At 41.3% G+C, this 72,089-nt stretch overlaps 1 long non-coding RNA gene across 3 annotated transcripts; it reads right to left on the reverse strand.

Moving 5' to 3' along the window:
- Positions 1–12,153: 12,153 nt before the first annotated feature.
- Positions 12,154–37,719, reverse strand: LOC106006064. 3 transcript variants are annotated; one of them, XR_001179911.2, is made up of 5 exons: positions 37,618–37,719; positions 25,389–25,408; positions 17,658–17,899; positions 16,915–17,187; positions 12,154–14,357 (listed from the first exon to the last, which is right to left on the reverse strand). It is a non-coding gene; the product is annotated as an uncharacterized LOC106006064 (long non-coding RNA). The 3 variants fall into 3 exon arrangements; XR_001179912.2 differs by lacking the exon at positions 12,154–14,357 and adding an exon at positions 18,656–18,714 and having other exon boundaries at positions 14,372–17,187; XR_001179910.2 differs by lacking the exon at positions 12,154–14,357 and having other exon boundaries at positions 14,372–17,187.
- Between the last annotated feature and the right edge of the window lie 34,370 nt (positions 37,720–72,089).

Below are 72,089 nucleotides of genomic sequence, written 5' to 3' on the forward strand. Positions count from 1 at the left end.
TGGGTGTTGGACTCTGGAATGCATTTTTGGGTCATGGCCAGCTTAAGAAGCTTATTGGATATCCAGGTGAAGGACCACAGTAGGCAGGGGAATGGGAAATACCAATGTAACCAGGAGCTAGTGCACTTCAGAAAAATATCACCTTCTGGCTTAAGAGGAAAACTGGCCCATAACTCATCTTTTAGGCTGACTGTCTCGAACATACTTCTCTGGTGCTGAGAGGGCCTTGGTGGTGTCTGCAAACCTATGGTGCTTCAGTTTTTTAAGAAGCCATGTTCTTATCACCTCCTGTATTATGTTCATGACATTTCTTATTAGGGTATCAGACCTATGTAAAGTTTAAGTTAACTTTTTGTGCAACACCCAGAGACAGTAGCTCATCTATTTCTGGCTTTTCCTTCTCTACCAGTTGGTTAGGTGTGTTTTCGTTTCAACATCATCAGTAAGAATAATGAGATGATCATCACAATCCAAGACATTTGAAAGCACATGTTAATGTGTGATGCTAGAAGGGCCTTCTGACTCCTTGTGGTGGGTGTGCTGTGCACAGGGTAGGAAACACCCTGAATGCAAGGTGACCCCTGGTCATCATCTGGGGCTTGGCAGCAGGTGGATGGGGGGGCATGCAGCCACCAACAATTGTCATGCCATCTTTGCCACACTTGTCATAGGTTGTTAAGCCTTAGGTTAGAAAATGTACAAAGCTGTTAACAAGTCTCTAGGCATCAAGGCTAGTATTTCAAAAAACAAACTAAGTAGCACTGTGGAATATAGAATAATGGCTCCCCAAAGATGTCCACATCCTCATCCCCATAACCTGTGAATGTTACCTTTCCTGGGAGATGAGATTGTATGTATGATTCAATTAAGGATTTTATGAGATGGGAGATCACCCTGAATTATCCAGATGAGCCCAATGTAATCACATAAGAGACCATATAAGAGGGGGTAGAAGGACAAGAGTCACAGAAGGAGGTATGCCAGAGACAGAGCTTGGCATCATGGGGCCACAAGCCAAAGAAGGCAAGTAGAGTCTAGAAGGAATAGGAAAATAATGCAACACTTACAATTTATGACACCTGCTTAAGCCTTTATATTTATTATTTTATTTTTTTGAAAGATTTTATTTATTTATTTGATATAGAGAGACACAGTGAGAGAGGGAACACAAGCAGGAAGTGGGAGAGGGAGAAGCAGGCTTCCCGTCCAGCAGGGAGCCCTATGTGGGGCTCCATCCCAGGACCCTGGGATCATGACCTGAGCTAAAAGCAGACGCTTAATGACTGAGCCACCCAGGCGCCCCTATATTTACTATTTTACTTCCAAACATCACTCTGATTAGTTCTTGTTATAACTGTGCACTTTAAAGATGGTAAAACTGAGGCTAAGAATAATTATGGCTAGTAAGACTAGCTGTAGTCACATGCTAAGTAAATGACAAAGCCAGGTCTTGATCAAAGGTCTTTCTCATTTCTAAGTTGAAGTTCCAAAATAATGTTACATCTTATGAATATATAAATATATAATATAATCAGAATATGTATTCTAATTATATTTATAACATTCTATAATATGTAATTATAAAACATATATATAACATGTATTATATATCATATGTATCACAGCACACATATGTATCATGTGTATTGTATACTATATACTATATAATTATATAATCATATATTATATAATCATATATACATATAATATACGACATATTATATGTATAATATAATATATAATATGTAAAATTTAAAGTATATACTATATATGAGACCTATAAGAATATATATATAAAATATATAAATGTATTATATATATAGTATATATGAAAGATTGGCTTTAAAAATCAGAAGCAGAAAACAGAATGGAGTCTTAAAGATGAAGGGCAAAATTTATTAAAACAAAGTTCCGTTGAGGTTAGGTAATCTCCTTTTATCTGGCACGTCCCACATCTAGCACACAGTAGACACTTGAGAAGTATTTGTCGAATGGTCAAACCAGCAAGCCAGCATGCTAGTGGGACGGCACAGAATATATGCTATTTCTTTTGTGTATGCCGTGGTTTCTAAATTTATCTAGCTTCATATTTGCAGTCAGGCTTGGGTGGGAAAGCCTCTGCAAAGTGGTCAGCCCTTCCCACAGGTGCATGTCTCTTGGCAGAGCTGTTTTCTTCTAGAATTACTTCCTGAACCACCATGCAAATGGAGGAGACCTATGAGCCTGAATAATTTAAAAGACTCCAAATAATCAGAAATCCTTTCTCTGGGGCTTTAGCATGCACATGAATTTCTTTATCTCCTCATCACATTTATCTTAAACTGGCTTTGCATTTCCCGAATATCTATCAGCCCACGTTTGGGGAAGTCACCAGGTAGAGGGTGGAGGTGGGAGGAAAACCTGGCTTGGGTGTACATTTTACTACTGCTGGTCCACCAGCGAGATAATCCACCCAAGGTTAATTGCGCATTCCTGCCTGTGGTTACAAGTTTCTCTCTGGTGGGAATTCCCTGGCATCAGAAGGCGTCCCCGATGCTGAGGCCGGCATTCTGGTCCAGTCAGGGCAGTTCCCCTGACTCAGCGACACCATGCCTTGACTAAGTTGGGTGCTCTTTCTCAAAAGGAAATTAACAAGTTAAGTATCCCAACAATTCATTTTAAGTGGGGAGTCTGAAGACACTATCAAAAGATTTTGCGCGTGGGTGGGGTTCTGAAACGATTTGTGTCAAGAGGGTAAGAGAGATTCCCAAGAGAGAAGAAAGGGTCTGTCTTAGGATGAGGTCCTCAGGAAGGCAACTCTGGGAGGCTGTTGAGGTCGGAAGCCCAGGGAGCACCATGGGGGAGTGGAAGATGGAACTGGGAGGGGAAGACAGACATAACATGGCTCCTCCAAGCCACTTCCTACATGGGTACCTGGAACTCTGAGAGACGGTGCCACCTGTGTGTGTGTGGTGGGGGGGCATATGCCGTAGTTTGATCCTACTTGAGGTGCAAAGGCAGTGGAGCTGTTTGCCCCGCCCTCAATTCCAGTCTGCTATTAGTTGAGGGTTGCCTCAGGGGACGCTAACTGCCCAGCATTTCCAGCCTACCAGCGCTCAGGGGAAACATGTTCTCTGAGCCAGAAAAAGCCCCAGGCAGAGTCGCAGATGTTTGCAGCAAGAGTTCTTGGCATGGATGGCAGTCAGCGACTTGTGGAGAAGCCATGGGTGGGACCGACAGAAGCTCATACAACTTCAGTGTCCTGAGGGCTGTTTCAGATAAAAAATGTCCTCCTTCACATTTTAAGCTTGGTCTTCATGGTCCTCCAGTGACCCAGCTCCCATAAAGGGCTTTGTGCGCAGTGTCTTAGTCTGTTTGGGTGACTGTACCAGAAATACCCTAGGCTTGGTGTCTTATAAACAGCCAGGGTTTATTTCCCACAGTGCTGGAGGCTGCAAGTCCAAGATCAAGGCTCTGGCAGATTTGGTGTCTGGTGAGAGCACACTTCCTCAGAGATGGCACCTTCTTGCTGGGTCCTCACATGGTGGGCGGGGCCAGGGAGCCCTGTGGCATCTCTTCATGGGGGCACTAATCCCATCCAGGGAGCCTCCACCCTCATGACCTAATCACCTTCCGGAGGCCCGACCTCCTCAGACCGTCTCCTCAGGTATTAGCTTTTCAACAGATGAATTTTCTGGGGACACAAACATTCGATCTAGGGCAAGCGGCAAGCATGCAGTCCCTACTAGGGGGATGGATCACATGAGCCAGCGCCCTGTGGCAGGGTTGGACCCTCACCTCAGGCAGGCCTCCCACCCATCACCAAGAACTATCGCCCGTGTGCCAGGCACATGCACCCTCCAAATGCGTCTTCTAGAATGTGGGCTTTCTGAGAACAGAGACTTTTCCTGTTTCGGCCTCAGCTTAGCCTGTAGTTTGCAGGTAATATATTTCGGTAACATTTAGAAAAATTTACTGCACAGCTTGCTCTACACACAAAAGCTAAATGTTAATGCAGTGTTTTACTAACTGTGCTAAAATCAGCTAGCCAGCTGGTGAATTACCCAGAGGCCCTTTACTGTTGAGACTCACATGGAGTTTTGTAGCTAGCCTGAAAGTCATTTATGTAAAATCATGGTGGTAAGTTCAGGCGGGTGCTGTTCAGCTTTATGGCCGGACGGGGCAGATTAGACGTTTACACAGACTTTTTTTTTCCCTGAAGCCCGGCCATGCCGCCTTTGTCCAACCCTGCCCGGTGGATGTGCTTGCCCTGGGGAGGGTACAGGGCACGGCAGAGCCACAACAGGGTGCCAGCTGGGAAGCGTTCCTGATCAGCCAGGTCATGGGGGCAGAAGGAGCCACAGATGTGAAGGGAGAGTGAGAGGTCCAGCTCTGCCACTCAGTCTGGCTGGCTTCCGTTTAGAAGGCAGAAGAATGGCGCCAGGTTCCAGCTGGTGTGGCCGTCAGTGCCAGGGAACCAGACTCTTGCCCCAGGGAGTCACACTGCACTGGGTCTCTGAGTTGGGGTTTTGGCTTCTGGGTAATTTCCTGCCATGGTCTGCACTGTGCTTCTTTTCAAGGAGCCATTTTATTCGCTCAGAACTCTAGTTTGGTAAGACAGGTGGTGAGTGTGTTTTATTTTGTAGCCCACGTGGGTGCTTTGGATGCACGTGAACGCACATTCACTCACGTGTTCATTCATTCGATGTTCCTTGAGTGCCCACTATTGTAGACCTTGGAACCGGAGCTTGTCATGGGAAGAGTTCTGGCTAATTTTTCTAGCAACACCCTGATCCGAATTGGAGGGATGTGGAGGCTGTGCTTCTAGCAACTTCATTAGTGTTCTAGAGACTTCGCTAGTGATAGCTGGTTCAGGGGCAGACAGGTCAGTCCTGTTGCCGGGTGGTGCTCCTTTTCAAGCCTGCAAGCTCCCCATTGTTTCCTTGAGTACTTGGAGAGTCTTTATCTCTGGGAAGGTGAAATCTTATAGCTGCTATCAAGGTGGTTCTTGTTCCTTTTTGTTCTTTGTCACTTGTTAAGATCCGGAGTTTGATCTGTTCGTTGAAACACTACGCTTACAATGACAAAGCTGATTTATAATCCAAATTATTCGGTCTAACATGCTCACTGACCTCATTTCAGGAGTTTGCGTCTTCTAGCTCCTACTCCGTGCTGGCTTCCAGAGCTCTTTACCAATGGGAATGAGTACAAGTGGATTGTAAACAGGAAGGAGATGGCACTAGGCATCCCATGACTCTGAGTGGGTGTAAGCTTCAGAAGGGGAAAGGAAGACACTCTGTATAGAACATGCCTCTTTGCATTTGGAACCTACCTAATTTCATACTCACTTGTCTTAATAGTAGGCTAGTGATTTGATTGGGCTTTTACCTGCCTAGAGGGGAACAATTTAAACAACGCATTTCTTTCTAATATTCATGTCATTGTAATAAAACTCTTTTCCTGGCAGCTCAGCAGTGGAAAACTGCTAGAGTTTGCCCATTATTTGTTCCCCTCTCTCATACTTCCCCCTCTTTGATTTGGAAAGTTTGGCTTATTCAAGCACCAAAGCTGGAAGTAAAATTAGCCTTTGTGGGCAGTGGTTAGGGAAGGCTGAGGTGGGGTAAGAGAGACGGAAAGAGGGGTTTAGGGTACAAGTGGAAATGCCTACTCTATCTCTGGGGGAGGGGCCAGTCAGAATGAGGGGCTAGATTTGAATTGGTGTTATTGGAGTGGTGTTATAATAATATTGGGATACTATTATTATTATTACTATTATTCAAACTCACGGAATTATGAGGAGAAGTCCACAGATAAATCTCAAACAACCCATGCCTGACGAAGAGCTGAGAGAAGCTACTATAATATCTGTCATACAACTGTGTGTGTATGTGTGTGTACGTGTGTGTGTGTGTGTGTGTAAGATGAGGTCAGAAAGAAGTGAGAGCTTTTATTCTAATATTGATAAAGTAGTTAGATGATCTGTAATGATAAATATTAGAATGGTACATGGCTGAGAACCAGAGTAAATTAAAGAAAATACTTTGATATAGGTTAGCTGCCTTTTTTTTTCCCTTTTCTTGGTCATTTGCAATGCCATCTTTTACTGTTTGTCTACAGTCTTCCTGGGTCATATGAGCAAGCCCACCTCCCAGCATTTCTCAGGAGAATCACTAGCCATCTTGAAATAAATAGATTAATCCCTGCTGCAGCTCATCATGGAGCAATTTCTTGGAGTTGTCCGAGGTAGGAACCTCCCAATTGCAAATCAATGCTTGTAGATCACAGAACCCAATTAAGGACTCTGAGTTGAAATCTGTCTTTTTTGTGCATCTCTCTTCTCATCGAAAGGCCCTTAGGTATCTTGTTGCACCTCGGTTTTGCCTTCTCTAGAGACTGACTGCTTCTCTCATGGAGAAGGAGCTCTGATGGGCAACTCAATATGTATTTCCCCCTTACTACTCAGTAGAAATTTTATCACGCCATCCAAAACAGATCTTCCAAATCTGATGGAAATTCATCCCATCACTTCCATGTGATGTGGCGACAGTCAGAAATGTGACTCTACTTATTTGGATGGGAAACGTTGGATTTTTACTCTGTGCTTTGTGTTTAGGGCTTTCCAACAGCTGCTTACAGCTGAAACTATAGGAGTGATGGGTACCTCGGGAGCCAGCTCAGTGTTTCTCAGCATTCAGAGCAAGATCTTTTCCTTTTTTAAAGATTTTATTTAGTTATTTGAGGGAGAGCGAGTGAGCAAGTGAGAGAGAGAGCACAAGCAAGGGGAGGGGCTGGCAGAGGGAGAAGCAGCTCCCCTCTGAGCACGGAGCCCGATGTGGGACTCAATCCCAGGACCCCAGGATCATGACCTGAGCCGAAGGCAGACACTCAACTGGCTGAGCCACCCATACGCTCCCCAACACTAAGATCTTTTCAGTAGAACCCTAAGAATCAGTTGTCAGGATATTTCCAGAAGTCAAGAGCTACTTGACATTTCTACTGAAGTTTGGGCTGTCTTCAGTTGGTGTGTCCTGCAGCCACGAATCCATCCTTTACATCCTGGCTGTGGGATGCAGAAGTGAAGAGGGTCAGATATTGTTTCATTCTGAAGCATCTTTGAGTGAAAAGGTGGTTATGGTGTATGGACAACTAGATTTCAGATTGGGGTGGTCATGAAGTGTGGAAGGGGACAATCACATCTGGTTCTCTTTCCTTTAGAAAGCGTGGTTGGAAAATCCATTGAGATAGTAAAGCGTGCTTTGTCCTCTCTTTATTTTTGCCTCTTGGATTCCAAGAAGACTTGCTAGCCAGATCATTTCCCCTGTCTTGGAGAGATTTATGTCACAGGGCTAAGTACCCCACTGTGCTCTGCCCCCCTTCCTGGCTTTTGTTTTCTGCCTCCCTTCCTGGCTTTTGTTTTCAAAAGCCACAGCATGGGGAGTTAGGGATTGGGGAGAGAGTTGCATTTTCTTCCACTGCTGATTATGATAAATTTCAAACATATGGCCAAATTGAAAGAATTTTACAGTGAATACCCATTACCCACTATTTCAATTTTACCATAAACTTTCTACAATGCTTGCTTTATCACATTTATTCATCCTTCTATCTACTCAGAGAGCTATGTGGTTTCGAAGCAGATGCTACAAGAGCAGAAAGAAAAGAGGGAGACCTCTCTAAGACTGGAAAGAAAGGGGTGATAATTGTGGGTAGTAGAGGCCTGGGCTTTTACAGGGCCTGAGGGGTGGAAAAACCCAAGAGAGGCATGGGTAGCGAGTTGGTGAGCAAAGGAAGGAGCTCCCCAGGCATTTAGGTGCTCAAGTGGGAGCACAGACATGGCAGATCTGCAGTCCAGGAACTTTGGCGGCATCAATGTTGGCAGTCATGAGATTGGATTGAAGACCAGCGGGCCTTTCCTGACCTTGGACTTCTGCATCAAGTCCCTGAACACATTTCAACAACTTTCAGGAGTCAAATGGGAGAACTCCCTCATGACTGAGAGAGGTTATCTTTGGTGCTGTGGGAACAGGAGCTCAGTGTTCAATGTGATTTTATTTCTGAAGAATATGTACTTTCATTTGCACACCTGGATTTGTGGAGTCCAATTTCCTCTGTTGTAAATCTACTTGTATGTGGGAACTTTATCGAATACCAGGTTTTGAATGGTTATATGGTACAGGAGAGAAAAAGATCCTTGAGAGTGTTTTCTCCATCGTTCTGGTGAGCAGTGCTTGGAACATCTCAAGAAGAGAGAAGGAAGGGTCTTTGAGAGTGTTGTATGTTTCTGCTTGCTTAACTCAGAGCTACAGTCACTTAAATTCTGTCTCCTGTTTAATGTTCCCTGTTAACCAAGGCAATTATTTTTTTCATTATCTACCTGCAACCTCCCACTTTAAGGGGGGAGGGGAGGTGGAATTCAAAGCGTAGCAGTGGGAGGGGTGCATCAAAGCAAGGAACGATAATGAGCAGCGATTAGTATCCAGAATTCCCCTGGATAAAAGATGTCAAATTAAATGTTTCTTCACAAAGAGTGGGAAATTATATCAATTTTCGTTCTTTGGTCCTCCTCTCCTGTTTAGGAAGCAATTTTATTCAGAGGGACCATCCTTTTAGAATAAAGCATTTTAGGCTCCATATTATCCTAAGCCCCAAATACATGTTTGACTGCAAGATCGGATAGAGAGGGAGACTGTATGGATTAATGGATCTTTTCACAACCAGGGATGTTATTTGAATCATATTGTTACAAAGTCAGAGGAGATAAAGTCTTTGGTGGCTCAGCTAAGCATCTCTGGTCTATGTTCTATAATAGATCACACTTTGGGGGGGCTGATGCTTTAGCTCAAGGTCCTGGATTTCAATCTGTGCTTGCTTCCTGTTTCCTTTCCCAGACCCTGTTTTTCCATAAGGGGTCATGTGGAGCTCCTCCTCTGTTGTGTTTGAGCGAATTTTTGAGCTGTACAATAGAAGATAAGGAAGGATCAGATAAGAAGCTGCAGAGACTTCAAGATGAAACTTAACCACACCAATGAGAGAAGCAGGGAGGTTGGAACAGGCTGACTGCTAGCCCAGATGGGATCCTGTGCCCGTTGCGGGTACAGGGGCAGGCCCTCCAGCCATGGGACTTCCCCTGCCCTCTGGTCCTTGGGTTTTAGGATACAGCCATAAGCAAGAACTGTACACTGCCTGATGAATACAAAAACAGGTTAGAGAGAGATTAGCCAAGCTTTGGTATAATGAAATAGATAAGATCATTAGAGAACTTAGTCTAGAAAGTGCCCCCTTTAAATTGTCACTTAGTCTGGCCTATGCCTTTTTGTTCCCCATGAGCTGACGAAGTGCCAGTATAGTGCCTGGCACATCACAATCCCTCCATAAATATTTGAGTGAATGAATGAATGAGTGCATGAATCAGTACTCAAACAAAGCCAAGACATCTAAGACCTCTTTGGATACCCAAGACTCCCCTCTGGTTAGAGGCCTTATCTTTCCATCCCTTTTTTCTGTTTGGTTAGACTTTAAAGAATATCTAGAGAATTACGCTATGTTCAGTTGCTTTTTCTTTGGACTTGTTAGGCTAAAGTCAGGCTAAGCTACCACATATGTGTTGGTCTTTACTTGGCTAGCCAACTGGAACCTGGCAAGGAGCCCCTTACAGAGCCCCTTACAGAAGTTTTACTGACTTCCCTGGAACCCTGAGTAGAGGGCAGAAGGACTTTAAATAGCCAAAGATCCCTTGTCATGTGAGTGTTGGTTTAGTGCTACATAAGTGGTCAAGGAGTAGAGTGGCCAATTCACTGAGGCTCAGCATAGGGAATGGTAGACAAGTGGAGAGTTGGAGTAGAGTGGAATAGAATATCGCAGTATTTTAAAACATGTTTAACTGACATAAATGGTTATGGATTAAAAAATGTGTTAGTTGTGTTGGGTATAGATTCCAAGATGGGGCTAAGAAAGTGTCTGTTTCATTGAACATGTGATCTATCATGGTTACTGAGCTGCTACCATGATAGATACCCATCATTGTGCAGTGTGCTCCTGCATACAGAGAAAAGTATGAGGTATAGTTGCCTTCAAGGAGACATCAGTGGGATTCATCTTCCCAACCAGAACTTTGAAGAGTCATTCAGTTATCTGCAGTAGAGGAAGATAACATGGAGGAAGATGGCCGTGAGCTGTTCTGAAGTACCACTCAGGTCAGTAACTTCTGTAGATAGTTAATGGGCATCTTTCAACCCTTTCTCTGTGCTTGAAAACAAGCAAATGCCTTGTATACCATAACAAATGCCCTTGGCACTTACAAATTCTGTACATGCTGGCTGGACTTCTATCAGCGAGTATGGACCTGCATTTAAGGATTTTTCTCCAACTATGGGAATGTCTTCTGTCTGCATGTTAGACAAGCTGGCAGCACTGGAGACTCAACATGACCCAGGAGCAGCACCTCAACTGATAACTGATGAGCGTTGATATTTAATCCCCCCACTTCCTCACCTCCCAGTTGGAATAACTCTCAAGTGTGTTCTTCTAGGTCCCCTGTGGTCCCCAGAGTAATTAAGCTCCAGTTGCTCATGGTGTTAGTCTGCTTGATAACACATTTTCTATTGGCTTTCTTCCCTTCCCTGCCTCACATCTTTGCTCTTCTGTTGATGTCTCCTGGGATCATCTCCTGAAAAAACTTATTTGTACTTGTATCCTTATCTCAGGGTTTGCACACCAGAATACATATTATATATTCTATATAACATATATATCAAATAGGTGTTGGAGATCTCATGTTCATGCAGTTCATGCAGATTCATGCAGTTCATGCAGATTTATCTCATTATTTTTAGCATTTCACAGTATGGAGTATGAATACATCTTATTTTATTGACAATTTCTCTATTGATGGAAATTTATTTCTATTTTCCTGGCTCTTCCTTCCCTCCCTCACTAACAACAAGCTCCTGTTAAGATTCAGTTTGCATCATGTCTATTACAATGCTGGTACTGCCCGCTCCCCCAAATGCTTAAGAAATCCTTCTGAAATGTTATGGCAATAAACTTTAGCACAACATGTGCTTGAGGATCAGGAATGGTTATGTGGATAATAGGATCATTTTCAGGACATGATTGTGGTGTCTGCATAACTCATGCTTCTTACACTTCTTAACTTAAGCTTCCATGGGAAGAATCCTTCATTCATTAGGGGTCTGTGGGTCTCAAATTCAGGTTCTGATGGGAAGTGAAATGTTGACCATAATTACTTTGGGAATCTAAGGAAGACAAAGTGGGCAGGGTAGAGATTAGGAAACCTACAACCAGGCTGAGCATCTCATGTTTTGGCAGAGGTATTGGGTGTGTGAGGTTATGTGGGCCTTCCTTTCCTATCACCATCTTTGAAAGAGGTTCTGTCTTTGAAAATTTTTGAATTTAACGGCACCGGATTTAGATCCAGGTTTTAGTTCCTGCTCCATTACCTAATTGAAAGGGCCTTCACATGGTCATGTGGAGCTACCTTCCCATTTTACATATGTAGAAACTGAGGCCCAAAGTTTTAGTGTGCTGCTTGAGGTCATACAGTGAGATGACAGGTTATATGGAGTTGGGGACATTTATAATGAGGAATGTTCTTGGATTGTCTTGAAAAGCATGTGGGCTATCTATGGGAAGATGATTCCAGATGTAAGCTCTGATAAACATTGGAATGATGTTGCCTTCCCTGGAGATGTAAAAAGGAAGACCTCACAGTGAAATGTGCTGGGAAGTTTAGACGTCATAGCCTCTCCTAGAAACAGGAAGTTAGACCAGAACAATTAATAGACAGATTTTTCTTGAACATCTGTTGAAGGTGGAAGGTGCAGAGGAGGTCATACATGGTCTCTACCCTCCTGAAGCTTATGGTCTACTTGGTAACACAAAATGTTGTCATCAGAGTGACAGCTCAGAGGCTGCAAGTAGGGCTGACTTATCCATTAGGCACAACAGGCACAGTGCCTGGGGCCCATGAAAATGTTTTAATTTCTTTTAAAATCAGAAGAAAAACTTCTAGGTCGAGGAATGTGTTTGGATAGCTAATACTCTAATATTCATCTTAAAAACCATTAAGTCATAAAACATAATTTTTAATGTTTTTGTATGCAAAAAGGGGCATCAAAATACACACACACACACACACACACACACACACACACGTAAAATATATTTGTCTGCTGGGGCCACCATAACAAAGAACCACACACTGGGCAGCTTCAACTACAGAAATGTATTGTTTCACAGTTCTGGAGGCCAGACATCTAAGATCAAAATGTCAGCCAGAAATGGTTCCTTCTGAAGTTTGTGAGGGAAACAACCATTCCTGGCCTCTCTCTTTGGCTTGCAAGATGGCCATCTTCTTCCCGTGCCTTCACATCATTTTCCTTCTATGCAAATCTGTTTTTCTTCACATGGTATTCTTTTCATAAATCACCAGCCATATTGCATTACGACCCACTGGAATGACATCACCTGAACGAATTACCTCTATAGCTACCCTGTTTCCAATTAAGGTCAAATCCTGAGATACTAGAGATTAGGACTTCCACATATGAATTTTGGAGGGGACACAATTCATCCCATTATGGGTTGTGACAGTAACTGCCTGGGGTGAGGTGGTCAGTGCAGGAGGGAGGGTAGAAAGCCCAGAAGCTGGAGGACAGAAGACGAGGACCTCAGGCATTCTCAAAGGATGGGACAAGGAGAAGAGGAAAGAGAAGATGGCAGACATGTAGAAAGAGACAAGGTGGAAATTGCATGATCAAAGGTCTCAGGTGCCAATGGAGGGCATGAACTTGGGGGATACATAGGGGAAGTCAGTTTGTCTGGTATTAGGGGAGTAGCAAAAGGAAGGTTGGAAAGGGAGCTGTAGCCTTTGTTCTGGAAAGCCTTGAACACAGGCTAAGTGGGAACACTGATGCTATGATTTCTGAGTCTCTTCCTTCTTTTGTCTACCTGAACTAATCAGCTTGGTAAGATTAAGAACCCGAAGGTTCATTCTTGTTTTAAAGCTGTTGGTTTGCATTGAGATTATTGAAGCTTATTGAAGATGATCAAGCCTCCAAATTATTGAAAAAGGGAGTTGACCTATTTCTGATAACCTTGAAATATTAATTAGTCTCCATGTGTTATTACTTAATCAGCCTCTATTTCCTATTCTAAGGGCATGGCAAGAGAGCAAAGAAACCATAGCCTGTCTCAGCTTTCAAATAAAACTCAGTCTCTTTGGAAAAACATCTGGGACTAATGTGGATACTAAAACTGGTACCTCACACACACCAGCTTCATTTGCTCTTTCATGAAGAAAATTTTCCTCTTATGGTTGCCCAGATCCACACGTCTATTATTCAGGATCTGATGTAGCATGGGCACCATTTGTGACCACATCCTCTGAAAACCACTTTAAGTGGGTCCGGAGTCTTTAAAAATAGGCTGGGCTCTGGCAGAGCTTGCAAGCATAGGAGGGAAAAAAGCAACAGCTTAGCTTTTTTGAAAATAGTTTTAATTTTAGCCCTTCTTTTCTTACTTATATGCCCTTACAGATCTCAGGATATTAGTGGAACTAATATTCTGAATTTCTTATTAAAAAAAAAAACACACAACATAGATTCAAACCGACTGTCTGATTTAAAGTCGTGGATGACAAAAAGCCCATTTTCTATATAGTTCTGGTCTCCTAAAAGTACTTAGCTCTGTGTTTTCTTGGCAAACCAGTCTGTGGGGCTGATTGAATCTCTCCACACGGTGACAGGACTTCTTAATTATTTCAATTGTGACTCCTGGGACACTTCTGAGCAGTAGTGTGTTTCCATTCAGCGGTGATATTAGAGCAAGTTGCTTCTAAATGGCTGTCAAGCACGTTGCCATGGCAATGGAGCCCGGCTGGTCATCTGGAATGGAAGTTCAAGTTCTGCCGGTAGTCATTCTCAGACTTGGTGTGCCATAGAAAGACTTATCTGTCTGGGTGTTTGTCTGAAACACTCACTCCCGGGACACCGCCCTCCCCCAAGCGTTCTGATTCAGGAAGTTTGGGGATGACGGTATTTATAACCATCTCTCCAGATGATGACCGTTCAGGTGGGCCACAACCTCATCATCAGAAAGACTGCACGCAGTACCCCACTATGACTGAAGCCGTGTCCCCTACAGAGTGATGGTCTTCATCCTTGTTGGGTCAATGTTCAGGGCTGCCCCCTCTTTCAAGTCTTCCAAACATCTGCATTCTGCCTGTTGCAGGGTCATTATATGTGAGCGTCTGCCATGCATATGCTTTGTGTTTATTTTCTGCCTTTTCTGGGTAAGATTCCCCAGCTCCACAAGCAAGGTCGGCTGTTAGTAATTCTCTGCTTCAATTGGCAAATGACCTACCAAGGACATGCAATTGAAATTAGCATATGCATTCTGAGACATCTACAATTTCCTTCTGCCTACAACTTCCTGAATAGTTTATTAAGGTGTGTGTATGGGGAGGGGAGGTAAATGGAAGAGCTCATGAAACCCCTTTGAAAGACCAGCACCTCATCTGCATGAGAAAGCAGCTCCTGGGGGCAGGATTAGAAGGGTGTTCTGGAATTCAAGAGTTCTGAACCTTAGGGTTTTTTTCCCCAAGGGGTGAGGATCAAGCATGTTGGTTTATGTGAATGAAAAGAATGAATTCTTTGTTGAAAATAGAGTTCAGTATCTTTGCAGTGCTTGCCATCCACCCTGGTGACTGGGTGATTTACCTTTATTTGGTTCTTTGTAAACTTCTGGAGGGACAACTATTAGCTAACTATCAAGGGGTAAAGCTAGCCCCTTGTTAGTATTGACTTGGAGCAGGAGGTGGAGCTTCTCAGCCCCTACCATTGCAGAAAGTCTAGCAGAGCCGGCTCAGTTGGAGGAATATCTAGTTATCAATTAACCTCTTAACTTCTCAGCTTCTCAAAGGATATCCTAGATGACCCTTTCTTCTGTTTAACAATCGCTAATAAATTCAACTGCATTTATTCAACATGCAAATATTGAAAGCACTAACCAACCATGTCTTAGGCATTGTGTTAGAAGCTGCTATCTGAAAGAGAGATTTTAAAAAACCCCACAATCTTTTCTTGGAAGTTTTGAGCCCCACTTTCTTCCCCGAATAGGTGGCTCAGACAGGACTTCTTCACAGGGCATGTACCAAATACGCCTATTTCGGAAACTAAAACCCACACAAGACAGCATGGGGGCTGGTACTTTATTAGTTCCTGGTGAGGGTGGAGAATCACCTTTCCAGTTCTACTTTGCATTTTACGAAGTGGAATGATCTTTTAGAACCGCAAAAACTCTCATTAAAGTGCTCTCGATCTTAAACCTCTCTTCCGGGCTGAATATGTTCAGATGCCTTCATTTTCTTCCACTTGGTCTGGGTTTTAAACGTTTTTCAAACATTATCGTTTCAAAGCAATTGAGTTTGCTGTCAATGGAGGCAATTTTTGCATGGAAAACACATTGCTACTTGGAAATTCAATAGCTGCAAAATGTAAGTGGGTAGTATGGAGAAGAGATGGTACCAGTGTGGGCTTTGGTGCCAGATACTTAAATTCAAATCTCATCTTGGCCAATTAGTAGTTGTTGGGAACTGAGCATGTTTCTTAATGTACAAGGCTCAGTTTTTCCCTGTGTGTGAGCGACTAGCTCCTTGAGGAGGATGTTGAGCTGATTAAATGGGTCACCCAGTATAAAGCATCTCGCCCATAAATGTCAGTTTCCTTTCTTCATTTTCCTGCTACCCCAAATAAGAACACTTAAGGATGGAAATGCATTAAGGGCAGGATGTATGTCAAAAGGAAAAGATGAGAGAGTTTTGGTCTTAAATGACCTTGATCTTTGGTTATTTATGGAGTTATCTCTTGGTTCTGAGAAGGTTTCCAATTAGGCTTCTAAAATGTATTGGCTATTATAACTAGAAGCAAAGCTGATCTCCTGTCTATTTTCTTCTCTGGGTCTGTCCATCCGTCACCCAGCCCTCCCACATTCTTTCTTTGAAATAAAATACTGTGGAAACAAGGTAGTTGGCCAGATGCATACTTTAAAGCTCTCATGGGGGACCACATGGTAATTCTTATTTAGGACTGAGTCTAAGAATCACAAGGGAGCTTTTTAAAACTTTTTAAAATGTTCTGGGCCCATCACAGACCTAGTAAATCCCATTCTCTGGACGTGGGGAGCTGGCATGGGAAAGGTGCCCAAGTGATACGAGTAGTAACCATTACTTTAGGGCAGTGTTTGCAAACTTGAGTGTGCATCAGAATCACCTAGAGGGCTTGGCTCTCCCCATTCTCCACTTCATTCCCAGACTCTGATTCTACAGATCCAGGGTGGTGGGGCCCCAGAATTTGCATTTATAACAAGATGATGCTGATGCTACAGGTCTGAGGATCGCCCTTGAGAACCACCGAGGTAAGGCTTTCTTTGTATTAATACAGTGGGAACTCGGTTACAACCTCAGCAGCCCTAAGCAGATACAAATAAATGAAGAAATAAGCCCCTTTAAGTCAAGTTGAAAGACAACAATTGTCAAAGACAATGGATGGCAAGGTTAAGAGGTGAAAATGACTGTCTTCAATAATGTGGATATTTTCGTTTGTTATTTTTATGATTCTGATGCCAGTGGCTTGCAGAGAAAGTAGACTTTGCACCTTACTAGTGAAGGTGGGCTATGAACAAGCAGTCAGCTGCTTCTGGAAAGGTGGGCAGCCTCTTGGGGACTCTCCCCCTAACCTTCCAATGGGCTGCAGGGAGATTAGGCACTGAGTTTGACACTAAAACCACAGGCCTGGATGCCCTCTTATGCTGCCGGTGTGGGATGAGGTGTCCCTCTTACCTGTGCGTGGTTTTTTTTTTTTTTAAGACTTTATTTGTATTTATGAGAGGTCAAAGAGGGAAACAATATATAGTTACATTTTTCGATGTTTTGGTCAGATCTCTATGGAAGTCTGCAACATGTGGCTTCCAAGCATCAGTCAGATGGAAGTGTGATTGTCAGGGTTTTCATGTCGGCAGAAGGGTTAGGCTTCTTCGTGTAAAATATTATCTTTCTGCTTGGGAAAAGATCTTCAAACAATTCCTCAAAATATGGATTTTTTAATGGAGCTTGAAAGACAAAGCCATAATTTTCACGGAGACCATGGAGTTTTCAGAAGACATTTAAAGAGGTGGATGGAATGTTGAGTGCTGTAAAAAGAAAAGTGTAAAAGAATCTGGGGGCTGGTAAGCTGCTAGATCACAGGAAATATACGGAGGATGAGCAGAGTCTGAAAATTACATAGTTTGGTCAATTTGATTATCAGTGGGTGGATTATTTGGTTTGTTGATTATCTGCAACAAAATTTTAATCCCAATATGGTTTCTTTCGGCTAGCTTTGCCTGCAATTAGCTAGCATGTGCTTGGGGAATGCCGACACACTATAATATTAGCTAGAGGAAAATATAATCGCCAAGGTAAATCTGCAGCCACTGCAATGTGTCCAAAAGCCAGACGCCACTGGGTTTTATTTTGGATGTGGTTTTGGATTATTCAGGCTCTAAAAATGCAGATAATCAGAAGGGGAGTGAACTCTTCCCTCCCAGCACGCGGGACTTCCTTTTGATCCCCTTCCCATAGCCCTGCTTTCAATGGGCTCCCTTCCTGCTCAAAAACCTACCTGAGCATCCTGCGCTGAGAGCTGGAGCACTGGCTTTTCAGTGCAGGTGTGCGGCAAATGCCAGGAACCGCACTGGGCTTCTCCCACTGTAGTTATTTGTAAATCTCTGCTGTCAATTTTAGGTGAGGTCTCCAAATGCCCCTTATGGGTCACAGGCAAGTATTGCTCTGTCCCCTAGGAAGCTGTGTACAGGTGAATGAGCAGAAGGTAGTAATGGACGGCCGCACAGAGTTGACGTTTAGCTATAAATAGAAATGCATTTTTCAGAGAAACCACAGTAAATTTAAATGGAAATTCCCCAGGAAAACAACTCAAACTTTCCCCAGGGTTCCTCCCTCCACCTGTTGGGATTAGGTTCAGCTGCATGTGACAGAAAACCCAAACCAAAAGAGCAGAAACAAATGTGAGTAAAATAAAATAAAATAAAAGTTAAAGGTCCATTTCTCTCTTATGCAGATAGTAGTTTTATGAAGTTATCCCAGTGAGGGGTTCCTGTGAGCTTGATGCTTAGCTAGGCTCAACAGGTGGAGTTCACCAAGATGCCTGCAGAAGCTCCAGTTTGTCTTTTAGCTGCCAGAAAAGCAGAAGGGTCAAGGAAGGGCATGTTCTTTCCCTATGGGGACCAATCTTGGAAGTTTCCCAGAACTCTTCTGCTCACACCCCACTGTCCCGAAGACTTAGTCATGTGAACACATCAGTGAGCCTGAGAAGTGTTGTCTTTATTCTGGATAGCTCTGTGCCCAGCTTTAAAAAAATGGTGGATTCTATTGCTAAGAAAGAAAAGCCGAATGGATATCAAGAGATAAATTAAGTCTCTGTCACACACTGCTTGTCTTTTATTAAGGGCAAAGCAAACAGACTTCCAGGAGGGCTGGTCTTCTATTACAGGTCGCCCTTATGGTTCAGAGGAAGAGAAAACCTGTTCTTTCTCTTTGTCTCCCTTCATAGTCTCTCCAAGTCCCCCTCTACTCCCTGCCCACCTTTCCCGTGGCCCTCACCTCAAGAAGCTGCTGTGATGGACCACTTTGGACGACTCATCAGGAAAAATTGTGCAAGTCTTTGAAATAGAAAAGAAAATTACTAAGTGTTTCGTCTAGTGTACCTTTCATGGTTATCCCCACTGTTCACTGTCATTGAGCTTTTCTTTTCTTTTCTTTCTTTTTTTTTTTTTTTACAACTCTGTAAGTTGTTGACAACTGATAAGAATGTGAACTATTTTTCCCCCACAGGAACACAAATTCATTGTGTCTGGAGGAATGCAATTGGTTATTGGCTCATTTTGCACATCTCTGTAATTTTGTCTCAGGATTCCTTTTCTGCTTATATATGTGTGATGCTTTGAATTCTTTTTGGAATAGGTTGTAAGAATTCACTAATTCCCTTATTAACTAATGAGTTAAACCTCTGACAGGAGTTCAGTTCTTGGGTGTAAGAGAGTCACAATTATACCTTCTTTAAAAAATTAACCTTTAGGATTCTTGAGCCTGATTTTGTGCCTGGTGTTTTGGTATATTCTGATGTTCTCAGTCGTCTCTAAGCACCCCCACCCAACCTATTCTCTGTGGGTTTTTCCTGTACGCTGTCATATTTAAAAAAACAAGCCTTAAAAGGCAGCATCATTAATAACATACTAATGGCAACACCATTTACTGAGGGAGGATTAGCTGGATGACACACACACCTTCCTCACCCCACACTGGTGAAAGGAGGGTGATTATACCCATTTTACAGGTGTGAAAACCGAGGTCTGGTGTGGCTCAACATCTTTTCCAAATTCCCATAGCTACAGAATGGCAGAGACTTGATTTGAGCTCAGCTCCAACTCCAAGGCCAGTATCTACTTCCCAGTTCCCTAAGCTCCAGTGTTAATGGCCAGAAGTGACCATTGCACCTTCCCTCTCCGGGATATTTACACAGTAATGGAGAATTGTGAGACCCAAAGTTTAACCCAAAGGGATGGCTTTCTACTAGTGGGATTTCAGACTTTTTTGGGGCTGAGATACTTCCTTGGGGCACAATTCCAATCACTCCACAAATTATTCCTTGCCTATTGAGCTTCTGAGTATAACTAGCTTTGCTGGGAGTGGTGAGTGTTGGAGACAGTGGAGTTCCAACTCTCTTAGACATGGGACACACAAAAGTAGGAGGCTCTCTCTTGCTTGCTACTCATCTCACAGAGGAAGAAACCAAGGGCCAGAGAAACATCTCTGACTTTTGGCAGGGGTGGATCTCCCTGCTAGAAGAACACTTGGCAAGTAAAGGATTTAGAGGGTGTGACACAGTGATGAGGACCCAGGAGGAGACAGCCAAGGAAGTGGAAAGTGTCTGAGATGTGGATTAGAAACTCTGAGGTTTGAGGGCTGATTCTGTTGTGCGTTGCTGGATAGGTAATTTTAGCTCTTTCCCCCTAAGGGCTCTTATCTTGAAAATCAGGGAGCTACGGTTTCTGAGATCTTTGCAGTGCTAAAAATCTTTGAGTCTATGAAACAAACACATTGGATTTATTCATCACTGTCAACTCTAAGTCTTCTTGCCTGTGAGGATAAGTCACATATCTCTTTTGTTCCACCACCACACTGGCAGTGTTCACATAATTACCTTCTTTGGTCCTTTTAATAATTTCTGGAGGACATCAGGAGATTATTCCCATTCCCATTTTGGAGATGAAAAACAGAGGTCAAGAGGTTCAAGAATCTACCCCAAAGGTCATATTTGAATTTCAGGGTTCCTACAGGTGGATTTTTGGAGCATTTTGACATGTCAGAGGATTGGGGACCTTTTTTTTTTCCTAAAGATTTTTTTATTTATTTGAGAAAAAGAGAGTGAGAGAGCAAGCACGAGGCGGGGGGAAGGACAGAGGGAGAAGGAGAAAGAGAAGCAGACTCCTCACTGAGTAGGAAGCCCCACACGGGGATCTTGATCCCAGGACTCTGAGATCATGACCTGAGCTGAAGGCAGATTCTTAACCAACAGAGCCACCCAGGCGCCCTGGATCTGGGGCCCTTAAGAAAGTCCCAAGTCCTCAATGCTGTGATGACAACTAAGCATGCTTTTTGCATGTGGTTTCAAACATTTCAAGAAATGATTTGGAAGAATTCTCTAGCTAGGAGAGGAAGAGTTGGCTTCATCCTGAAAATGGGATTATGAATACCCACCTTGCCTCTGCCTTCGGCTCAGGTCATGATCCCAGAGTCCTGGGATCGAGCCAGGCATTGGGCTCTCTCAGCAGGGAGCCTGCTTCCTCCCCTCTCTGCCTGCCTCTCTGCCTACTTGTAATCTCTGTCTGTCAAATAAATAAAGTCTTTAAAAAAAAAAAGAATACCTACCTTGCAAGGGTGTTGTGAAGATTAAATGAGATAATGCAGGTGAGACCCTTAGGACCCAGCTGGGCACACACTGGGCACATCCAAAGATCTGCTGACATTACTCATAATACTGTTGTGTTGGAGGTATTACTGTTCAGTAGTACTACTGTTCAAATATCTGAAAAGATATTTGCTCATGATACCTATCAATGAGGATGTCTTTGCCAATAGGCATTCAATTCCAGCACTCAGTATCAATACAATAGCCTTATGAGTATAACTCACTTATCTCTAATTTAAAATCAAATAAAATTCCTCTGGAGCAAAACAATCAGCTAATAGCATACAGAATATAAACACGATCATTGACTTGGGCAAGAGGCACATCTGTCTCTTTAATTTAAGCTGCTGGATTTGATGGCGTGTTTAGAGATTTTTTAAATTTATTTTTATTTTTTTTAAAGATTTTGTTTATTTATTTAATTGACAGAGACAGAGAGAGAGTGAGAGAGGGAACACAAGCAGGGGGAGTGGGAGAGGGAGAAGCAGGCTCCGAGTTGAGCAGGGAGCCCAATGCGGGGCTTGATCCCAGGACCCTGGGATCATGACCTGAACCAAAGGCAGACGCTTAATGACTGAGCCACGCAAGCTCCCCTAGAGTTTTTTTTTTTTAAGTACTTTTCATTTTTAGCATAAAACGAATACATTCACAAAGTAAATATTTCAAACAGAATAGGACTTTATAAAACCAAAACTGCTGACTAGACTATTTTTTCCCCCTAATCCACCTCCTACCCTTCAGAAATAACCCTGTTAGTCATTTCTGGAATCTTCCTAAGAATTGTTGGTGAATCTAGGTGTACTTATTTCTACATCTTCTTCGGAACAAAGCTAACAGGATTGTATTGTATTGTTCTGTGCTTTGGTTTTTTCCTCTTAAGAATGATCGTGGACTTTATTCTCTATCTGTTCATCTCTCTACATTTAGTATTCCAGGTATTAATATATCATAATATAGTTAATCTGTCCCTTCCCTTTGGTTACTCAGGTTATTTTCCTTTTTTCTTCCATCACAAACCACACGATAGTGAACAGCCCTGTAATGAGGGCTGTGTGTGGACTCAGCATTGCGCTGCCAATCATTACAAGATGCACTGGGGGCTTGAAGTTCCCCAAAGGACCAGCTGTGACCATCACAATGTTTATACTGTGACCAAAAGCAGTGACTACTGAAGAGAATGTGGAAGACCACTGCATTGCTCTTATTAGCATGCAAATATTTATTGGGATATTTATTGGGATTCTCCTTGAACAGAACAGATTGTCTCCTTAAGCCCGTATGGGTCACAATGTTACCATGAAACAAAAGAAGGGATTTGAAAGGGCTCTTGTCAAGTCAAAAGTGCTGTACAGTTGACCAGTCCTGTTCTGAGCAGCATTGTTTACTGGTTACTAGCATGTTCTTTTGGGATGAGGCTCACTGAGCCCCAAAGCCAAGGGCTCTGCTCCATCCTTCTCCATCAACCTTCTCATCAATCATTTACTGAATATATTCCATTTTGCCTACACAGTGGGTCCAGGTTGGGTTCTTTCCAAACCCTTCTCTTCCCCACTACTTTCTTTCAATATGCCATCCCATCTGGCCATAGGGAAGTCCTTACTGTGTGCTAGGCACCATTAGCAGTATAGTAAGTACACAGTCTTGCAAGGTATGTAACACCTCCCCCCTTTACAGGATGAGGGGAGAAACTGCGGATCAGAGGGGTTAAGTGACATCCACAGGGATTACACAGTCTGTATTTGGTGACCTGGGATTGAAACCTAGATGTAATAAACCCCTAAGGCCACGTGTTTACTTCTGTATCAGCCGCCTGCTACCTGGTCTCTGTTAAGACTCTTTCTTCCCCTCTGGTTAATTTTGCTAGATTAGGGTCTGTAAAATATCATTTAAAAACAATTTTCCACCCAAAAGCCTACAAAGACCTACTTCCCAAAACCATGCTGATTTTCTCAATGAAATGAAAATGTTAATCTTTGAACTCAGAACCTTAATGAACTTTCCAGAAAAATTGTCTGCCTGTCTTTGCCCCTCTATCACTGCAGGGAAAGAGTTTATTTAGGGAAGTTATAAGGAGATCTTTTGAGTCAGACTGACACAAGCTCCCATTCCTATTCTACCACTTACTAACTGTGTGGATTTGGGCAAGTGAGCTAATCTCTCTCTCTTTTTAAAAATATTTTATTTCTTTATTAGAGAGAGAGAGAAAGAGAGAGCAACCGGGGAGAGGAGCAGAGGGAGAGGGACAAACGGACTCCACACTGAGCATGGAACCTGATGAGGGGCTGGATCTCATGACCCTGAGATCATGACCTGAGCTGAAACCAAGAGTCGTTGGATGCTTAATCAACTGCACCACTCAGGTGCCCCTGTTTAAACCTCCGTGTCCTCATGCATAAAATGGAGGGACCATACTTATATTATCCAGAATCCTTACAACCCTACTGGTTACAAAAAGAGTCAGGGAGCTATTTTTCTGTTATTCTGTATCTAGCTCAAGACTCTGCACCTGGTGGGCGAGCCATGACAGCTACTGGAATGAATGGATTGAATGAAAGGTTTGTTAGGTGAAATAAGCTAAGCAAGGGACTGCCTTGAGAACTGGGGGGTGGTGTGTGTTTGTCTGCTGGAGGGACTGTGATGAGGAAGAAGATGTGGAAAAGACAGTAGTCTCCGAGGAAACACATTTGAACAGAAAAGCCATTAATGATGGTGCCTGACCCCCAATAGAGAGGCAAGGAAGTCTAAGAAAGAGGCATTGGTACATGTGGCTCCTCCTCGGCATCAGACAGTACTTGGGCTGATTTGTTTGTGCCTATCAGAGAAGTACGGTGAGACACAAGCTACATTCTGCAATCCCCATGACACAGTACGCACACGACTGAGGTCTCAACATTAGAGTGCTAGAGTTTGATATCCTTAGGAGGGATGTTATAATAAAGGTATGTTACTATTTAAAGGATTTTTGACTGATGTTCACTGTGGTTTCTTTACATTCTCTGAAGGCTTTTATTTACTTACCCGAGAAAGTTAGGGCCCATTAACATTAAAAACACATTAAAACATTAAAAACACTGTAGTTTCAGATTGACCATCTAAAAGTCACTTGACTGGGGGTTTGATGCTTCATGAGAGTGGGGTGAGGGGAGGGGAACAACAAAAAGCAGCAAAACAAACAAACAAAAAACCTCTGAGAGATACAGTCCCACCAATGTGGGATTGAAAATTGTTCTTTGTGTTATTATTTCACACCTGGGTCAGATCCGTGTTTGCCCAAACTGAAGTTTCCCTACATTTCTTTTAGATTTTTGTCTGTGGGAGTATATAAAATGGAGGGAGAGGCAGTGTGGCCTAGGGAAACAAAATAAAGGAGCAAAACAATCAAAAGTAAGCATGATCGTAAAATATATGAATATGTTCAAATTCAAATGATATTTTAGAAATAAGTAAATTTAAATCTGTGAGGAATAAGACAGATTGGTGCAGAAAAGCAAAACAAAAGAACAAGGATAGTGAAGAAATAGATCTGTTCATGTAACACCCACTGGTGTAAATGTTTGCTTCTTGGTATAATTTGAATAAAAAAAGCATAATATGATTTATTCCATCTTAAATGAAACCAAATGGCATTAGGGATCTCCCCAAGGAAGGACTTCAAGGGCATGAAAGGAGTTGTCCTAGGACCTACCTGCACAGGATACCAAGAATGTCTCATTGTGTATGTGTGTGTGTGTGCACGTGTGTATGTGCATGAACACGTGTGTGTAGTATGACAGGCATATAGAACACTCCAGAAAGGGGATAGTGGAAACCTGGGTGGAGTCCAGAAAAGGAAGAACAAATGGTGGGGTGTTGGTGTTGGTTGTATATACATCTGTAATGTATGCCTGGGTTTTTGAGAGCATCTGAGGGTTCTGCAAATGTAGCATTTGTCATTTAGAAATCAATAAACATTGGCAGTTTTGCATTTCCTCCTTTCTGTCTATATGCAGTGATTCTCAACCTTAGTTGCACCTTGGGGTCATGTGGGCAAGTTGCATAAAATAGGGTGCGTTATGACAGACCAGTTAAATCAGAAATTCTGGGAGCTGGAACCTGGGCAGTATTTTTTTTTTTAATTTCCCAAGTGATCCTAAAGCATTGTGAGAGTTAACCATTGGCCCAGAAGTATTGTTTAAAGTGCAGTGCTTGTAACTTCAATTAGGATTGTAGCCAGCAAACTACTTCTGGAATTTAAGGGTTCTTAGTGGCCATAAAGCCCTGAGACAGTCTTTAGATAACAGCTATGTATGGGTTTTTGTGATCCAAGTAGGAATCCTGGTTCCATCACTTACTATTGGTGAAGCCTTGAGGAAGTGCCGTACTTACCTGAACCTCAGTTGCTGCACCTGTAAATTGGAAATAACATTCATTTCATGGTGTCATTAAGAGGATTAAGCAAGAGAATGTACATATGCACAAATTATCTGGTACAAGTCAGCATTTGTTCCACACTTTCCACTCGTTCATCAGGCCCTGCCCCACCCAAACCAATGAAGATGTTTAAGACATTTATCAAATCTGCAGACACAAAACGGGGAACTGTAGCCAATGCAAGAAATGTTAGAATCAAAATTCCAAAAAGGATTTTGACAGGTTGGAAAGATGGCTGACACTTGCAAGATAAATGCAGGGACTTGAACTTAAAATTTAATAAAAAATATAGAGTCACGATTTATACCAGGACAGGATATGAGAGTAGTTCCTCTACACAAGGTCTGAAGTTTCACTGACAGATTTAATAAGGGGCAGCTGTGTAGTGTGACTGCTAAGAAACCTGATGTTGTTGGAAGTTGAATGAAGAGAAATGTGGAATGTCGGTCTCAGGACTGAATCTGATTTTTTTTTTTAAAGATTTTATTTATTCATTCGACAGAGAGAGATCACAAGCAGGCAGAGAGGCAGGCAGAGAGAGAAGAGGAAGGAGGCTCCCTGCTGAGCAGAGAGCCCAAAGCGGGGCTCGATCCCAGGGACCTGAGATCATGACCCGAGCCGAAGGCAGCGGCCCAAACCACTGAGCCACCCAGGCGCCCCCTGAATCTGATTTTTAAAAGCTCATCATACCACAACATATACAGAAGACCTACTGTGTGCCAAGCTCTGTTCTAGGCTGTGGGGATACAACCTCTTTGCCTCCTTGCAATTTAAATTCTATGAGGAGTAGGGCTGAAGAGACAATACACAAATAAATAAGTTATACTAGCTATTAGATAGATATAAGAGCTTAGGAAAAAATCAGCAGGGAAGGCAGAAAGGCAATGTTGTAATTACAAGGGGTTATTTGCAATTTCAAATAAGGTGACAGGAGCTAGCTTCATTGACATTTGGATAAAGATTTGAGGGCATTAAAGAATAAGATGTGGGGGAGGGGAGCACCTCAGGCGAAAGAACCATGAGCACAAAGATCTGGATGGAGGGTGTGCTTGTCTTATTCAAGAAAATGAAAGAAACCCTAATTGGAAAATTGCATTAAATCCGGGGCCTAATCTTTACTCTTTTTAGCTGAGTATAAAAGTAAAATATTTGGAAACAAAGCAACATGAAAAATACAAAATAAACTAAAGACAGTATAAATCACCCACTATTCAGGTATTCTTGACATTTTGGCATATTTCCTTCCAGGTTACAAGTAGACTGACATGCAGAAGTAGCAGAAAACAGCAAAGTTGAATTGAGATTTATTTTTTAGAGGCTCTTCAGAGCTCCATTTCTAGTTCCAGCGACTCTGTCTGTACTCCTAGAGTGTGGCATTCAAATTTGGGCCTTAGCTTACTTTCAAATTACTACAGGTCAAATGTAGCCTCTGACATTGCTTTCAAATAGTTGAAATTGCAAATGTTTATGCTACAGATCCTTTGCATTCAAAGGTGGATAACTTTTAAAGACAGCAACTTTGGCAGATAAGAAGTGTCCTCTCGGAGCTTTCATTATTATGGGCATTGAACATTTTCCCCTATGTTTATTGCCCATTTGTAATTCCCCTTCTGTGATTTTCCTGCTTGTCAATAACCCTTTACAAAATGTGCCACCTCAACTAGAGTGCTTCTACGAGATGCTGAGCCAAATGGCGAAGACTCTTTTTGTTATAGGTTGCAACCTTCAGTGGTAAGTTGTTACCAAAAATGACTGCAATGATTCCACCCAGGCCATGTGCCCTTTTGTAACATGATTTTGCCTCTCCTTTTACCAAGAGGTAGAGTTGATTTTTCCTCCTTTAAATTTTGGCTGGCCTTGCAACTTGACAGTAGAACATGGCCAAAGTGACAATGTGACTTCCCGGCCTAAGACTTCAAAGGTTTAACAGCTTCTGATTTTGCCCTTTTATGAGAGAGTTGCCACAAAATGAAACTCAGGTTGGGTGACTGAATGAGTGACCAAGTGGAGAGAGAGAATCCACATGGAAGAGAATCCAAGTGCCCACCCAAGAGACAGCACCAATCATTTATTAAGGAGTGGGACTTCAAAAATAGATGGTTGAGTGGGCCCATCTTCTATCCTCCAGGCCCAGTGGAGTCACATGGAACAGTGAAGAGCTGTCCTGTTGACCTGTCCAAATTTCTAACCCACAGAATAAAGAGTAATAAAAATGGTGGTTATTTTTAGCCACCAAATTCTGGGGTATACAGTCATAGATAATTGACATGTAACAAATGTGGGAACATGGAATTTTTACTGTTTTCCTTTGAAGTGCTCCCATTGGGAAGCAGGACTAGACTTTTTTTATGTTGCTCTAAAGAGCAGAACTAGAACCTGCTCCAGGGAGGAGGTCACATGGAAGCATGTTCTTAGCTGGATATAAGAGCTGACAATAAGTAGGTGCCAACAATGGAATGGGTTATTTTGCAAGGTAGTGAGCTAGCTGTCCCTGAAGATAGTCCTAGAGAGCCTGGATGACCACTGATCAGAGACACCCATCATGGGGACCTGTCAAGTCCCTTCAAGTATTATGACTTCACTAGTGGGTGAAGGGGAAGGGAAACTGGATGCTGGGATTTTTAGTCAAATATGATCACTAAAAGTTACTCAGAGATGAGTTTTCTGTTTGTAGAGTATCTTTATTTTCCATCTTGGGTTCTTTTACTGTTAAATTTTTAATGAGGAGCTCAAAATAAAGGTAATGGTCAAGATATTAGGATGGCTTAATTGTCATAAACATGGTGATTTGGGATAATACAATGGACAGTACTTTATCTTGCTTACAATTCTAGTTTCTTTCTTTCTTTTGAGAATCCAGTGGCAGGATTTGAGCCCTTCCCCACTCTTCACCTCCACTTTTATATGGAAGACTCCTATGAATTTAAATTTTTTAAGAGAAAGACAAAACATTCTTGAATGATAATAATGATGAATGTTTGGTTACACAACAGTCTGGTAAACTATTCATCTATGTTCCAAATGAAGGACCAAGTTTTGCTCACCAAGAAATAATATTTGTAATATACATAAAAGCACATAATAATATGTGCTTTTAGAATATCTCTGCATTCTTTCTTCCCTTCCATTCTCATTGCTACAGACCCTTCAGAATACAGAGGTAAGGAAATGCTTAAACAGAAATCTGTAAGCAAGGTCTTTGTAAGTCATAAGTCAGAGGCTCCCTGTGCCCATAATGGCATGTTAGAAGAAAAAAAATCTATGACTGTGGTTGAAATAGTCAGATGGAAACTATAAGCTCTAAAGAGATTTCTTTGGCTTCTACAGTTCTTTACAGGAGTCTGTGACCCTGGGACATGAAAGGGAGAAAATAAATATTTCTCAATTCTAAGTAATGAAATAATATCACCCATACTTTGAATTTCCAAGAAAATGATAGTAATATAAAATTTGGAGCCTGTTTTCAAGGTTGGAAGGAAGCATGAAGTAGCTACCAACTTGGCAGATCTCAGTGTATATTGATGGAAAATTACGATCTATAATTATTTTCAGGCTGGGAGAAGGGGAAGAGTAACATCTTCATTAGACATATTTAGGTATGAACTCCATAATTTGGGTAAGCTGGTTGAAGTTTAATGAACTTATATACCTAAGCCAGGTATGGCTGCCTTGGTTCTTGTCAATACTTTTGGCTGTATGGGACTGTTCTTCCCTTTAATAGAGAAAAAAAGTCCAAGCTTTTATGAAACAAGTAACAGCATGATAAAATTTAACTTTGAACGAGCCATACATGTATGGATATCAAGTTTCCAAACTAAAATATAAGACCAAAATGCAATTTGAAAATGATACTGTTAAGTTTGGGTAAGAATGGATTCTTAGAAGGTCCACCCTCCTTGGTAGTGAATGGGAGAGTACTGAAATGGGGGCTTTCTCCCTTAGTCAATCCTAATGAATGGCTCTTCTGTGGGATGACTCAGAGTGTCTGACATGTGTTTCATTCAGTTGGGGATATAGTACCTGGGGCTTGATCTTCATCCGAGAAACCTGGAGCTGTTTGCGGTGTCAAGATCAGGGTAGCTATGCTATCCTATCAAGGGTTTGGTGGGGCAAGGGATGGGACAGGATGTATATGCTTATTTTAAAGGAAATTTCACTCTAGATAGAAGCATTCATTTTAAACTTTTCTTACAAACATGCGTGTGAAGGAAGAGGACCATATGGGCCAATTCAAAGATCTACCCTTGAGAGGGACATTTTATAGGGAAATAGAATGGCTAAATAATAATTTTTGGTACAAAATATGACAGACTGGTTTAAGATCACTAGGCTCTTGACTTATAGTCAGCTATCAGTCACCTTGGTAGGTAATTCATTTCTTAGAGCCAAGACTTAATCCCATTGAGGTTTTTTTTTTTTTGGAAAATTGTTTAAACATTCTTCAGAAAAGGGATTGTGAATTATATTCTATTAAAAAAAATTCTGTCCCAGATTAGGTTTGAAGGAAGTTTTCTTTTACTTGCATTTCTTAGTGACTAAGGAAGTAATCACAAGTGGCCCCAGAGTTCAGAGATAGAGCTACCTGAAAGAAAAGAACTGTGAGGGGCATGGAGGGGGGACACCTGGGTACTCAGTCAGTTAATTATCTGATTCTTGATTTCAGCTCAGGTCATGATCTCAGGATGGTGAGATTGAGCCCTGCATTGGGCTCTGCACTGAGCATGGAGCCTGCTTAGGATTCTCTCTCTCCTTCTCCCTCTCACACTCTTTCTCTAAAATAAATAGTTTTTTTTTTTTTAAAGAAAAGAACTGTAGGGAATGTTGCCTGGTAATTGATGTGTAAGAAAGAGTCATTTTCAAACATCTGCCAGGACCAAAGGGTAGAGAGTAAGTTGTTTAAGTAAGATTTTTCTACCTCTACCTACCACCACCATCACTGTGGTGTATAGTGTTCAAATATGGCTGCCAATCATTCCTCCCATCTCTGTACACACTTCTGGCTCTGCTCACTGAGAGGTAGAGTCTGTCTTTTCTTCCTTTGAATCTGGGCTGGGATTGTGACTTGCTTTGACCAATAGAATTTGGCAGAATTGACTCTTAGCCTTTAAGAGGACTAGTGGATTGGACTTAATTTTAAAACCCAGAAGCCAGGTAAGAAGTCTGCGTATCTGAAAGCCAGGGTGTTTTGAGAAAGCCCAAGCTCACCATGTGGAGAGGTCACATGGAGTGAGATGTCCCTGCTATTGCCACCATCCCAGCTAAGGTTCTATTTTGAATGTACCAGCCTCAGCAAAATCAGAACGGCCCAGGTGAATCCAGGTCAGAAGGGTAGGTGTGGGGAAAGAGAGGTAATGTGCAAGTTGAGGAAGTAGACCAGAAGTCACCTTGCATACCTTCCCTTTGTAAGATTCCAATCTGAAGCCCTAGCTGGGAAAGCAAAAAGTTACAAGGCTAAATCAAGTGCATGGTTTTGCCTCCTGTCTTGGACTGGACATTCTAATTTTGCAATTGAGATTCTTTTGTGGTGCAAAATAAGCATAGGACTGTCTTTTACCTAAAAGGGAGCAGAAAATTCATGGGCCTGCAGACATTTTCATTCAGGGGCAGGGAAAGTCACTCCCACTGAATTACCATTAAGAGGGAAGTGTGAGGACAATCTAACAGTAAAGTTGAACTTTCATTATTTCATAAATTATGCTTGATCAAAGTATACTGATCACCCTGCACATGGCCAGAAGCCCAACAGCCCACTTGTCAGGGAGAAGCTTACCTTTTCCTGAGTCTAAGACACTGCTCCCATTTCTTGGCAGCCCTGGGTTCCTGACTATCATTCTGAGTTCTCTTGCTATTGCCCTTTCTGACCCTTCACTGAGGATCCCCAAAGGAAAAGGTCTCCCTTTCCCCAATTTCCCAGAAGCATCATCCACCCAAGGAAATTCTATATAGCAACATTTTAATAGTGTCAGCTACTCCAGTAAATGACTTGAAATTAACTCTTATAAATCCACATTCTTAGTACTCTTAGGCAGTGGGAAATTCCCAGTGACTGCTGCTTACCTTGGATGATCTCATCTCTCTTCTGTGGTATCCAGCCTTGGAACACCCACATTTCTTCTAATTTCTAAAGCAGAAGAGTTCAGCTCCTCTTACCTATCCCAGACTACTTTCCAGATTAACAAAACGGGTCTTTAAACTTGTTAAGGCACCTGCTACACACTGCCTTAGGCACACGATAATGGCCGACTAACATGTATTCCTGTTCTGCACCGGCCAGGCCCACATGTTAAGTCCCATATGTGTACTCTACAATGTGGACATTGCAACAACCCCAGCGTCTCATTTCATAGTGAAAAAGCTGGGGTACAGAGAGCTAAGTAAAGTGTTCAGGTCACACAACTGGATAGCTGAATTAGAACTTGAATCCAGGGCTATAGGGTACAGAGGCCAACAACTCAACCATGGTCCTAGCTCCACCTTTAAAATGATAACTCTCTCTTTTGATGATGCCATCCTTAGGTAAGACCTCACTTCCCAGTAGTCACTGTTGAGAAACTATATGCACATTATTTGTCCCCTGTTTAGAACTAGTACCACAAGCGGCTTGGAGTTTTCCCCCTTATTTCATTTTATGGGTACTTTTCCTGAATGTTGAGAACTTATCATTTGTTTTAATTTTTTAAATTTGAATATAGTTGACCCACAATATTACATTGGTTTCAGGTGTACAACATAGCGATTCATCAAGTCCATACATTATGCTGTGCTCCCCGCCAAGTGTCGCTACCATCTGTCACCACACGATGCTAGTACAATACCATTGGCTATATTCCCTGCGCTGGCTCTTTCATCCTCAGGGCTTATTTATTTTTATGTTTAATATAAAAATGTTCAGTGGCAGTTGATTGAAATTATGGTGATGTGGAATGGTTTGAGATGGCATTAGGAATTTGATACTTCGATCCTACCACAATCTCTTGCTCATACTCCTGAGATGCCTGGAGAAATCATCCTCCTGGGAAAAAGCCAAGAAACGGCAAAGCAGTATTTTCTCATGAGCTGTGGCTTTGTCTCCAAACCTTCACTCTGAACTCCAGTGATTTCTACCAGGCTTTGAGGAGCTAGCTAGGGGCCTAAAAGTGCCTTCCTCCAAACTATAGTCTTACTCCTCAAGGAGTGAAGGGCATTCTGACTCCTTCCTGAAGTTCCAGAAGAAGGAAGGAAAATTCTCTTTCCTTCATGTTCCTTTACAAATATATGCTCAGTGCTATTGACCTGCTGGGCAGTGCAGAAAATGTCGAAGACCAAACTCCATGCCTACTGCCATGCAGTTTATAGCCTAGTGGAGAGACAGACATTAAACAGCATAGCATGCAATGATGAGAATCATTTATAACATGTGCTCTGAAGAACAAGGATAGGATGGGATGGCCACTCTGAGATCTTGGAGGTGAGCAGGAGCCAGGCAGGTGAGGGTCAGGGTGTGTCCCAAGCCAAGAGAGTAGTAAGTGTGAAGGTCTGGCATCAAGAAAGGGTTTGATGAGTTGCAGGCACTGGGTCTTAACAGCAGATATGGGGCAAGTGGCATATCAAATGATATGGAGTAGGGCCTTTGAGACTATGGTAAATATGAGAGTTATTCCCCGCCTTTTGATAACCAGACCCAGACCCAGACTCTTGCCTCATTCTGTATGGTCCCAGTGGGTGTTGGGCAGGGACGTCACACAAGGTAGGCCAATCAGAGTGCACGTCTTGAGGATTTGAATGTTAAATAGAGTGATCAAGGATGGAGAACATTCAGGGCCATTGTTCTGAGCGTTTGTGTGAAGAGGTTTTCTGTAAGTTTCTGAGATTCCTAGAGCCCATGAATCTCCTGTCCTTTCCAAGTCCTGCTTGTTCAGCTTTTCCTTTAATTCTGGTTGAAGTTAGGTTTGATTGCTGTGACTCGCAACTAAAGAGACCAAATGGTAAAATCCTCAATTATTAGTAATCAAAGTAGATTAGGAAGCCAGCAATGTTGACCTTTAGAGGTTAGCATGGGCCAGACACGAGGCAATGTATTTTAAAAAATCACTCTGGTCTCCTTGCTTCCTCTTTTGCCCCCTTCCCTCCTCTCCCATAACCCACTATGAGAGCCTTGTACAGCCCGGGTGAGTGTTGGGGTGTGTTCAGCCTAGAGAAAGGGCAGAGAAGTCATAGAAAATGAGACAAAGGTGAGAGCCCACTTATTTCAATGCCCTGCTGTAGGTAGGAGAGAGAACTTGGTGGCCTGCTCTCTCTCTCTCCTGCCACCCTCCCAGCACAGGTGGTCTTGATGTGTCCCATCTTCTGAGTGGGGTACCTGAAAACCTTAATACACAATGATTCCATCAGCTAGAAACGATGATCCTCTGAGAGTCTTGCAATTCACCCAAGCAGATCAGTACTCACCCTTGTGTGTAGAATGAAATAAAGGCCTTAATTTGGATATATCCTTCCAAAAGGAATGAAGTATGGAAGAAAGGTGGAGGCACTGCTTGTCTTTTGAAGTCAGCAGGGGGTTTCTAGAGAGTGGTGTCAACTCTTCTATTTGCCCCTGCCTGCTGGGAGGCAAATTTCTTCTCTGATTCTAGGCTTCCCAGGCTAGATGGTCAAATTTTTAAGCCTCCCAGGGAAAGGCTGCAATAAATACCCATGACCAAAAGGAATCTGTGACTGAGGGTACAGAGGAATTTGTGGTGGAAGAAGAATTTGCCCATACAGCAACCTAGTTCTGTGAGGGCTGAGTTCTCTGGACTGAGGTAGGATCTGTGGACTTCCTTGGTCAACGAGAATAGTCCTCACTGGCTTGGTTCATGGCCATGAACAGAGGAACACACATCATTCTCGTTGAAGTTCCAGAGTAGGAACTGGATAGACAGAGGATTTGAGTGGGTTGTTTGTCCAGGAAGGTCCCCCCACTGAGAGTGCCCTGCATTTCTTGCACAGCCCATAGATTTTTGCCCTCAGCTCTTCTCAGACCCTGATCCAATTTTCTGTGGACAGAACAGGGACACAGACACAGAGCACGCTGCTAAGATGATGGTAAGTTGGGGTGGAGAATCATGGTTGGGCTGCTGTTCTCTATAGGTGTCTGACGGACCTATGCATTCTCAGAGCCCTTCTAGGTGTCCTGGGTGGGCACCAGTTCCCATCTTCTCCCTGTAATGTATTTCCAGTCAAGTTCTTGGCTATGCAACAACTCCCACTGTCCTGTCCCTTGCATTACAATCTCATTGTTTTAGTACAGAACAGGGCTGTAGAAGCCGTCTAGATCAGCTACTCCACTTTATGGACATGGAGACCAGGAGTACTATAACCTACATATTTTAGGATAGAAGTGTCATGGCCAAGTCCTGAAGAGGAAAAATGTGATTGTTAAGGTCAATTTGAGATGGTTATATAAATGGAGTCATACCATATGGGTTGTTTTTGCATCTGGCTTCTCTAACTACAAATGAAGCTTCTGAGATTCACCCACGTTGTAGTGTGCATTGATGGCATGTTTCTCTTCATTGCTGGGTAGTATTCTGCTGTATAGACCCAGTAGCACATCCATTCACCTGTTCATGTGCCTGTGGATTGCCTCTGGCTTCTGGCTATTTTGAGTAAGGCCACCAATGAGCATTCTTGTACGAGTCATTGGATGAACATATATTTTTATTTCTTTGGGGTAAGTAGCTAGAATTAGACTTACTAGCTCAGAAGACTTAGATTTTAATACCAGCTGTGCCACTAATTTGTTGTTGCTTTAAGCAAATTATATACCTTCTCTGTGCTTCAGAGGACTCATTTATAAAAAGAAGGGGTTGGACTATATGGATCCCTGTGAGCTGTTCTCCTTAAAGCCTCTACATTCTGAATCTGTTGGTTGGGCGGGGAGGGGAGTAAACAGTGAAGGGTTGAGTCTCCCCCTTACACGGCCCACATAGCCTGACTAAATGTCGAAATGTTGACCTTCCCCATTGGAGTTTATTTGAAGAGGGAAGTGTTTCATGATTCAGAATGTTTAAAAATCATTGGCCTACATAATCTCTCAGATTCCTTTGACTCTAAAATTTTTGGAGTTGATGAGAGAATTTGCCTTCTTCCAAACTTCCATGAGTAATGTTCTGGGAACAACATCTAAGATCACAGAAGAGCCAGCTTGGGTGAAAATTACCTCTCTTTTCTCTCTCTCTCTTTGGCAGAAGGTGAAACTAAACTGTAACTGAGCTGAAATACAAACTCAAAAGAACATTGCAGACTTCCAGTTCAGACGAGATGGTATATGCATATTTCTCCCTGCTCTTCCTTGCTAAATGTGATTACAATCCCTGCAACTCTAATTCAGAAGGCAGCCAAAGGAGAAATCTTAAAGGTGGTAGGAGAAAGAAACTGGTTTGGGACTCCCAAATTAAAACCACAATACAGCTTAAGGGCATTGTAATGTCAGTCACCCCCACTCAACAGAAGAAAATGACCAGGCCTGGGGTTTCCTAACCCATACCCTAGCAACAGAAGACACCCAGCTGGGCTTGTTTCTCTCCTAGGTCAGATGGAAGTCCTTCTGACAACACCAGGCAAGCCCAGAACCACTGGTAAAGGAGTTCATTGGGGAGCAGTAAGTGGCAAGGGTAAGGCTATCCTTCCTCGCCCAGCCTGAGATTCCTCTCTTCTCCCAAGAGATACTGAGAGATGCCTAAGCAGGCAGCTCCAGCTAGAGAGATCCCAACCCAAATGGCCCAGCAGGCCAGGTAGTCTCTTTGTCCGCATGGGCTTACGACTCCCCTCCCCCCACCTAGAGACACCTGCCTGCCTGGCCTAGGGAAACCCCTCCCCACCCAGCAGCCCGTAATAAAACAAAACAAAACCTGGAAAATCTCCATAGAAAAATAAACGTTTTCAAAAGAGAGGATATACAGATGGTGAATAAACACACGAAAAGCTGTTCATATCATTAGCCTTCAGGGAAATGCAGAATAAGCCCACACATTAAGATATCACTACACACTTATCAGAATGGCTAAAGTAAAAAATAGTGATGATACCAAATAGTGGCAAGGATGTAGGGAATCTAGATGTCTCATGCACTGCCGGTGGGAATGCAAAATGGTACAGTGATTCGGGAAAACCATTTGGCAGTTTCTTTCATTTTTTTAAAAGATTTTATTTATTTATTTGACAGGGGGAAAGAGAGGACAAGCAGAGGGAATGGCAGGGGGAGAAAGAGAGAAGCAAGCTCCCCGCTGAGCAGGGAGCCCGAAGTGGGGCTCAGTCCCAGGACCCTGGGATCATGACTTGAGCTGAAGGCAGAAGTTTAACCAACAGAGCCACCCAGGTGCCCCAGTTTGGCAGTTTCTTAAAGAACTAAATGTGCAACTACCATATGACCCAGGGATTGTACTCTTGGGCAATTATCCCAGAGACATGACAATTTAGGTTCACCCAAAAACCTGTACATGAATAGAAACTTAATTCATAATAGTCCCATACTAGAAACCCAGATGTCTTTTGGCTGGTGAAGACTTAAATAATTTATAACACATCCATACCATGGCATACTTCTCAGCAGTCAGCAGGAAAAAGGAATGAACTATGGATACAACTTGGATGACTCTCCAGAAAATGATATTGAGTGAAAAAAGCCCATTCCAGAAGGTTATATACTCTGTGATTCTATGTGCTTAACTGTTTTGAAATGACACAGTTTTTAGAAAGGAGAACAGATGAGTGGTTTCCAGGTGCCAGAAATTAAGGACCTGGGTGCGGCAGGAGAGAATATGGTGGAGGGGGCCAGAAGGAGGTGGGTGGGATCATGAAAGGGCAGCAAGAGGGATCCTTGTGGTGACGGAATGTTCTGTATCTCCACTCCGGTGGAGGTCACAAGGACCTGTGCATGGGGTAAACTGATATTAAAACAAAACACACTCACACACAATTGAGCACAGGCAAATATGGGGAACTCAGAAGACGATGGCTGGATTCTATCAATGTCACTGCTCTGGTTGTGGCATCAAGCTATAGCTTTGCTATAGTTACCCCCTGGGGGACACTGGTAGAGGCTACACATCTCTCTGTATTACTTCCTAAACTTGCACTTGCATCTAACAATGATCTCAATCAAAAGTGCAATTAACAAGGGAGGGCTTTTCAAAAACAAGGCAGTAGATGGTGAGTGAACACATACCTGGATCCCCGGAAGGACAGATGTTTGAGGGAGTCGGGGTTGCTCTTCATTTCCAGAGAGCACAGTGACTGCGGAGGTCTCCTTGTCAGAATGTGAGATGCTGGGCTGCCACGGTTTCTTGCTCCTGAGGAGAGTACTTAAAGCTCCTAACACTCTTTTTTTCAAATTTAAAAAATGAGGTAACCTGCTTTGAGGTGGGGGAGGGGCTGCCAGTAAATGAGACTGTAATTAGTGAAGTATTTTCAGGAGCACTAGGGCTCTTATCCGTTCGTTATACCGGATCCAGGATGTTTTAATTGCCCTTTTATAACAAGTGCCTTGACAGACACTTTTGTCTTCACTCGATGTGTGAAAAAAAAAAAAAAAGTCCACAAACTAAAACACTACAGCTTAGAAGAAACACCCCTTCTGAGAGAGGATGTTTTGAATATAACATCACATCGTTGATGGAATTTAATTATATACGAGCAGGTAAGTTTAGCACCTTGTAGCCAATTTTTACAGTTGTGATTTTAGGTTTCTGTAATATATTTACTTATATTTAACTTAACTTTTTCTAAACACTGAATCTGCAGGGAAGTTCCCCCTCTAAGTCAAGGCTGGCTGCGAGAGACAGAGATGATTGAACTTGCAGGGCTGTGGAGCACTGCCAAGAAGGGGTGACAAAGCAATGTTTTGGGGAGTCCCTTGTGCCTGGTCCAGACCCCTCCTTAAGACAAACACTCCTACCCCAGCTGCTGGGAGTACGGACTGTAGATGTGCCCCTCCCTGGAATCCTTCAGGGGGCTTCAGGGGACTTCCTCACCCAAGGCAAGGTCACCTCCCAGGGATGACCTGGGATCTATGACTGGCCGAGCCCCCGGCCTCCATCTGCGACAGCTCTGAGGGGCCCTCCCAGCTCCTGAGAGTCACATCAGGACTGGCTGAGGTTTCAGCTGCAACCACCTTGCCAGCTGCTTCGGCTTTCCTCATTCCCTTGGAGTTGTATCTCCTCAGAGTCACCTTCCAGGGAACCCAACCTGGGACAGGGTCTTTGACTGGGTTCCCAGAAAGCAAGTCTGAGGAGAACTTGGGTTCACGTAGTTTACTAGGGAGGTGACCGTGGGTATCAGGAGTGAGGGAGCAAGAGGGAGAAACAGGAAAGGAAAACAAGCCAGTAAGAGGTATGTCGTCAAGCAGGTCATGGCTGCGGGCCCCTGCGGAATCAATCCCTCTGGAGATGCCTGAGGAACATGTAGGGTCTGACTCAGGTTCGTCTCAGCAAAGGCTGGGGCGTTTATCCACATACGTTGGCCTGCAGTTAAAAGATTGTTCCCTAGGGACACATATCCCCCAGACTTCTGGCTGGCCTGTGCACACACTGAGCCATTTCTCAGGGTTTCTGTGAGCACTTTACTACAGAAAGTCAAAGAGGCCCAGCAGATATTTGAGGTGGGATGCTTGGCAGCTGGCAAGGACATTATCTACTATAGTTGAACCAAAATCAGAAGTGAGTAAGGGTCTGTGGCGGGGGGCACTCAAAGTGTCTGCTAATGGGGGGAAAGTTCCAGCCTCTTACTCTGACCAAAGTCAGAGGAGCTCCTATTAGGGGGGTTTTCCACACACTGAGTGACTGTGTGTGTGTGTGTGTGTCTGTGTGTAGCACAGAACTGGCAGGGGAAATAAAGGAGGTAGAAGAGTCGAAAGGAGATCAGTGAAAAGGTCTCTTATTTACTTGCCTGCTGAGCTGGCTGAGCGGCCATTTTATTGGCCTCCCTTCCCTCTGTGTCGAGCTCAAGGTACTGAGATGAAGTCCTAGAACATCCCAACTGTAAGATGTGTTTACCTTCAGGAACTGAAAAGAGAGGAAATAAGACTGGTTCCTGGAAAAACAAACAAACAGAAAGAATACACAGGGGAAAACCAACAAGAAAACATCAGCGGCTCCTCTGTGTTCATCCTGAAACATCTAGGCTGGTGGATCTCAAAGCTGGTCCCCAGACCAGCCAGCTGAGCATCACCTGCATGGAGGACTGGCTAGAAACAAAATTCTGTGACCCTGCCAAACACCTACTGGCTCAGGATCTCTGGCTGGGGTGGGTGGGGGCAGCCCTCTGCTCTAGCGAGGTGTCCCAGGGATTCTGATGTGAGCGAGAGTCTCAGAACTATCTAATTCCAGATTATTCGCTCATACATGTGATTTCAACAACCAGACCACAGATCGAATTCCCAAGATTTGCTCCAGCCAGGTAAGTCAGGTAGCTAGAATCGGAGGCCAAATTTTAAAGAGTTTTCAAACCATCTAAAAGGCAAGTTTTCATCTTTTATATTCTGCAGTCTGCTGCTGCCCACATCTCGCCTCTCCACCCAACACTGTTGGATCCTCCGCAATGTGCCCAGCACTCTTCCAGATGCTAAGCATATAGCAGGGAGTGAAACAGACAACAACTCTTGTCCTCACGGAGCTTGACTTCCAGTGTGTGCGTGTGTGTGTGTGTGCATTTGTGTCTGTGTTGCCTATTATGGGGCCCGTTTTGTTGATAATGTATATATATATCTATATATATCTAAGTTTATCTAGACTGGTCTCTGTATGTTTTTTATCACATGGTGTCTTCATGGCAACGCTTTCTTTTTGGATCTGTAAGACAATTAGTAAGGATTTCAGGGTGGATCAATGTCAGGTGAACTAATAAATCTGGAAGGTCCTTCCTTCAAGGCAAATAGCAGTCAGGGCTGGAGAGCTGGGCTGGTAATAAGGACAGGAGAGCTTCAAGTGTTTATGAAATGAGCCTGCTGATATGCAGCTTTAGACTTTCCCGTGTCAGCACTAAATGCCTTGATGTAGGTTAAACAAAAACCACCTTTGCTTAGAAGTAGCAGTCCTCAGCACACACTTTCATAACCAATTTGCCAAAGACGATGATTTATTTACTGCATTCAACAGAGGGGCCACTTTCCTCACCAGTCCGGGAAGTCTTTGGAAGGCAGTCTCGGGGCTTGATGTCCCGGGCAGGCTTATCCCACAATTCCATACAGTGCCTTGGACTGGCCGGAGGTTCGAGAAAACCCTATGTGGGGAGGTTTCAGAGCAGGTCTGGCTAAACACGAAGGGAGGATTCGCCCAGCCATTCTCGGCCTTCTTGGATATGAGAAGTCTTTTTTTAAAATCTAAATATTTAGGGTGCCTGGGCAGCTCAGTCGGTCAAGCGTCTGGCTTAGGTCAAGATCACAGAGACATGGGATCGAGGCTGGCGTGAGTCTCCTCGCTCAGCCAGATGTCTGCTTGTCCCTCTCCCTCTGCTCCTCCCCCAGCTTGTGCTCTTGCTCTCTAAAATAAATAAATAAAAATTTTTTAAAAATCTAAATATTTAGGGAAACTACTGCTCTGGTTATTCTCCTATGACCCATTGACAGAGAAAATATACAACAAATGTTTTTGAGTGTTCAAAAACATTAGTTTACTTATTTAGGCTGTGAATTTTACTCATCATAATGGCATCTATAAAAGATTTGGAAAAAAAGGCAATTGTCCATATATGCGTGAGAGAAGTGTTTTTTTCTTAACCAGTCCTCAGATGAATTCATGGTTTGCACCTGACTCCCCACCCCCTCCCCCGCCCCCAACACACGGTGTCCATTGCCCAGCTGTTGGGAATTTTGGATTAGATGTCTTTCCAGAGGGAATTCTTTTGCACCTCACAGCCCTCCAGGTCTACCTTCAATGACACAGTTGGTGAATGTCTACATTGGCATTCTGGAGGTGGAGGGATCAGGTAGGAAAAAGATCTTTGAAACTGGACTTTTTTCCATCTGTGGTGGTAGGGAGAGAGCACGACCCATCTGCCGTTATTGTGCGAGACTTTCTGTCTGGCGTCATCATGCCGGCTCCCACTGCATGGCTAGAAAGAGATCCCGAGCTTTGCTCAGAAGAACTTCCTGCTGTCTTCTTTTCACTGTGTGGATTTATTTAAGTCTCAAGGTCACTCCGCTCCAGTGTCATCATTGACAAGCTCTCCCATGAGGGTCTCCTCTAGCTGTGTCGCCCGTATATGGAGGGCCCCTCCTCCTCCTCTTCAGGGACAAAAGGAATTAAGTCAATAGGTACCAAGAGCTGGAATAGAGAGGCCTCACTGACCCTGTAACTCATGTTGTTGGGAAGACTTGATTTTATTTTATTTTTTACATGGAATCATTTGCAAACTTGAATTTCAAAACAAGAAATTCGCTCTTTCTAAAAATGCGAGTGAAATGAGTTTGGAGTAGTTCCAGTTGCTTCTCTTACTCCAGCGATGAGTGTGGGTGTTTTATATATCCTGCCATGTGTAGGACTCACACAGACCTTTTAAAGTTAATTAAAAAGCCTTCCATGGGCTGCCAGATTTGGGCAGCAGTATTCCTCTGTAACCTTTTGTATCCGATTAAAAACCTCTGACAATCAGGGATGTTGCCAAATTACAAATGAAGTGTTCTGAGTAAATTCAATCAGTGGGACAATTCAGTCGGCTCTATAGTGACTCCTGTTTCTGGTTCAGTGAGATCCAGGGGATTGAGAGTGACTGAACCCCTTCTTTCGAAAACCTGCTTACTTGTCTTGCCCTTTTCAGTAGCAAACCCCCCTACCCCACCCCAACACCCACAATGTTTCCAACCAAAGAAGAGTGCTGCCCTGGGTGTGTTTTTGACAAAAATCTTCCCTATCCTATGCAGGAGGATAAACCCTGCACACCTCATTCCTAATTCATAGCAGCAGAGCAAACCTTCTGAGTGTTTCTGTAGAAAACGGGTTCATTTTGTTTAACATGGTGCTTTCCAGATAGGCTTGACCCTACTGCCTATTTTTCCCTAATAACCTTTAACAACTTCCCAAAGAGCTTGCAACATTTTGCAAAGGACTGGTGTGAAGGCTCTGAAAATGAGCCCTCTGACTCATGAATCTTGTAAAGGCCATGGTTTCCTGTGATAAGCACAAAGGATACATCCCTAGCAGAGCCTACTAGGGGAACTGGGCTGGGGAGGGATGGTCAGTGAGCAGCTGTTTTGAGTTTCCCTGGTTTCCTGTAGGAGATTTGATGTGGCTCATGGTAATGGATTATTTATTTCTTTTTGGACAGAGATTTGGTCAGCTTATATAGAACTAAGACCCTCATGCTCCCAAGATAGATCACTCTAAAACATCACCTCATATGTATGGTGGCAAAAATTGTCTTTAGCCAACCATGTCACTGTCATCTGTCATCTGGCTATAATTCAACACCACTGACGGCATCTTGCTCCTTTGTGCACTGTGTGTATAGTGATGAGCAGGCATTGCGCATGTGTGATGGCATCACAACCATGTAAGGAAGACCAGTCTGTGCATGCACCTGCTTAGGTCCTTACCAGGTTTATGTCGCTCTCAGCACAGCAGGCTCAGCTAGAGTGTGCCCCCGAACTAGTGCTCTATGGAGAACATTTTGACCTGTCATTACTAGTTCTCAAATTCCTCAACTGTCTGGGCCAGTAGTCTGGAGATCACTGAACAAAATTGGAATGCTTTAGTAAGGGCAGAATCCGGGTCGCAGCAGGGGACAAGTGGCACTCCCTGGAGGTTTTAACTGGAAGAGCGTTTAATGGAGAGCTTATTGATGTAGGAGCTATTGTAGGTAAAGGAAATGATAATTATAAATAATTAACTACAGGCATGCTTAGACCAGCTCTGGAGAACAGAGAGAACCATGTGGAAACTTTAATTGTGTACTATCTTTTACCCTCCTCCGACTCCATCTTCATACTGGGCAAGAGAAACAACAAAGAGGGGAGGGAAGATTTTATAAGAATAACCCAAGGGTTGTAGATAAATTGTGCTAAGAGTCTCTACACACTGGGGCCCTATATTTAATTGTTAGGTTAGAAGCAAGTAACAGGTTACTTATATTTCAAGTGTGTTTTGAGAATTATTTACTTATAAATTTTAAAAGCTTAAGGGCATTCCTTGTATTCTGATACCCTTCCTGAGTGAGAGACAGGATGGGTGAGAGCAGCAAGTTCAGGCGAGGAATGAATGCCATGCTCGCATGATCAGAACTCTGTATGAGTATGGCCATACTCATTTTTAAAATTAAGTAACAACAGTGAAGCCTGGATTCTTAGCTATAGAAAAATGTGGATTTTGATATAAATACCAAAGCAGTCCAAAAATAGTTTAATCAACTTTATTCATACAAATTTATATATTTCTAGGTCAAGTGCTGGTCATTAATCAATTTCTGAGAAAGTTGATGTGAATCTTGACATTTTACAGATTGAATGGGGTCTACACTTCCTCAGAAGAGCTTAATTAAAGTACTCTTAGATTCATTTGTCACATTGAGATCATTGCTCCTTCCCCATCTCTTTTGAGGTTGTGTTATCCTCTTCTTTTTTTCCCTTGGAATCATCTGTTAACCTCCTGTGTAACTTCTTCCTCATTTATTAAAAAAATCTTTGTCCCTATGTCACAGTTTTCATTCTTATTATTCTGGAACTGAATTAAATGTCCCATGGAGCACCCTTCCCAACCCCCTGGCTGCTCAGTTCTTAGGCCTCTTCATGTTCAATGGCTTTCTCTCTCACCCTCTATCAGCTGCTTGATTCCACAGTCAGAGTGGGCACCATCATCAGTGAAAACCACACCATCTCTATGTGTACTCTTGAACATCTGTCTCACTCTGTTCACAACTCCTTCCCTTTCCAACTTATTGCTCAAATATACACACTTTAACATTCCTAAAGTCCCATAGACCATCTTCCTCCAGATCTCACTTCTCTCTTTATCCAGTACTGATTTAGGTGAATCTCATCATTAAAATAATTCCCTTGTAAATATTCTTAACCACTATTTCCCCCTTTTTGGATCCAGTATGACCTGGCAAAACTATTTCCTGGATGAACCCCATCGTTCATCACTTCTATAAGGGTCAGTTGAGAAATCCACCATTGCTGGAGGACATCTACAACTACTTAAATAATCATGATAAATTTATGATCACCAGTCCCAACCAGCCTTCCACACTGCCGAGCAAGACTCATCTTCCACCATCAGAAATCACCATTTGCTACCTTTTCTATCTTCCTCAACTTCTGACCTTCTCTTTCACCCCCACTCTTTTCCCATTCTTAGTAGAAAACTACTTCACACTTCATGTAGAATATATGAACACCATTGGAAGGGAACTCCCTTAACCTATGGCCATTGAATTTCAAAATCTACTTGCATCTTAACTCATGGCTCATTTTTCTTCCTTCCACAAGGTGCACAGTGCCCCTCCCCCTTGTATCAAAGGTCAAACACTCCACTGTCCTCTGGATTCCATCATTCCTGCTTTCTGGGGGAACCTCATTTCATTATTTTTCTTTACTCTCTCTTGTCTTTAGTCTATCATTTTCACTACTGGATTCTTCCTAAACATGGAACTTGAATTAGGCCGTGCTTCTCTAGGCACAGACAGACACACATAAAGACACCCAGCCCCACCCCCAGGCATCCTTTCCCTGTCTGGCTCTCATTCTATTTCTTTTCTTTTCTTCCTTTTCTTTTTTTTTAAACTAAGCTTCCTAAAATGGTGACCTACACTTACTGTCTCTGTTTCATTATTTCTTATTTGTTGTTGTAGATATTACTAGGGATCACTAGTATCTGGTTCTCTTTGTTCTTGGCACATAGAAAGTTTCATTTTCTGGCTTCTTTGCAGTATGAGACCATGTAAGTAGTCCAGCCAATGAACTTCCAAAATTTAAGAGTGAGTACACGAGTCTCCATGCTTTCTTCCTCTGCAACAACTACTGAGACAGGTGTATATTATAGATGGTCCAGCTTTAGGATGATGGAACCTCTGTCACTTTATGTAATCAAGTGATATAACAGGGATCCCTGCTGATCTGCACAGTACATATTCCACAAGCAAGAAATAAAGTCTTATGTGTTTAAACAGTGAAATTTTGGAGTTTATTTTTACAACAGCAATACTTACCTTATAGTAAATAATTCACTCTTTAATCCGTTCCCCTTTGGCATTTTGCTTGATGACCATCTACCAAAACTGTGTTTGCTCAGATTGCCAGTGTCTTCCATATTGCTGAACCCAGTAAATTCTTTTCAGTCTTATTTTTTTAAAAGATTTTATTTATTTATTTGACAGAGAGAGAGATCACAAGTAGTCAGTAGGCAGAGAGGCAGGCAGAGAGAGAGAGAGGAGGAAGCAGGCTTCCCGCTGAGCAGAAAGCCTGATGCGGGGCTCGATCCCAGGACCCTGGGATCATGACCTGAGCCAAAGGCAGAGGCTTAACCCACTGAGCCACCCAGGTGCCCCATTTTCAGTCCTATTTTAATGGACTCTTCAGTAGCATGCAGTATAATCTATCATCTTCCTTCTTGAAATAGTCTATTCCCTTGGAACACAAGGGAACACAAGATTCTCTTTGGCTGCTCTTTCTTGGTCACTTTTCCTTTTCTTCTTTTCTTTCTCATCTTTATATCTTGGAGGTCCTCAAAACTCAGCCTTAAAAGTTTCAGCCATACTGGCCTTCTCTCAGTTCTTTGAGATAACTCTTTCACAACCTTTGCCCTTATATATGCCTTAGCCAGGAGAAGAGAATGGAAGAGCTAAGGCAAATGGAAGGAAGGGGAAGAACATGCCAGACAAATCCCAACTTATACTTTCGATTTCAGCTGAAATGAGTATGTCTGTCACCTTTCCACACTAGGTTGGGTCCCTCTAATTACTCTCTCTCATAATACTCTGTATGTTTCCTTCATGGCATTTACCATCTATGATTGTAACTATAATGACTTATGCAATTATCTGCCTCCTTAATTAATATGTAAGCTTCTTAAGACAAAGGTTGTTTCTGTTTTGTCTACCATTGAATTTTTAGTGCCTATTACAGTGCTTGGTTCATAGTAGGTGAGCAGTAAATTTTTGTTGAATGAATGCATGAGTGGTAAGCCTCATCTTTGTTGTTATACTTTTATGAAATATAGTCCATTTTTAAAAATTATGGGGAGCAAAAGTATGGTCACATGGTCAGAAATTTTAGTTTAATCCTGGAAATCATATACACCTTCAAATTCTAGGGACTGTGTGTCTTCTTAGGAGGTATAGTTCGTGTTCAGTCTAAATGCTTCTTGAAATTGAGCTACTCTTATGGAACAGATGCTTAATAATTCAGATACATTGTTAGGTTTGTCTTTCAAAGAAAACTGTAGAAATTTAAAGTATAATTCAGTGCATAAAAGTGTATGAATCTCTTCTGAAATTGCATTTTTATTTCTACCTAATATGTCTACAATTTTTAGTCTGCCAAACTACACTGAACTCAATGACATCCATACAAAATAAATGCAGTCTTAATGTCAATTTGTTCACTCAGTTTGAATGTGAAAACTTGTACTTCCTTGATTAAACAGCCAAATCAGTCTCTCTATCACCCCTGTAGAACATTTTGATAAGAAAAAGACTTAATCTATGAAATTAGTTTAGATGGCTGGATTATATGTATTTGTTGAAGAGATTTGCTGAGTGGCATATTTTCACTTATCTGTCAAATAGCTTTTCAATAAGGAGGTTGATATGAATAAATTAACAATTTTTGATAAGTTCCTATATCTTGTACACAGTGAACCTTATTTGCAAATTTAATAGCATAAATTACCCTTACAAATATTGTGGTGGGTGTTCATGCACAACAGCCTATTTCCACTCAAAAGGAAAAAGACATAAGTTTCTAATCACATGATTATCTCGGTAGATGCAGAAAAAGCATTTGACAAAATCCAACACCACTTGATATTAAAAATTCTCAACAACTTGGAAATAGAAAGAAACTTCCTTAGCCAGATTAAAGAGGGCAAATGAACACCCTAAAGCTAATATCATACTTAATGGTGCAAGACTGAACGCTTTCCCCTAAAGACTGAGAACCAGGCAAGTATTTCTTCTCTTACTATTCCTATTCAATATGTACTTGAAGTCTTAATGCAATAAGGCAAGAAAAAGAAATAAAAGTCATCGAGGTTGAAAAGACAGAAGTAAAACTGTCCTAATGAGCAGATGGCATGATTTGATGTATAGAAAATGATGAGATATATACAAAAGTTATAGCTATAACTAACAGCTTTAGCAAAATCATAGGACACATTATCAATACATAAAAATTAACTGTATTTCTAGTTATAAGCAATGAATGTTCCAAAAAACAAAATTAAGAAAACAATTCCATTTAAAATAGCTTAAAAACACAGAAGAAAATACTTAGTAACAAATTTAATGAAAGAACAGGAATTCTACATAGAAAACTGCAAAACATTGCTGATAGAAATGAAAAAGTATATTAATAAATGGAGAGATATTGCATGTTTGTGGATTAGAAGACTCAATACTATTAACATGGCAATTCTTCTCAAACTGACCTATAAATTCAAGGCAATCCCTCCCCAAATTCCAGCTTGTTGGTTGTTTTTTTTTTTTTTTGAGAAACTGATAAGTTGATCCTAAAATTTATATGGAAATGCAAGGGACTCAGAATAACCAAAATTGTCTTGAGAAAGAACAAAGTTGGAGAATTCATACTTCATGATGTCAAAACTTAGTGCAAAGCTAATCAAGAGAGGGTGGTCCTGGCACAAGAACAGACCTATGGCTCAAGGAAATGGTATAGGGACAATTGGATAGCCACATGCGAAAGAATGGATTTAGACCCTTACCTCGCACCATACACAAAAGTGAACTCAAAATAGATCATGAACCTAAATGTTAGAGGAAAAGCTATAAAACTCTTTTTTAAAAAGATTTTATTCATTTATTTGACATTTATTTGACAGAGATCACAAGTAGGCAGAGAGACAGGGAGAGAGAGAAGGGTAAGCAGGCTCCCCACTGAACAGAGAGCCCGATGTGGGGCTTGATTCCAGAATTCCGGGACCATGACCTGAGCCGAAGGCAGAGGCTTTAACCCACTGAGCCACCCAGGTGCCCCAAAGTATAAAAGTCTTAAAGGAAAACAGGAGTAAATCTTTATGACCTTAGGATTAGATTTCTTAAAAATAAAAAAATTTTATACTGCAAAAGACATCACTGAGGTGCCTGGGTGGCTCAGTCGGTTAAGCATCTGACACTTGGTTTCAGCTCAGGTCATGATCTCAGGGGCATGGGATTGAGCCCTGTGCCAGCTCCAGGCTCAGTGCAGGGTCTGCTTGAGATTCTCCCTCCCTGTTCTTCCCCTTCTCTTGCTTGCGCATGTGCACACCCTCTATTTCTCTCTCTCTCTCTCTCTCTCTCAAATAAATAAATAAACAAAATCTTTAAAAAAGACATGATTAAGAAACTGAAAAGACAAGGGGTAGACTGGGAAAATATTTTTAAATCATAGATCTAATACAGAAATTTTATCTAGAATGTATTAAGTACTCTTGCAACTCAATAATACAAAATGCAATGTAATTTAAAAAACCCTATCTAGGGACACCTGGGTGGCTCAGTTGGTTAAGCAGCCACCTTCAGCTTGGGTCATGATTTCAGGGTTTGAGATCGAGCTCTGCATCAGGCTTCCTGTTCAGCAGGAAGTCTGCTTCTCTCTCTCTTTCCCTCCCTCTGTCCCTCCCCACTGCTCATTCATTCTCTCTCTCTCTCTCTCTCTAAAATAAATAAATAAAACCTTTAAAAAACCCTGCCATTTAAAAACAAGCAATGGATATGAGTAGGCATTTTTCCAAAGAAGTGATACAAGTAGACAATGAGCATATGAAAAACTGCTCAAAATGATTAGCCATCAGATAAACAATCCAAATGTCCACCATCTGGTGAATTGATATACCAACTGTGGTATATCCATTCAATAGAATACTATGGGACAATAAAGAGGGATGAAGTACCAACACATGCTCCCTCTTGACAATTTCAAAAACTGTATGCTAAACAAAATAAGCCAGATATAGGAGATCACATATTGTATGATTCTCTTTATGTGAAGCATCCAGAATAAGCAAACCCATATAGAGACAAAAAGCAGATTAGTTGTTGCCAGGGGCTAGGGTTGGGATGGGATGGGGAATTGGGAGTGACTGCTAATTGGTCTGGGGTTTCTTTTGGGATAATGGAATATTTTGGAATTAGATAGTGGTGATGGCTGCCTAGCTTCTTGAATTTACCAAAAACTGTTGAATTGTACACTAAAAAATAGTGAATTTTATGTTACTTAAATGCTACTTTCGTAAAAGCAGTTAAGAAATAATGATAACATTTTAAGAATCCCTTCATTACCAGTGCCATTTCTGTGGCAAGTGAAATCAGTTTTCTGTATTAGATCAAACTTTTAAAATGCTTTAACCTGTGGAATGTTAGTTCATTGTTTGTGTGAGCAAACTCATTAGGCAATGGTTTTCTTTCTTCTTCAGTTATTTTTTTTTCCATTGAAAACTCAGGGGGAATCTTTTCCAGGGTCAACTGGACTGCATTTGTTATATGATGGTTAAACCCTCAGGCTCTGGGATTTGAGAATCCTGCCACTACCATTTAGCGGTGTTAATTTGTGACACAACACTTAAACTCCTCAAATTCTCTTTCATCTTTAAAGTGGAGATAACAATAGAAATGACTTCATGTTTATTGAGAAGGATTAAGTAGGCTTTTTGCAATTCCTGGTCCAGAGTAAGTGCTCAGTGAAGATAAATGCAATCTACTCTATGAGCTGAGGGCTAGACACGCTGATAGAAACCAATAAGCCACTTCCTAATTACAAGGCTTGCTTAAGTTTGTCTAAGGCTGAGCGGGAACTAAGATCTGGCTCTTTGTTCCATTTTAGTTCAGATTTCAGGATTCAGAGTGGCTGCCCTATCTGTTTGGGCCCCATGCGCCCAACCTGGTCTCAATTTTGAGTTTCCTGGACTGCTGGTTTGTAGAACCATCTCACCCATCTTTAGGCTGAGTGCCCCCTCAAAGTGACTTCATATGTGTTCCAAACCCTCAGAAATTCTGGGTAAAGCCAGAATGGCTTTGAGGATGGTCTCAGACCTATGGTGTATATGTAACAGGAAGAGCTTTTACCTTCTTTTGGAAGTGTCTGTCAAATTGTACTTTCTAGTTCACCATGATGGAAGTCTTCAAAGCTTCAAAATCAGACAAGAACTGTGCCTAAGGAGAAATTTATAGCTTGGATATAAAATGAAGTGGATATCAAAGGGGGACAATTGTCCTCTAAAAATAACAAAATCAGAGGAATGGTCTTAGAAGCGGTACCTCTGAGAGACCTTGACAACAGAATCCAGCTCGTTGTTAAGTAAGCAGTTTGTAGAGTAAAAGATCCCATTCCAGCGACCCAGACTCTTAGCACTTCATAAATTAATGTGAACCCGACTTCAGGTCAAAAGCACACACTGACATTGTGAAGGAGAATTTTTGCTATTTGCACCTCTTTGAAAAAGCCTTGCTTCAAAGGGTTAAGCTGCTTACTCTGTTCTTTGCCACTACCTTAATTGTCTTTCCTGTGTGCCTCTCCTCACCTCTCCACCATTGGCTTTGGTGATTTCTACCTGGCTCTCCCTTGTGACAAAATAAAGAGAAGGAGAGAAGCAAGTGAATGTGATATAGCCTGCACATTGATTTTCCTCTATCCAAATCTTTCTGTGCTCATTTTAAGAAAAACGCTTCTTCCATAATCCACCCCCCAACACTTTTGATTCTACTTTATAGTAGCAGTGCCTCTTGTTGGAAGAGCATTTTCCTTTTATGACCCCAAGTACAGAGAGCTGAATCTATTACTCCTCCCAGTTCAGGTCATATGTTCAGGTTATTCTTCATTTGTTATCCTGAAATCTTCTCCCAGAAATCCTCCCAGCCCCCACTAATGGAAAATGCCCACCCTTCTCTGCCTTGGGATGTCAACCACTGCAGACTCCATTACCCAAGCTCCTTTGTTGCATGGTTTCTGGTGAGGTTTGCCCAATGAGAAGCATTGGCAGGAGAATGGGGGTGGGGTGGGAGAGGTTGGGGTAATTTTCCCCCATACACTTACTCCTTAGAGCAGTGTCTGGCAATGGTTGCCCCACCCCCCACCTCACCACAGCACCTTTTTGATAGTTCCTAGGTTCTAGCTCCCCCAGAGTTCCCTTAACACTAAGTCCTTTAATTGTTCCTTCTGCCCTGGGGATCCTAATGGCTTCCTGCTATTGCTTTCTGGGGTAGGTAGAATAATGGTCTCCCAAATATGTCCACATTCTAATCCCTGGAACCTGGGAATGTGTTACCCTACAGGGTAAGCAGAATTTTACGGAAGCCATTGAAGTTATGAACCACGAGATGAGAGATTATCCTAGATTATCTGGATGAACCCAATCTAATTACATGGGTCCTTGAAGGCAGCTGTGGTCAGAAAGAGGAGATAATGGAAGCAGGGTCAGAGAGAGGTTAGCTGCTGCTGGTTTTAAAAATGGAGAAAGGGGGCCATGAGCCCGGGAATGTGGACAGCTTCTAGAAGCTGGAAAAGGCAAGGAAACAAATTTTTCTTCAATGCCTCCAGAAGGAATGCTGCCCTGCTGACATCTTGGTTTTAGCCCATTGAGATTCCATGCCAGTATTCTGACCTACAGAATTGTAAGGTAACAAATTTGTGTTTTTTTAAGCCACTAAATCTGTTGTAATTTGTTAAAGCAGCAATAGAAAACCAATACACCTTCCCATCTTTTTTTATTGAAGAATTATTGACATGCAATATTATATTAGGTTCAGGCATGCAACATTGTGATTTCACAATTATATACATTACAAAATGCTCACCACAATAATTCTAGTTACCATCTGTCACCATACAACGTTATTACAATATTACTGACTACCTTTCCTATGCTGTACTATTCATCCCCATGACTTATTTATTTTATAACTGGAAGTTTGTGCCACCTAACCCCTTCATTTATTTTGCCCACCTCCCTTCCCCTCCCCTATGGCAACCACCGGTTTGTTTTCTGTATTTATGAATCTGTTTCTATTTTTTGTTTGATTGTTCATTTGCTTTGTTTTTTTAGATTCCACATAAAAATGAAATCATATTGTATTTGTCTTCCTCTGTCTGACTTATTTCACTTAGCACAACGCCCTCTAGGTCCATCTAGGTTGTTGCAAATGGCAAGACTTCATTCTTTGTTTTTTACTTTCACCCTCCCCACACCACTGTAAGTAGTCCCTTTATTAACACCCCTTCAGTTAAAACATTTGGAGTGAAATCTGTGTTCTGCCCTTACAAATGTGGACCTTTGTCTTTCTCCTCTTTCCTTCCTTCCTTCTGCGTTTCAGAGTGTGAGTGATTTCAGAGAGTTAGAAAGGCTCACTCTCCTTTCTCATTATCTTAAATGTTTCACAAATCCTTATATATGGAGCTAACCTAAGAGATACATGTGAAGGTATACATTTTAAATTGATATAAACTATTTTCTACTATACATTACATTTTTTCTTAGTTTTTGCTTTTCCTCCAAAGCTTTATTTTTCAGAATGATCCATGTGGTTGTCTGTCATCTAGTTTCTTTGTTTTGATTGCTGCATCCTTGAAAGATGGGATGCCATCATCAAAGGAATCAAGTGAAATCAGGAGGGGCCTGGAGAACTCTCGGAAGAGAGCAAGGTCCCCCATCTTAGAGGGTGGGGTGAGAGCAGAAATCAGGGAAATTGGAAGTGGAAGGAGGTAGAAAGAGGTGGAAGGTGAGGAGATGTGGCTGGAGAGATGTTCTCAGGAATCTTTTACTATAAATTTGTAAAGCGAGTGTGAGAGAGACAATTCATCAATAACAAGTAGCTTACTGGCATTTCCATTTGGTCCAGTCTCCCTAAATTTCTATGTGTTTTATCAGCTTACCTCAGACAATTTTTCTCTGATTCCAGGAAGTAAAGCAAAGAAAAGCACAGTATGTCTCAGCCAGGTCTTAAATTTTGGTGCTAACCACGACCTTATTTACTGTCCTGACACCTTCATATTCATCTCCTTTGTGTAAATTTATGGCCTCTTCAATTTGGAACTATATGTAGATTTAACTCATGCAAATGACTTCTTTGTTTGACCCATGATAGTATTTCTTTCTAAATAATTATATTTTCTTCTTAGTGGAGATAGTTTTTTTTTTTGCATTTATTCCTGATTATAAAAGCAATTCATGGCTATTATACAAGAGCCTTATTACAATATAGAAAAGTATGATTATAATGTAGAAAAGAATGAAAACATAAATGTTACTTATTATGCTATCATGTGATTTTAACATTTTCTGTATGTATTATTGCAGCCTTTCTTTCTCATTAATAATAGTCATTCAGTAAATATTTATTATGCAATCTACTGTGCTAGGTACTGGGAGACAATGGAGTTGTTGCAGTGCTCTGGACCTTGTAATCTAGTGAGAGAGAATTACATTTAATTATATGATTATTTAACTAATGTCTGCTACATTTGGGAAGTTTTTGCAGATGCATCAGCCAGCTCTTGCCCCAATAATGCTCCGTATTAAGTCATCCCAAAACTCAATAGCATGCAGCAAGAAGTACTTATTCTTATGATCACAGTTATGCAGGTCAGCCAGAGCAGTGGTGCTTTAGATGGTGGGTCTATGAACTTGCAGAAGCAACTCTGCTCTTGGGGATGGATTAAGCCTAGATCTACTTTATATATATATACTGATTCTAGTACCAGGCTGAAAGGGAAGGCAGCTACCTGGGGGATGTTTTTCTTGTGGTGGATCACTGGAAAGAACAAGAGAACCAACCAAACCATGGAGGCACCTATGGAGCTTTTGCTTTCATCAGGTCTGCTAACATTCCATTGGCCAAAACAAGTTACGTGAACAAACACAAAATCAAGGGGCGGGAAAGATCACTCTTCCTACTATGAGGACATGGCAAAGGATTAGATGTCTATGACAGAGAAATGAAGAATTGGGGTCAGTAGAGCAACCTACCATGTGACACACAATCAGAAGTGTTATTTAGATTTTCTTCTCATGGTTAGAACTGCTGAAATGTTCTTAAGCTTCTTATCCTGTTATGATGTCATTCAAAGGCAGGAAGATATGAGTCTTATCTTGTTCTTTCTCAGAAGTCCCACTTCCGACCTCTGTGTCCTTTTACTTCTCATTGGCAAGGGTTGTTTCCCATGTCCATTCTTGATTCAATCATTGGTGGGAGGAATAGAATTGCTGTGACTGACCCAAACTGGAAAACATTCACACCCGGGGGCTGAGGAATGACTTCTGAAAAACAGATGCTCAGTATCTGAACAAAAGAAGGGTTACATTATCATGAATGTTGAAGTTAAATGGTAGTTAGGCCAACATCATCTGCTTCAGTTTCTTACTGAAGATTGTCATAAGGGTTCCAAAAAATGAGAGATTACAATAGGAGAGCTTTGGTTTGGAGAGAAAAGTCATGGACATGAATATTAAGCTGAAATTTGAAGGATAAGAAAGAGTTACCTGTGCAAGGAGGACAGGTAAGAATATTCCAGGTAGAAAACATACATAAAAGTTTTGTAGTAGAGTGAGTTTGGGGGTATGGCAGTCTTAAGAAATGTAGAGTGTGGTAGAAAGCATGATGGGAAACAAGGCTCTAGGGAATAAGAGCCATACCATTCAGGTCTTTTCAGATCAACTTAAAGCTTTTATTCTTCATGATAAGAACAATGGAAGACCACTGAAAAGTTTTTTTTTTCATAATCTCACCCCCCTCTCCCAACCTCCTTCCCCCCAGCAACCCTCAGTTTGTTTTGTGAAATGAAGAGTCACTTATGGCTTGTCTCCCTCCCAATCCCATCTTGTTTCATTTATTCTTCTTCTGCCCCCTTTACTCCCCCATGTTGCATCTCCACTTCCTCATATCAGGGAGATCATATGATAGTTGTCTTTCTCCGACTGACTTATTTTGCTAAGCATGATTCCCTCTAGTTCCACCCACGTCATCACAAATGGCAAGATTTCATTTATTTTGATGGCTGCATATTATTCCATTGTGTATATATACCACTTCTTCTTTATCCATTCATCTGTTGATGGACATCTAGGTTCTTTCCATAGTTTGGCTATTGTAGACATTGCCGCTATAAACATTTGGGTGCACGTGCCCCTTCGGATCACTACGTTTGTATCTTTAGGGTAAATACCTAGTAGTGCAATTTCTGGGTTGTAGGGTAGCTCTATTTTCAACATTTTGAGGAACCTCCCAGGTGTTTTCCATAGTGGTTGCACCAGCTTGCATTCCCATGAACAATGTAGGAGAGTTCCCCTTTCTCCGCGTCCTTGCCAGCATCTGTCATTTCCTGACTTGTTAATTTTAGCCATTCTGACTGCTGTGAGGTGGTATCTCATTGGGGTTTTGATTTGTATTTCCCTGATGCCGAGTGATGTGGAGCACTTTTTCATGTGTCTGTTGGCCATCTGGATGTCTTCTTTGCAAAAATGTCTGTTCATGTCTTCTGCCCATTTCTTGATTGGATTATTTGTTCTTTGGGTGTTGAGTTTGCTAAGTTCTTTATAGATTTTGGACACTAGCCCTTTATCTAATATGTCGTTTGCAAATATCTTCTGCCATTCTGTCAGTTGTCTTTTGGTTTTGTTAACTGTTTCCTTTGCTGTGCAAAAGCTTTTGATCTTGATGAAATCCCAATAATTCATTTTTGCTCTTGTTTCCCTTGCCTTTGGCAATGTTCCTAGGAAGAAGTTGCCGCGGCTGAGGTCGAAGAGGTTGCTGCCTGTGTTCTCCTCAAGGATTTTGATGGATTTCTTTCTAACATTGAGGTCCTTCATCCATTCTGAGTATATTTTCGTGTGTGGTATAAGGAAATGGTCCAATTTCATTTTTCTGCATGTGGCTGTCCAATTTTCCCTATACCATTTACTGAAGAAGCTGTCTTTTTTCCACTGGACATTCTTTCCTGCTTTGTCAAAGATTAGTTGACCATAGATTTGAGGGTCTATTTCTGGGCTCTCTATTCTGTTCCATTGATCTATGTGTCTGTTTTTGTGCCAGTACCACCATACTGTCTTGATGATGATAGCTTTGTAATCAAGCTTGAAGTCCGGAATTGTGATGCCACCAACTTTGCCATTCTTTTCCAATATTCCTTTGGCTATTCAAGGTCTTTTCTGGTTCCATATAAATTTTAGGATTATTTGTTCCATTTCCTTGAAAAAAATGGATGGTATTTTGATAGGAATTGCATTAAATGTGTAGATTGCTTTAGGTAGAATAGATATTTTCATAATATTTGTTCTTCCAATCCATGAGCATGGAACATTTTTCCATTTCTTTGTGTCTTCCTCAATTTCTTTCATGAGTACCTTACAGTTTTCTGAGTATAGAATCTTAGCCTCTTTGGTTAGGTTTATTCCTAGGTATCTTATATTTTGGGTGCAATTATAAATGGGATTGACTCCTTGATTTCTCTTTCTTCTGTGTTGTTGTTGGTGTAGAGAAATGCAACTGATTTCTGTGCATTGAATTTATATCCTGACACTTTACTGAATTCCTGTACAAGTTCTAGTAGTTTTGGAGTGGAGTCTTTTGGGTTTTCCACACATAGTATCATATAATCTACGAAGAGTGAAAATTTGACTTCTTCTTTGACATTTTGGATGTCTTTAATTTCTTTTTGTTGTCCCATTGCTGAGGCTAGGACCTCTAGTACTATGTTGAATAGCAGTGGTGATAATGGCGATCCCTGCCGTGTTCCTGACCTTAGCAGAAAAGCTCTCAGGTTTTCTCCATTGAGAATGATATTTACGGTGGGTTCTTCGTAGATGGCTTTGATGATATTGAGGTATGTGCCCTCTATCCCTACACTTTGAAGAGTTTTGATCAGGAAGGGATGCTGTACTTTGTCAAATGCTTTTTCAGCATCTATTGAGAGTATCATATGGTTCTTGTTCTTTCTTTTATTGATGTGTTATATCACATTAACTGATTTGCAGATGTTGAACCAACCTTGCAGCCCTGGAATAAATCCCACTTGGTCATGGTGAATAATCCTTTTAATGTACTCTTGAATCCTATTGGCTAGTATTTTGGTGAGAATTTTCGCATCTGTGTTCATCAAGGATATTTGTCTGTAGTTCTCTTTTTTGATAGGATCTTTGTCTGGTGTTGGGATCAAGGTCATGCTGGCCTCATATAATGAGTTTGGAAGTTTTCCTTCCATTTCTATTTTTTGGAACAGTTTCAGGAGAATAGGAATTAGTTCTTCTTTAAATGTTTGGTAGAATTCCCCTGGGAAACCATCTGGCCCTGGGCTTTTGTTTATTTGGAGATTTTTGATGACTGTTTCAATCTCCTTACTGGTTATGGGTCTGTTCAGGTTTTCTATTTCTTCCTGGTTCAGTTTTGGTAGTTTATATGTCTCTAGAAATGCATCCATTTCTTCCAGATTGTCAAATTTGTTGGCGTAGAGTTTCTCATAGTATGTTCTTATAATTGGCTCTATTTCTTTGGTGTTAGTTGTGATCTCTCCTCTTTCATTCATGATTTTATTTGGGTCCTTTCTCTTTTCTTTTTGATAAGTCTGGCCAGGGGTTTATCAATCTTATTAATTCTTTCAAAGAACCAGCTTCTAGTTTCCTTGATCTGTTCTACTGTTTTTTTTTTTGGTTTCTATTTCATTGATGTCCGCTCTGATCTTTATGATTTCTCTTCTCCTGCTGGGTTTAGGGTTTCTTTCTTGTTCTTTCTCCAGTTCCTTTAGGTGTAGGGTTAGTTTGAATACTTGAGACCTTTCTTATTTCTTGAAAAAGGCTTGTACTGCTATATATTTTCCTCTCAGTACTGCCTTTGCTGTGTCCCACGGATTTTGAACTGTTGTGTTTTCGTTATCATTTGTTTCCATGAAGTTTTTCAATTCTTCTTTAATTTCCTGGTTGACCCATTCATTCTTTAGAAGGACGCTGTTTAGTCTCCATGTATTTGGGTTCTTTCCAAATTTCCTCTTGTGATTGAGTTCTAGCTTCAGAGCATTGTGGTCTAAAAATATAAAGGGAATGATCCCAATCTTTTGATACCAGTTGAGACCTGATTTAGGACCCAGGATGTGATCTATTCTGGAGAATGTTCCAGGTGCACCAGAGAAGAATGTGTATTCTGTTGCTTTGGGATGAAATGTTCTGAATATATCTTTGATGTCCATCTGGTCCAGTGTGTCATTTAAGGCCTTTATTTCCTTGTTGATCTTTTGCTTGGATGATCTGTCCATTTCAGTGATGGGAATGTTAAAGTCCCGTACTATTATTGTATTATTGTCAATGTGTTTCTTTGATTTTGTTATTAATTGGTTTAGATAGTTGGCTGCTCCCATGTTAGGGGCATAGATATTTAAAATTGTTAGATCTTCTTGTTGGACAGACCCTTTGAGTATGATATAGTGTCCTTCCTCATCTCTTATAGTCTTTGGCTTAAAATCTAATTGATCTGATATAAGGATTGCCACCCCAGCTTTCTTCTGATGTCCATAACCATGGTAAATTTTTTTTCCACCCCCTTTAAATTTGGAGGTGTTGTTGGGTCTAAAATGAGTTTCTTGTAAGCAACATATAGATGGGTTTTGTTTTTTTATCCATTCTGATACCCTGTGTCTTTTGATTGGGGCATTTAGCCCATTAACATTCATTGTAACTATTGAGAGATATAAATTTAGTGTTTTTGTATTGCCTGTAAGGTGACTGTTACTGTATATGGTCTCTGTTCCTTTCTGATCTACTACTTTTAGGGTCTCTCTTTGCTTAGCGGACCCCTTTCAATATTTCCTGTAGAGCTGGTTTGGTGTTTGCAAATTCTTTCAGTTTTTGTTTGTCCTGGAAGCTTTTTATCTCTCCTTCTATTTTCAATGATAGCCTAGCTGGATATAGTATTCTTGGCTGCATGTTTTTCTTGTTTAGTGCTCTGAATATATCATGCCAGCTCTTTCTGGCCTGCCAGGTCTCTGTGGATAAGTTTGCTGCCAATCTAATATTTTTACCATTGTATGTTACAGACTTCTTTTCCCAGGCTGCTTTCAGGATTTTCTCTTTGTTACTAAGACTTGTAAATTTTAATGTTAGTTGACGGGGTATGGACCTATTCTTGTTGATTTTGAGAGCGGTTCTGTACACCTCCTGGATTTTGATCCTTGTTCCCTTTGCCATATTAGGGAAATTGTTTACAATAATTCAATCCAATATACCTTTGGCTCCCCTCTTCTTTCTTCTTCTTCTGGAATCCCAATTATTCTAATGTTGTTTCATCTTATGGTGTCACTTATCTCTCGAATTCTCCCCTCGTGGTCCAGTAGCTGTTTGTCCCTATTTTGCTCAGCTTCTTTATTCTCTGTCATTTGATCTTCTATATCGCTAATTCTTTCTTCTGCCTCATTTATCCTAGCAGTGAGAGCCTCCATTTTTTATTGCACCTTATTAATAGCTTTTTTTTATTTCAAATTGGTTAGATTTTAGTCCTTTAATTTCTCCAGAAAGGGCTTTTATATCTCCCGAGAGGGTTTCCCTAATATCTTCCATGCCTTTTTTGAGCCCGGCTAGAACCTTGAGAATCGTCATTCTGAACTCTAGATCTGACATATTACCAATGTCTGTATTGATTAGGTCCCTAGCCTTCGGTACTGCCTCTTGTTCTTTTTTTTGTGGTGAGTTTTTCTGCCTTGTCATTTTGTCCAGATAAGAGTATATGAAGGAACAAGTAAAATACTAAAAGGGTGGCAAAGACCCCAGGAAAATGTGCTTTAACCAAATCAGAAGAGACTCAAAATCATGGGGGGGGGTGAAAGGGGATAAAAAGAGGTTCAGAAAAAAAAAGAAACAATTAAAAAAAGAAAACAAATGAAAAAATATAAAAAAGAACAAATATATATTAGATAAACTAGTTAAAAATGTTAAAAAAGAAAAGGGTAAAATTTAAAAAAATTTAGCAGAAGAAGAAAAAAAATTGAAAAAAAAATTAAGTTAACTGCAAGACTAAGGACTCATGGGGAGATAGCCATGAGTTCTGTTCTTTGTTTTCTCCTCCTCTGGAATTCCACTGCTCTCCTTGGTATCGAACCTGCACTCCTTGGTAGGTGAACTTGGTCCTGGCTGGATTTCTTGTTGATCTTCTGGGGGAGGGGCCTGTTGTAGTGATTCTCAAGTGTCTTTGCCCCAGCCAGAATTGCACCGCCCTCACCAGGGGCCGGGCTGAGTAAGCTTTTGGGAGCTTCTGTTCTCTGAATGCTTTCCATAGAGTTTTGGAGTACAGGAATGAAAATGGCGGCCTCCCAGTCTCCAGCCCAGAGGAGCCGAGAGCTGGGGGCCCCACTCCTCAGCATGCCCTCAGAGAATAGCGCCCAATCACTCCCGTCTCCCTGGCCTCCGGCCGCGCTCTGAGCTCACCCAGCCCGCGACCGGTTCAAGGTAACCCCGATCTGAGAGCTCACTCCTCAGCTCTGTCTCTGTAGCCAGCTTTCCCGTTCTAATACCTGCAAACTCTGCGACACTCAGACACCCCCGATCCTTCTGTGACCCTGTGGGACCTGGGGCCACACTGATCCTGTGTGGGCCTCACACTGGTTTAACCTCTGGAGCGATGTCCCTCAGCAGAACAGACTTTTAAAAGGCCTGATTTTGTGTTCCGTTGCTCCACCGCTTGTGGGGAGCCGGTCCCTCCCACCGCAGTCTATCTTCCTGTCACTTTGGATTCACTTCTCCGGGATTCCTACCTTTCAGAAAGTGGTTGATTTTATGTTTCTAGAATTGCTGTTCTTCTCTTCAATCTCCTGTTGGACTTGTAGGTGTTTGCAATGTTTAGATAAGCTATCTAGCTGATCTCCTGCTACCTGATGTAGTCTCAGCCTGCTACTTCTCCGCCATCTTGACTCCTCCAAAAACCACTGAAAAGTTTTAAACAAGGAAGTGATATAATCAGAATTGAGTTTAAAAGAAGGTCATACTAGCTACAGTGTGGAGACAAACAGAAGAGATGCAAGAGTGGAGGTAAGGAAATCAGTTGGAAATTTATTACATAGTTCAGCTGAAAAGATAACAGCTTGGCTAGAATGATAGTAGTAGAGATAAAAAGATGTGACTAAATTTGAGAAATATTTAGGAGGCAGAGTTCAGAAAACTTAATGATGCATTAGATCTGGGGGCAGCGATAAATGAAGGTTTCAAAGACTACTCTTAGATTTCAGGATTATATAGCTAGATCGATGTTGGTACCATTCACTGAGACAGGGATTACAAGAAGAGATCCAGGTTTGAGTAGGAAAACCACAAGTACAGATGGTGACATTTTGATATATTGAAAAAAAAATGTTGGATTTATGGGTCTGAGATATTATGAGTTATCTGCACATAAGTGGTAATCGATGCCAGAGACATTAATATGGGAGAATAGAAAGTGGGAGGGATAATGGGTCTAGGAATAAGCTTTGAGGAATCCAGCATTTAATGAGCTATGAGATCGCAAAGGAACCTGAGAAGGACCAATCAGAGAGGTCAAAGAAAACCCCGAATGTATAAAGAAGACTAAAAGCCAAGGGAACAAAGTATTTCAATAAAGAGGGAGGGGTGAAGAGAACTGAACAAGTTAAATTGGATTTGGAAACACTGAGGTCATTGCTCATAAGTAAATTATCAACCACTGTTTTGGTGAAGCATGACTGTGGATGGATTGGAGTGGGCTGGAGTGTAAGGGTTGAGAAAATGGAGATGCTGGCTAGAAGAAATCTTTCTCAAGAGTTTGGATTTGAAGGAGAAAGAATATAGAAGTGGGAAGTGTAACTAAGGGAACTTGGTCACAGAAGTGACTAAGACAACACAAAGCTGATGGGAAGTAGCAGTTGAGAGGTTTTATATCCAAGACAGAGATGGTATAAGAAAGGTTAAGACTCTTCAGAAAACATGAATAGGATCTAGGTATCCCATCTACATATGTATCTTTATGTATTCATGTAGTTAAAACCTGTATGTTCAGATATATTTTAAATATTGAAATAATATATATTTGCTTGTAAGGAATAAAATGTCCCACCAACAGAGTATTAAATGATAAAGACATTTAATTGATGTGCATAATCAAAGCTTGTAAGTTGGCAGGTCCAGAGTTGTTTCAAGGGCTCACCTCTATCACCAAATACCTCAGCTATGTTCATTCTATCTTTTCTATTCGACCTCTGCAGTGTGTCAGTGATATGTCTTTTCATGGTCTCCATGTGGCAGCCATAGCTCTGAATATCTCATCCTCATACGGTAGCATCTCAAGCAGAAAGCAAGTGGCAGAGATGTGAGTAACTAAAATGTTTTCTTTATCTGCCACCCTTTTTATTAGGAAGAAATTTTAACCTGTAGCCATTAACAGACTGCCTCTATATCTCATTGGCAAGTACTGGGTCACATGACTACCTCTAGACCAGTTGCTAGCAAAGGGATATGAGATTTCCACAATTGGCCTAGATCCTTCCTTTCTCATCCCTGAGATTGGGCACATAGTCACCCAAAAGCATCAAGGCAAGAAAGGATGTGCACTAAGTCTGAACTGATGTCTCCAAGAGTGGTTACCATCAAGAATGTATGCCTCGATGGCTATATGAATTCGTTCATATTTGTGTGTGTATGTGTAATTAAAAAATTAGTTCATAAGATTAAAAATTTACACAATATTGAAAGATGTAATAAAGTTAAAATAAAATAATGTACAATCCCATTAACCCCCAAATAAGCAACTACAATTAACATTTTAGCACAGAAACTTCAAGAATTTTTTTATACTTAAAAAAAGGTTTTTTCCTCTCTCAAAATTGGGATCATAGTCTGTGTATGACATAGTCTGCTTTTTTTCCACATGAAGCATATTTTTTGAAATGAGATGTTAAAAACTGTAAACTAGATCTTTCTAAATTGTTCATTTCTTTTATGTTTTTGGTTTTTCCATATTCTAGCAGTATATGAGCATGCTCATTTCTTCATATCCTTGAAACGTTTGGTATATCAATCCTTGAAATCCAGTAGTATCATGAGATAAAAGTGATAGATCAATATAACTTATACTTTTTTGTTTTAGGTGAAAAAACATTCCATGAATACATTTGCCATTTGAATTTTTTTCTTTTCTTTTGCTTATTTTTTCTGATTAATTTGTGTGAATTCCTGTATATACTTAAGGACATTGATTCTTTGATATATATGTTTCAGGTTTTTTTTTTTTAGTTTTCTTTTTAATTTTTTTTAAATTTATTTTTATTTGACAGATAGAGATCACAAGTAGGCAGAGAGGCAGGCAGAGAGAGAGGGAGGAGGAAGCAGGCTCCCTGCTGAGCAGAGAGCCCGATTCAGGGCTCGATCCCAGGACCCTAGGATCATGACCTGAGCCGAAGGCAGAGGCTTTAACCCACTGAGCCACCCAGGCGCCCCTTTTTTAAAAAAAATTTTATTTATTTATTTGACAGACAGAGATCATAAGTAGGCAGAGAGGCAGGCAGAGAGAGAGGAAGGGAAGCAGACTCCCTGGTGAGCAGAGAGCTTGATGTGGGGCTCGATCCCAGGACCCTGGGATCATGACCTGAGCCAAAGATAGAGGCTTTAACCCACTGAGCCACCCACGTGCCCCTTTTTAAAGTTTTTTGATGATTTAGGAGCATATGTAGAAATATTTAATTTTTAGATAAATTCATCATGACTTTTTCTTATGGCTTCTGAGGCAGTATAACATAGATTTTAATATCTGGGTCTTGGTGTCAGACAGACTTCGACTTGAATCCCAGTTCTATCCATGATCTGACTGCAAAGGCCCTTGAGATAATGACCCAACTTTCTTTATGTAAAGTAGGCTCCACACCCAGTATGAAGCCCAGTGTGGGGCTGAATCTCACGACCCTGAGATCAAGACCTTAGCTGAAATCAAGAGGCAGACACCTAACTGACTGAGCTACCCAGGCACGCTCCAAAGGACTTAACTTTTCAGACACCTTGTTTCTCTATCTGTAAAATGGAGATAATATCTTCCTCAAAAGACTGTTATGCAAAGTATATGAAAATCATGTACAAAGAGTTTAGTCCAGTGACTGACACATTGATGTGCAATAAATTTTAATTATTGTCATAATAATTAATATTATGATTATGATTACAAAGAGTCTTTCCAGTAACATTTTACTAAAATATATGCATGGATTTTCTTGTCTTTAAATATAAGAATAAAAAGATTTATTTTAAACATAATGAGAACACTGAAACAGTTCACATAAATGAAAATTGGAATTTGAGTAATACAAATTCAAGGAATATGTTGGGGGATATTATATTATAGAAATATAATCTACTGGGAATGTATTTATTTTAAGTATAGGTTCTATTTAATGGTTGAAAGTTATTTTGTGAAGTTATTTATCCTTTATGCAGCCATCCCAACTTTCTCTATTTTCAGTGAATCAAATGAGTTGTTGACTATGGAAGAAATCAAATAGATATTTTTTATATTCATATTTGGTCTGAAAGTGTTAATTAAAAGATAATCCTAAAGGGGAGCCAGGTTTGCTCAGTAGGTAGAGCACATGACTCTTGATGTTGGGGTCATGAGTTCAAGCCCCACTTTGGGTGTAGAGATTACTTAAAAACAAAATTGTGTAAACCTGGTGATTCACAGACCTGTACCCCTGGGGATAAAAATATATGTTTATAAAAAATAAAAAAAATAAAATAAAAAAAGATTAATTTTAAAGATTTCATGAAAACATGAAGAATCTATAGTGCTCCTTTCAGTGTTTACCTTCCATTTCAGTTAATATTCAGAGGGATGGCCATGTTCTTAAGGTAAATGACCACAAACCAAATTATTTATCTTGTCATGGACGACAAAGAATTTTCTACATATATTTAATTCTAAAGTGATTGTGATGCGATGGTAACAGAAATCATTGTTCTGAGAATGCTGACAGTATAACGAATCCTTCTGCTGGATGAAGCTGGGCTTCATGGCAACACAGACAGGGTGGGAGTCTCTCAGAATCCATTGCTCCTTAGACAGGAAGTGTGGTGTGGAGGTTAGAGCAGGGCTCCCCACTGTCTGCCTGTGCATTCCAGCTGTGCTGCTTGGTAGCTCTTTGACCGTAGGCAAGTTGCCCAACTTCTCTGTACCTTGGTTTCTTTGTTTGTTTGATCAAGGCAAGAGGAGTTCCTAGACCCCTAAGGGTATTGTGAAGATGCCATGACTTAAGAGCTTTAAAGCACTTAGAACAGTACCTGACATAGTCAGCATTCGGTAAATATTATTCTTATGCTCCTGCCCTCCTCTGTACAACCTCTATCTTGCCCTGTGACAATTACTTTTGATGTATAATGTTGAATACAGCTATAGAAATACTTTGGATTTGTTGATAGTCTTTAGGGAGAGGAAACCCCAGAATCTCTTAAGGTTCCAGGCTCCAATATGAGTAGAGAAGAAGGATGCAGATGGAAGGGAAGGAAAGTGGAGAGTATCTGCTGTGTGTTAAGATATCAGTGCTAGTACCCCCCCCCCCAATGAAGAAAGGCACTCTTTTATTTAGTATACTAAATACAATCTATTTCAGGCATTCACAATATAGCATTAAAATCCATTTATGATATCCATGGGCTATTGCATTATGCAGGTATCTGTTGGCATATTTCTTTGTATAACTGAATAATGAAGCACTCATTTAATTTGCAGACTTGCAAGACAGTGTATTGAGGGATTAGCTTAATGTTTCATCAGTGTTTGTTATGAAAAGGACAGATAATGGAAAGATTGCCCTGCTGTCTCATAGCAGAAAACTCTTCAGTGATAGCTGGTCGAGGTACAAGCTCATCTGGAAATCCAGATAATTTTCTTTGCCTTTCTTACTTCCCCTTTCCATGAGAATATCTTCCACTTCCTTTGAGCTAGGTGGGGCAGAGAGGGGCAGGAAATTATTATTAAGCCTGGAATTATAAGGTCTGGTGTCAATGATGGTCTCTCAGAACTAAGAAGAAGCCCTTTAACTAGAGAAGTAGCTACAGAACCAGCCCCAAGAACGTCGAGCACTGACACTGTTCCTGTTTTGAAGATGTTTTTTTGGTAACACAGTGAAGTTGAAATCTAAAAGGTAATGCAGAGAACTTGCTAGTAACCTCAGTATTGAAGTAGGAGGGAAAAAATAAACAGCGGTCTTCCTTTCTTAGGGAAAATGCCAAGTTCTTGGCGGCTTGAAGAATAATCCTTCAATTTAATAAAGTAAAACATTTTTTTTTTGCTTAACTCTTTATGCTTCAGGTAAAATTCTTTTTAAGACTGTTACACAGTACACTTAGATCCAGATTTAAAATCGTAACATCCTAGATTTGTGTAGACCAGTCTGGTGTTTATTAGCACATGCCTCTTGAGGCAATGTAGCCCTACTGGCAAGGGCAGCACTGAATGTTCCAGGGCCCAGTCATGGGTTGAGTGGTAGGTTCATCTTCATTCAAAGGCAATATGACCTTTTAAAATCAGATGTAAGGGTTAAGTTGGGAACTTCTGTGTTTTGGCTATTTCTGCAAGTGACCCCATCAGAATGTGGCCTTTTCCTGAATGGATAATGAATCCTACCCCAAGACAGTTATGAGGGTAAAATGGACCAGTCCATGCATGAGCCTATTGTTTGCTGCCCCATGTGTTAACTTGTCTTGTTCATATTCTTCTTTTATTGTGATACAATATACATGCCATAAAATTTTACCATTTTAACCATTTTTATGTGTGTAATCCAGTGGTGTTGATTACATTTACATTTTTTCCTCAAAAGATTTTATTTCTTTATTTTATTTTATGGAAAGAGAATGAGAGAGAGTGAAAGAGTGTACACACAAGGGGAGGGGAGGGGCAGAGGGAGAGGTAGAGGAAGAGAATCTCAAGGAGACTCCATGCTGAGCTTGGAGCCCAACTCAGGGCTCAATCTCATGACCGTGAGATTATGACCAAGAGCTGAAACCAAGAATCAGATGCTTAACTGACTGAGCCACCGAGGTGCCCCAACTACACTGGTATTGTTGACCAATCATCACCACTACCCATCTCAATAACTTTTTCATCCTCCTAAACAGAAATTTGTACCCTCTCCCTAGCCCCAGGCAACCACCCTTTAACTTTCAGTCTCTATACATTTGCCTTTTTTGGAAACTCATAAATAGAAGCATACCATATTTGGCCTTTTGTGTCTAGTTTCTTTAACTTAGTATAATATTTTCAAGGTTCATCTATGTTGTAACATGTATTAGACTTTCTTTCCTTTTCAAGGCTGAATAATATTCCATTGTATGGATATATTGTATTTTGTTTATCCATTCATCTGTTCATGGACATTTGGGTTACATTCTTAAAAGGTTGCATATGGATGACTAGAAAACTTACATTGGATCCTCTGGAGTAAAGCCCTCATGCTTGGTAGATTGTATTTGCTGCATTCCCGCCCCACTATTATCATGGTCCACTATGAGTAGAGTATATTTCACCACCCCAGTGATTTTGGACTTTACCATGTGACTTGCTTTGGCCAAATAATCTATGCAGAAGTTTTAGTGTCCCTTTTTGAACCAAGGCCTCAAGAGATAGTGCGTGTTTCTGTTGGTCATTTTGGGCTTAGAAAAAAAAAAAATATAAAACGTGACCTATAAAACCACTTAAGTAGGAGACACATGGAACAGACCTGAACCAACTCGTAGCCTGGAGGTAAGGCCAGGAAATCCCAGTAAATTCCAGCACAATCACAGATAATGCACAGACCTGTGAGTCAGAAATATATGATTATTCTTTTAAGCCACTGAGTTTGGGATTCTTACATAGATTTGTTTCAGCAATAGGTGACTAATTCAAGCCTTGGTGAGAGAAGCATGAAGCTTCTTTCCCATAACTCCAGGGATCACTGTAGGTTGTGGGTGGGTAGAATTCTCTCCGGGAAAATTTCTTCCTGATCTTGACCCAGCTCAGGACAACCTGACTCTTCCCTGCCCTCAGAGGCAAATGTGACACTTTGGGATGAGATGGGAGCTGGAAGGCCATGTTCTTTCCTAGCTGTTTCCTCAATTACTGAGGCTCTTGTGGGGATGGTAATCAGCCTATTTATATCTCAAGGCAGACCTTTCCATTGGCTTCTGCTCCTCCAAAAGCTCTACTCTTCCACTTACCCTGAGCTGAATATTCATCATACGTGAGGCTCTTTTCAGTTTTCTTCCAGATTATCCATCCTTCAGCTCATGGCCTTCAAGCTTGTCTTTTCTTTAAGGTGGCATTGCCTTTAAGGCCACTGTTAAGAGGTCTTTTCAGATAGATGTTGGTGGACCAAAGTCATCCAAAGTATCAACCAGGGGGCATGCTGAGGTGATGTCTGGCAGGGGATAAAATTTCCTTCTATTGCTCCCTGACTGCTACTTACATAGGGCTGTGTCATGATTCCATATTATGGATTGAACATGGGTGAAACAAACTCACTGCTTGGGAAACATTTCAGATGAAATAAACATATCTAATTCAAAATATGAACTCTGTAGGCTAGAGTTTATTTGTTATTATTACGGTGGGAAAAAATGAGTTGCTAAACTATTACTTAAAAAATTGTCACACACTTTACTCATTCCCACCCCAGAATATTTTCCTTCCTCTTCTTGCCATCTCTGCCCACTTTTCTAGTCCCACTGGCATGCAAATGTATTGTTCCTGAAATATTGGCCACTGGAGACATGAATTATGAATTGATTTGAGCAGTTGATAGTATGGTCTTGAAAACATAGTCCTGTATATTGATAAAAATAGACACTGCTTAAAACTAAAGAGTTCAGGGGTAAGGTTTGAGCTTCATCATAAACAAAACTGCCTTTGGATTTTTGCCTAAAAATTTTGATTGGCTCCCTTTAAATAAAGTAAAAGACTTTTTTAACACTTGTGCTAAAAATAATCACCATAATATTGTCTAAAAAAGAGTTGAAAATATGTATCATTTTCTATAGGAGTTAGGAAGCCCATCCCTGGAAGTTTTGCTTTACCTTTGGTTCTGACAACATTATCTGATAACTTGAGGTTAGCTGACATCGTGTTTTTAGAGATTGCCTGTCTGGGTTGTTTTAAGGGTAAAATAAGTTCAACATTAGTATCCATTTTTCTTGAGACAAGGGAGAGAAAAGAAAGTGACATCACCTTTTGGTGACATCATGCAAAAATCAACTTTCATTTTGAATTGGTTCTTGAAAAAGCCTGCCTTCACTTAGAAGAATCTTAGGAAAAAAAAAAAAAAAACTATGAGTAACATTGTATAAAAAGCAAGTTGAGAAATTCAGGACCAGAATATGGTATTAGTCAATGTGCAAATGTGGTTTGTTTAGACGACTCTGTTGTTTAGGACACACACACACATGCATATGCACACACACACACATCACTGAGCTGCCAAGTGTATGTTGCCTTTTGTATTTTGCAGCTTCGGATAGTTGATGCTTCAGTTTTGCTGGTAATTCCGAGGGCTTAGTTTGGGGTAAATAATAATCATTTAGTGCATTAATCTTACATTTTCAAAAAAATGCCATTTTGTTTCCTAGGGACAAGACTGTCAAATCAAATTCACTCATGGACCAGTTTTCCCTCATGAAAATCCTGGTGGGCTAAACTAGTATTTCACACACAAAAAATACACCAACTAAAGTAAAGCTGTTGACAATGAGATTGTGTCATTGAATGATGACCTTCTACAGGCTTAAGCTGGCCCACAGGCTCAATGTTTGACATTTATACTCTAGACTATTTCAGGTTTACTTCTCCTAATAATCAGCGTAATACTGTTTCTAGGCTTTTAGGCATAGAAGGGATTTTGAGATCCCATTTATTGATGATGTGGGACTGAATCCTTTTCTCTGCAGTGGGACATTTTGTACGTATGTGATACAAATGACAATATGGATCCTGTTTGATGACACTTTTGGAGAAATGGCAAAAAGAAATAAGTTTAATGTGGAGGATAAGAAATTGAAGTTGGATACAAAGAAGTTCCTGATAGAACAAGCAAAAGGCATGAGAAATGGCTATGAGTGTCGACTTGCTAATCTCTCCCTCTCTCTCCTTTCATGGTTGCATTTTTGTTGATGCAGTTTGTTAATGCATATTACATAATCATAATTTTTGCATCTTCTTTTTCTTTTTCTTCAGATTATGTCAATTCATGGTGATGTGGACCGAAGAAGGTATAATGGTGAGTAAAAACTTAACCTGAGTGAATGCAACTTGATCTAATGATTGGGTTTGGCCCTTAGCCTTGTCAGACATGGTTCCAACACAAAGGAGTTGATTAAAAATACACAGGTCACAAGAGACTGATGTGTAAATGGAATGTCAATGCATTACATTCTGGTGGGAAATATTCTCTGGTGAGCAGAATGATCCTCTCCTCCATCCAAGGTACTCACTACCTAGAGCCTGAACCAAATATCATCTTGACATACACTCACTCCTTTTCCATTCCTAAACAGATCTTTAATCCAGGTGTCATACACTCCCACACATAGCCCCTAAGTCTTAGGGGGAGCTGGTTGAAACCAGATCTTGGGATTCTGATTAGTCTAATCTTATTATTTCTGCCCTAGTTTGAAAAGAGTCTGGGCCAAATCAATTTGGTCCAGTGAGAAACAAACAGAAATTTTCTGAGAGCTTTTGGAAGAGCAACTGTCTTGTTATGAAGCATGGTTACAGGAAGGCAGCCTTTTACTGGATTTAAATGAGTAGACATTTAGCCCTAGTTGCTATAGGGGTCATCCTAGAGCCATGAAGGGAGCTGGCCTCTAGGATGAAGCTGACAGTGTTGGTGTCAAAATGGAATGATGGAAGTAATCTGTGTCTTTGATGAGCTCCTTGGCCAGTTAACCCTAAAGCCTCTTCTACAGCTGGAATTGAGTTTTGGTTGCCCATATACTTTATTATTGTTACAGATAGTTTGGGTTGAGTTTTCAATTTCATGCAGCTTAAAAACCCTAACAGTTACAAGGTTTGTTGCCAGAAATGGGCTCCATCAGGTAACAAATTGTAAGCTATGGAACTGGCTGATTGGAGGAGGTAAGAAAGAAGCTTGTGTTTTTCAATTATTGACCAAGTAAGATATTTGTCATTTTCCAATAAGTAATGTATCTTCCAGAGCTGTAGCATGAAAGAATTTCATAGAAAAATTTCCAGGGATTGATGACTTCTTGCACCTTCCAGTAAGACCTTAGAAGAATAAAATAAGACTCAATGCTCATCTTGGATGTTGTCACTGGAAGAAAATGGAGTCTCTTTTAGAAAGAAGCACTGTGGGATGCTAGATTGGTTGACTCGGGAACTCCCTTCGCTACCAGAATAAGGACCCAATCTGCAGTTGGAGCAACTGCCAAGAAATGCCAGCTCATCCCACCAGAGTCATAGACAACTCACAGATTGTGAGCAAGAAATAAATGCATGTAGGTTTATTGCATTTGAGGCTTGTGAGTTACACGGAACTATTGTAGC

The sequence above is a fragment of the Mustela putorius genome, unplaced genomic scaffold, assembly GCF_011764305.1.
Source record: "Mustela putorius furo isolate JIRA1106 unplaced genomic scaffold, ASM1176430v1.1 tig00003836_pilon_pilon_pilon, whole genome shotgun sequence".
Lineage (NCBI taxonomy): Eukaryota > Metazoa > Chordata > Mammalia > Carnivora > Mustelidae > Mustela > Mustela putorius.